The 72,089-nt window shown below is 39.4% G+C and overlaps 3 protein-coding genes across 3 annotated transcripts; 1 reads left to right on the top strand and 2 right to left on the bottom strand.

The window, feature by feature from the left end:
- Positions 1-32,869: 32,869 nt before the first annotated feature.
- On the top strand, positions 32,870-35,655 carry LOC109244074 (tubulin alpha chain). Its single transcript, XM_019411102.1, has 4 exons — positions 32,870-33,099; positions 34,056-34,290; positions 34,379-34,749; positions 34,831-35,655. The coding sequence occupies exons 1-4, from the start codon at positions 33,007-33,009 to the stop codon at positions 35,482-35,484; spliced, it is 1,353 nt and encodes a 450-aa protein (XP_019266647.1). The 5' UTR covers positions 32,870-33,006; the 3' UTR covers positions 35,485-35,655.
- On the bottom strand, positions 35,533-44,683 carry LOC109244073 (xylulose kinase-like). Its single transcript, XM_019411101.1, has 11 exons — positions 44,550-44,683; positions 43,653-44,307; positions 43,417-43,505; positions 42,973-43,037; positions 37,492-37,547; positions 36,998-37,118; positions 36,840-36,914; positions 36,711-36,764; positions 36,511-36,605; positions 36,234-36,408; positions 35,533-36,077 (listed from the first exon to the last, which is right to left on the bottom strand). The coding sequence occupies exons 1-11, from the start codon at positions 44,606-44,608 to the stop codon at positions 35,845-35,847; spliced, it is 1,677 nt and encodes a 558-aa protein (XP_019266646.1). The 5' UTR covers positions 44,609-44,683; the 3' UTR covers positions 35,533-35,844.
- Positions 44,684-46,550: 1,867 nt separating this feature from the next.
- LOC109244072 (xylulose kinase-like) lies at positions 46,551-52,147 on the bottom strand. Its single transcript, XM_019411100.1, has 11 exons — positions 51,949-52,147; positions 50,988-51,645; positions 50,688-50,776; positions 50,031-50,095; positions 49,375-49,430; positions 48,677-48,797; positions 48,521-48,595; positions 48,382-48,435; positions 47,558-47,652; positions 47,270-47,444; positions 46,551-47,097 (listed from the first exon to the last, which is right to left on the bottom strand). Exons 1-11 carry the CDS (start codon positions 52,005-52,007, stop codon positions 46,865-46,867), a joined length of 1,680 nt encoding a protein of 559 aa, XP_019266645.1. The 5' UTR covers positions 52,008-52,147; the 3' UTR covers positions 46,551-46,864.
- Positions 52,148-72,089: the final 19,942 nt, after the last annotated feature.

The following is a 72,089-nucleotide window of genomic DNA, read 5'->3' as shown; positions in this document are numbered from 1 at the left end:
TAGCATTATCATAGTCTCACTACATTGAAAAGGTACTTGACAAGTTCAAGTATTTGTATTTCAAAATTGCCAAGACTCCAATTGACGTGAGTTATGCACTTCAAAAGAATGAAGGTGAAAGTGACTCACAACTGGAATATGCAAGAGTATTGGGAAGTTTGATGTATATCATGAATTGTACGCGACCAGATATAGCATGTGCTATTAGCAAACTGAGTCGGTTTACAAGTAATCCCAATCAAATACATTGGATGGCAATGAAACGAGTTTTGGGGTATCTGAAACATACCCAAAATTATGCTTTGCATTATAACAAATATCCTTACGTGATCGAGGGATATAGTGATGCAAATTGGATCACCGGATCATCTGAAGTTAAATCCACGAGTGGATATGTATTCACTATTAGGGGTGGAGCAGTGTCTTGGAAATCATCCAAACAAACGTGCATCGCCCATTCTACAATGGAATCTAAATTCATAGCTATAGATAAGGCCGGTGAAGAAGCTGAATTGCTCCGGAATTTTTTGGAAGATATTCCATTTTGTCCCAAACCTTTGGCACCTATATGTATACCTTGTGATAGTCAAGCGGCAATAGGTAGGGCAGGGAGCGTTATGTATAACGGGAAATCTCGTCATATTCGACGGAGACACAATACTGTTAGACAACTACTCTCTAGTGGTATTATCACAATTGACTACGTAAAGTCAAGAGATAACGTGTCGGATCCACTTACAAAAGGCCTATCTAGAGAGGCGGTTGAAAGATCATCAAAGGGAATGGGGTTAAAGGCCTAGGACAAGTCATGATGGCGGTAACTCTACCTAGCAGACTGGAGATCGCAAGAGCTAGGTTCAAAGAGATCAAACAAAGTTATGAATGACGGTTCAACATTGTCAACTAACTCAACCCATTCTCGCGATGAAGACAATGTTCAAAAACGAGGTAAAGAATTAAGGCTTTTTGCTGAGTCAATAAAGCTTAAAGCTTTTTAATGATTTGCTAAGTCTGGCAGGATATGACCAGATAGTGTGTCTTTAGGATTACACGTTTAGGAATCACCTATGTGAGTGTGAAGTGTACGCCGCTTCAAGGAGAATGAAATTAAAGGCCCATTCTCTAAGCACTCATGAAACCAGGCGGTGTTCATGGCTGAAACGAACACAACCGTGAGAACCATAGATGGTTAAGGATTTATTGTGTGACTTATGTTGTCTAGGTATACAACAAAGCTCGACGGTTCAAAGATATCAAATCTACCGATTGACCGAGTATATCCGATATAAGTTCACTACGGAAAGTTCAAAGGGAAACCTACTTATCTAGATGCAATTAATTCTTGCATGTAAAACACACATACGTCCGTGCATTCCTTTAAGTTTATAGCCATTCCCCATTCATGTGGGGGATTGTTGGATTTTATTGTTTGATAACAAAAGAAGTGTGAATGAAAAATGGTGGGAATAAGAAATGGAGGGAAGTGAAATTTTGAATGAGTTCACTAATGCACTTTGTCCCTCATTGGTAGAAGGAAAGAAAATCTTTGTGTATATAAAGAGAAGCTCATCTTTTAGCTCTTAAAGAGCTAAGAAGAAGGCAAGCCTCGTGCCGTCGTCGTCGTCGCTAGCTTGGCTCGACTTCGGCTTCGGCTTCGGCTTCGGATTTGGATTTGTCAAAGATCGATTGATTGATTAATTTTTTTGGACAAAATTCTTTTCAAATAATTAATTAATTAATTAAAGAGAATTCAATCCGGAATAACCCATGACCCGCGACCCGGTCCGGTCCGGCCCGTTTTTCTTTCCCGGATTATTTTAAATCCGTTGTAAATTTCCCGCAAAATTTCCAATAGCCATGGCTGTTCTGAAACAGTGTCACACCTGTTCCAACAGCCATGATTGTTCTGAAAGGTTGCAAACCTTTTCAGAAACAGTACCAAATTGGCTATAAATATTCCTTCAAATCCCAGAATATTTCCTTACTAAATTTTCTGAATCTTCTTCTTATTCTGCACAAAATATTCCAGTGCGTTTTACGACCATCGAGTGGTTCGCCGATCACCAGAGTTTTAGGTACCGATACACTGGTGAGTTAAATCGTTCTATCCTGGGAGGATATATTCCAGAACCTCGGGTACTTGAGGGGAATAATTTCCTTAAGGACACACTGTATATTCAGTGGGCTCGATTTGCTCCTACAACGTTTTCATAATTTATTTTGAAGAAGTTTACTGTTTTTCGGAATTTAATTTCTATTAACTTTCTGTTTTTGTTTTCAGAAAGATTATTATTTAATTTATTTTCAGCAATACAAATATATAACAAGTATAATATCCAGACTCATCTCAATCTTGATTTCTCCGATGATAGACCCCTGAATTATGTTATCTATGCTCTAGTTGGTTGACTCGAGCATATGGGAGTCTTAGGCCCCGTTTGGCCATAAGTTTTGTCAAAATAAATTTGAGATTTATTTTCAAAACCCATGTTTGGCCATAAATTTTGCTCATATTTTGGCCAAATCCCAAATCAAAAATTTCAAATTTCAAAATCAGCTATTGAGCTGAATTTGGGCCAAAATCCTAAAACTTGGGAATTATATACATGTTTTTTCAAAATAAAGTTGGAAAATATGTTTTGAAAACGTATGTCCAAACACATTTTCATCTTCAAACCAAACTTCACCCAAATCAGATTTTTCAAAATAAATTTGGGATCTATGGCCAAACGCTAGCTTAGTATCCCACATTGGTGGTGGATATGGCAACTTGTCTTCTAATATGATTTTGAACAATTTCACGATCTCATGAGCGTTGAGATTGAGTTAGACCCAAAATTTATTGTCTTTATCATTTCACTAATGTATAAGAAGAAGCACGATACAATGTAATAAAAATGCCCAATCTAAACAAGTTGTAAGTAGATAAGAAAGAGAAAAAATGTATTATCTCACTTTATTTCAAATCTTGTGTAAACTGTTAGTTTCATTCTTTCATGTGCTGTAAAAATAGACAAAGAGTTGGAAAAAAAAAAAGCTTTTTAAAAAACAACGTGTTACCTTTACTCCTAACCAACGTCTCAATTACTCCCTTAAGAAATAATAAATTAGGTGTATAATTTACTATGATACCCATATTAATTAATGCATATTTTATAGGATTTAAGATAATTATTTAAAATATTAATAAATACTATGGGTACAAAAAAAAATTATTATCTTCTCTTGATATTCGTAAATAACAACCAATAGGTTTAAACAAATAACAGTAGGCCTGTAGCATTACTAGGGAAGCTATTTATAGTCATTTATTGTTGAATTGTTTACATCGAAAGGTATCGTATAAAATAGAACATAACAGTACTAATTTTGTATAGAACATTTATCACACTTACTAAACAAAAGAAAGCTGTTGGGAGTAGTCTGTGTGAAATGTGTAAATTGAAATGAATGAAATGTCAAAACGAAAGCTGATTTTGACCAATTATTCTTTACGAAAGCCAAAAGTACACGACAGACAGTGCCTGGACAAACTTGCAAGATTAACGCTCTGTCATTTATTACTCTTGTTTCTTTCCCTTTCTTTATACCAAAATAATAAATAAGTAATCACTTCTTCTATTCTCTTTTGTCAAAGTATTTGCAGCTTAGGTTAATTTCTTTTTGACTTTTAACTCATCTAAAAGAAAAGAGAACTACATTACTGTAGGAAGAGATTGAGTTAAATTTAAGCTCGAGATCTCTTATCAAACTCCCGTTATACATTTTTATTTTTTATTTTTTTACTTTTATCAAAAAAAAGTTGAAAATTATTTGTTCATGTAATTTCATCAATTTTTTGCCGAGGGTCTCCCGGAAATAGCCTCTCTACTTTCCCGGGTTAGGGGTAAGGTCTGCATATACTCTATACTCCTCAGATCCCACTAGTGAGATTTTATTGAGTGTGTTGTTGTTGTAATTTGATCAATTTTAGAAATAATTTTGAAGAAAAATTTTCAAGTTCCAAAATCGAGATATTATCACTTTTAGCCCGCGCCAGAAACTATTTACATCTGGTAGCCGAAAAAGTGTATAAAACTTGTATAATTTTTGTATTTAACATATGTAATGTATGTATGTGTATATATATATATATATATATACATACATTTTTTCGGCTATTATTTTTATAGCGGCTATACAGTATCACTATTCCAAAATCATCTTTTACTTTCACTCACAAAATTTTCATTTTTTAAAAATAACTCTTTTTTTTCAAGTTTCAATTAAATTTATATCCAAACATTAGCTAATAACAAAGAAGTCCGTCCATCCAATTATACTTCTTCGCGTTGAAAGTAGTGCTGCAGTTCAATAGTTAAATTCTTTTTTGTTATTTACGAAAGTGATCGGTGTTTGTTTTTTGCAAGTTGCACCACGTACTTCCTTTGTTGATTCAACTTATAAAACTAAAATTTTATAGAACTATAAATGTTGTTACTCAATTTTATAAAAAGAAATACTCGTGCAATAACAATTAAAAATTTTGAATCCATCTTTATTTATGACCTGTTCAAACATAGAAAAGTTAAATAAAAAAAGAAATTGGAAAGCCTGTCGGTGACTAACCATTGCCCAATGTAAAAATTTCTATATTCTAAAATTTTTGGACATATTACCATAATTTCAAAAAATTAAAAAAGAATAATAGACAGATTAAGAGAAGAGGTAAAGGTAAAGGTAAAGGTGGAAGACAAATGGGAAAGTCATAGCAGAAGAAGGAACAAAGAGAAAGTTGAAAATGGCCTTTCACCGGCTTACCCATAAATTCCAAATCCAAATAATAATAGGCCCAAACACATCTACCCAAATTCCCAAATCCCAATACCCCTGCAAATTCAATAACCTCTAAACAATTTTCTTTGACATTACCAATCAAATGAAAATTTCTCTCTCTAGACCTTCAGAAAACACAGACAGTTTCAGAATATACTAGTACTGGTACTATTACTAGTAGTAGTCCTAGTGTTGTTTGGTTGGGGTGGTGTAACTAAATTACAAAAAGCTAAAAATACCCTTATTTTATTTTCTCTCTCTGTTGCATTTGGGCATTTGTTGAGCTGAAAATGGGAGTTTCTGGGATTGCAAGAAGGAAGAAGAAGAAGATGTGGAATGCCGAAACTGCCCTTATGTTGTTGAAGAAAGAGGTACTACCGTTTGACCAACGTTGCTTTGTAAATCCAAGGTTGTTTCTGAGTTTTCACAGATTGAAGCTGAAGATGGAGGAGGACAATGTAGGTGTCTCTATGTGAAAAAAAGAAAGAAAAAGAAATTCTCATTTGCGTGGTTAAATGGCAAACAGGATGGAGCCAGGCATTTTTTATTTATATCAAGTCCTTTTCTTTTTGTTCTTCCGTTTTTATTTCTTTATATATAGTTATTTTTTTTTTTCGCTAATGAAAGAAAGAGAACTGTTATACCATCTTGTTACTTTAGGTTGGTGCTTTCTTTGTGAATTTTAACACATTTTACTTGAGGTGAAGAAGCTAAATATTGGTCATGCATATATAACGAAGAACCTGCTGTGCTAAAAGAGAAAAGGGAAAAAAAAATGGCGAAAGAAGAGGTTAGAACCGAAAAATGCTTTTATCATTGTACTCATAAATGATGTAGTTGGTGGCTGTCTATTTTAAATTGATGACAATTGGTGTTTTCTTTTTCCTAATTTTTTCATAGATAATGAAATGTATACTTGAGTAGAGTATAATTTACTTTGCAGGTCTGTCCTTTTCTTATATTCTCACCTAGTTTTCTAGTATTCTTTTTTTCTGATTTTATTTTGGAAGGTTAAGGTAAGAGTATTTTTCCTTGTCATAGTTGAGACATCTAAAGATGCTTCAGAAGCTTCTGAAATTTAAATATTTAGCTTTTATTAGTGGCTGTTGGAAATCAGTTTGAGATCAAAATATTTACTCACTGATTCTGGAATATCTCAGAACAGATATGGATAATTCATATAGCGAACTCCAACTAGTATTGAGGTGTAGTTATTGTTGTGCTAATTCTGAAATACTATGTGGTTCTGTTTTCTCTCTTTGATGAGCACTAATTCCATCTTTTGACAGTTAACAGTGTGGAAAGCAAAGTAGTTGCACTAAGGCTGCTAAAAACCATAAATTGATCAAAATGCACATCCGATTATCTTATATTTCTGAAATATCATGATGTTGTTGCGTGAAGCTTGTTGTTCATATGCTTCTGTTGCTTTTGTTTCACCTTCGTAGTGCACATTTTGCCTTCACGTTTGTTAATACTGTTCTGTTTATAAGTCACAATTTTCTTAATGGTATTTCAGTGAAAGAAAAGTACGGATGTTCTAAGTTCCCTTCCACAGCTTGCATAATCCAACTTCGTGTTAGTATTTTCAGCTTAATGTTTTTGGTACTTATAAGGGAATATTGGTCTATTCATGGACTTTCACCCCTATAATTATGAACCATTCAGAAAAGGTTAGAATGTTGTGGCAAAGCTTAAATCATCTCTTTCCTTAAGACGCTATTTTAGATCATTAAAGGATTTGTTGTGTTAAAGAATTGCATTTTTCGTTTGACTAGGTGATGTTTTAGTGTAAGTTTTGGATTACATGGTACAGAGAACCTTACTTAAATTAGTAGATCTAGAAAGTGCATTCTCTAAGTTTCTGATTTTTTCTCATGTTGAGTTCCTTGGCTTCCAAATATCCTTGACCCCCTGTTTGTCATCTTTGCAAACCTGCATAAATCTTTTCTTGACCCTTTGCTGAGAATGGTAATCTGCTGTGTGCCTCATTAAGCATTCTGCTGAGGATATATCAAACTCAATTCTTCTTTAGAACTTGCTTGTTGAAGGCTAATCATTCACTGGATTGTGTTTCTTAGTATATTACCTGGTGTGGAACTTTTCTTCTGTCCTTCTTGGTTATACGCTACGAATTGAGCTATCTAGCAAATCTCCTACATCAAGAATTTAGTGAAGGACACATACTTGTTTAGAAAAAGAGTCCTCCAGCTCTATCTGTGTTAGAATGAGTTAGAGTCCACATTGGTTGGGGAATGGACCGATGATCTCCTCATATGGACTTGCGCAATCCTCCCCTCATGAGCTAGCTTATGGGGTTGAGTTAGGCCTAAGTACCATACGTTTCAATCTTGAACACTTACCTTACTTGCCATTTTCATTTGCTTAAGTTGTGTTGATATATGTTCAAAGCAACCAGTTATCAAAAAATGATTATTTATATTTATTGAAAGCAACAGTTTGGTTAAAGCCAAAGATTTGTCAGACCACTGTTCTTATCTCTGTGCTTTCTTCCTTTTCTTGTTTACTTGCCTAACAGTGACTGTATAGATTTGCATTCTCAACAGGGGAGGGACAACTGAATTATAAAGATCCTCCACCTCCAACCATAAGATTGGGGATTTGAGTCACCAAAGTAGGAAAAGGCCAACTCTATTAGAAAGAAGTGATTCATTTTTAGGAAAATTTGAAAAAACTTTTTACTGCAAAAGCTTTTCAACCTTTTTTGAAACAAAAAACACTTTCAGTTAGTGTTTGTTTGCCTTTCTCTGCCACTATGGAAACAAAGGGGTTGCCTCAAAAGTTGAGACATGATGTTATAACATGTGACATTTCCTTGTGAAGACTGAATCCAGCTTCTGTAACATGACAATTTGTCCTCCTCTTTTTGCTATGTCAGTCTATAGTTTTTTTTCACTTGTATTATTAGCTTTTTAACCCAGTGGATGATAGGGATATGTCTTGTGCTACAGCTGCTTTCATATTGGTGAACTCTGACCTAGGACCACTTGTTTGCTGCCCGAAATTCTTGCTTGTAGAGCAGATAAAGTCCTTTTGAAATAAGGTTTTCTGTTATAGAATCTGATTTGTATTGTGATAATCTTGGTATTCTTACCACCATAACCTGTTTCTCTAGTTTTGTTTGTCATACTTGATTTGTTTGATCGTGTTCTTGTAATTTATTTATTGCTTTTCAAGATAGACGTAATGAAATAGAGGGCATTAGGTATATCACATGGAGTTGTGGAGGAATGAGTAACCATTAGACAGCTATTTTTATTGATTGGTTTCGTCTTCATTTTGTACAATGGAGGTGAGAAACATTTAATAACAGCTTGGGACAGGTTCAAAGCTTATCTTTAGGTAGCAAGTTGTCTTCTCTCAAATCATGACCAAACTTAGGAGTAGACAAACTTTCTCACAAGTAGAAGGTGCAACTAAAATTTCACTTGAACTACTTTCGTCCAACTTCTTGTGATGCCAATAAACAAAAAAAAAAAAAAAAATTATGTGGTATTAGGGGTGTCAAATGGGCGAGTCAAAATGGGATGAGTCAATAAATGAAATAGTTTGGGTCAAGTTGGGCTAAAATTTGGAACATAACCCAACCCGCTCAACTCCTACCAAGCTTTAATTAATGTGTATTGTTTTCTTATCAATTGTTTAATCATCAAATAAGACTTTTTTTCTTTTGTTATGGTTATATATAGGGGGTGACAATGGTTAAAAGAAACCAGTTAACCACCCATATTATCCGCTAAAAAATGGGTTGGATAATAATTTTTTAAAACGGATCAAATATAGATAAGAACCATATTATCCATTTAGAAAATAGATAACTAAATAGGTTTAACTTTTACACTTGCAAAACCTCAAATTGGGGGTTCCTCAAGTTTGGAAGAATTTCTATTCTTCCAAAAGTAATCATATTCAAGAAGCCATAGATAATATGGTTACTCATATTATTCGCCGGTTAACCCGTTTTTTATCCGTATTAAATATGGGTGGGGTCGGATAATTTATCCGTTTTTTATTACCCGTTTTCGACCCGTCCAATATTCGACTCGACCCACGCCACCCCTAGTCATATATAACATATCAAACAAAAGAAAAATTATTTTTAAATATATTTTAGCAAAGTTACTCATGGATCAATTTGAGCTACAAATCAGCCCAACCTTAGATGGGTTGAAACGGGTTGGGTCGAGATGGGTTGAGTTCAACAAATGGCTGGTCAATGATCAGCCCAACCTTGGACGGGTCAGATGGGTTTGAGCTCAAATTACTACCCGCATGTGGTATGTCCATTCCCAAAACATATTTCACATTAAGGAGAGGGAAGAGTAGTAGTTCATGATACCTTGATCATCATTTAGGAATTTACCCTTTCCTTCATCTTCCATAGAATCTTTGGGAAGTATACGTACGACACATGTTAATGCATTTATTACTTGATTTATGCATTGGCTTTGACCAAGTAATTTTTGGGAATGAAACTAATTACCAGACACATCTCCTAGGAGCACGAATTCACTCTTTATCTTTCTTACGTATGTATAAATTATACACTGTTTATACACGATCATACACATATTTATATATAAATTTTACATATATTATATATCTACTGGTTATTTTTAGTTTAACCGTTAGGTTGGCAGCTACTTAAGTTAATTCTTCTTCTATGTAGCCCATCAAAACTTTATCCCAAAAGAATCTGGTACATGGACTAAACAATTCATTTCTATTTTGAGAGTAAGTAACTGCATTTGACCATTCAGTAATTTTTTCCAAAATTTGGTACACTGACCATAAGGTTGTTGACTATGACGTAGCAGCCCGATCTCGAATAATGTGCAAAAGAGTTAAGATTACATAATCTAGAGGTGCAACAACTTTGGTCACATATTAACGAGGGGACGCATTACAAATATTAACGAACACGTAAAGAAACTGGAAATAGAATTCTCATGCGGGCCATCCTATTTTTTAAACAAAATGTGAATAATACCATTAAATCATGTCTTCTATGTATCACATGGTACTTTGGTAAATAGTATTCTAAAAGTAATATTTGAGGTTTTGCTTTTTTGAAAGAAAAGAAAACTAATATTCGGATGATAATTATGTCAAATGAATTAACGTAAATGGCCATCTACTCAAAAAAAAAAAATAATAATAACAGGTAAATGAACCGAACGGCCAAATGTGTAACTTTCCCGCACAATCGGGCTCTGACATCCTCATCAAAGTCCAAGCCTGAAACATTGCCATCATAGATCCAAAACATTACTTTGTGTCATTAAAATAAATTTATAAGATCCACTTGTAATTGTTTGTGATAAACTCAAATCTTATAAGTTCTTATGCAGTGGTAGAACGCATGGTAGACGATTGAATTTTATTTGAGTTTGAGTCCATTAAATTATTTGGACCATATGTAAAATTCAAAAATGTGTCAGCCCAAACAAGGATTACGGGGTAGTATAATTGAATTTATTATTTAAATCCAATATACAATTAAGAGCCCGAGTTAATTGGGCTAGTTCATCTTGTCGGACTTCAAATGATAAGCCCAAGGTCCATGTCACGTGTCAAATGACATGGCGCGCCAAGTCAAATCAAGGACCACTAAAATCATACCACGCGCACAAGTGATGTAGCATGCCAAGTCAAATGTAAGTACCAATCAAATGTCGCCAAATAGTCAAATGACATGGTTCAACCAATTATATGCAAGCTTATCACATAGCTTTAGTGATAGGTTTGATGACTCAAGTTGGCCAATCAAATTGGAGGAAAAGATATGTGTTTATAACAAGCTCCCTCCCCTGCAACTATAAATAGGGGTCTCCATAAGGCCAAAAAAAAAAGAAGACAAGAAGAAAAGATACATATTGAAGCTCTCCTCTACGGTGGTGATTTGCAACTCTTCCGCATAGCAAGAAGTCGTTATCTCCAAGGGGTGATCCGCAAGTTTCCATCCTCCACATTTGTGATCAAAGCTTAGTTCCCGCATTTGTGGTCAAATTACAATAACAAGTGGTCCATCAATTCAAGAATAAGCGAAACTCTCGAATTGACGGTCGTGAGGAGACGAATCAGAGGATTACATCTTTTAAACTTAAGGTTGTTCAAAGATTGTAACCCGTATAAATTATTGAAATATAAATACTTTTATTTGTTGATATATTTCTTGTCTTGATTATTATTTTCAGGATCGAAATTTTAGTTGTTACAAATTTTGGCACGCCCAGTGGGACTATCTTTACCTCTCATCTCTTCTCTCCAACAATCAAAATCCAAGAACACTAAGATGGTTCCTAAGAAGGTCAACTGAAAGTTCGCTTCCACAAAAGCTACCGAATCTAAATTTTTGCTGCTGTGGAAAACATCCTAGATGTCACTAAGGGAAGCGTAGGACCAATAACAAAGAACCAAGCCAAATAGTTGGGACAGTGAACATCTCAAGCGCAGTCTGAATCTTCTGTTGTCTTTGGTTCATCATTTTCAAAAGGCGTGAGATCTTCCGCAAGCACGGCCTTAGAAGGAAATAACATCATCGAAAGGATCGAGAAGGTTATTGCCCAACTTAGCTTGTCTACACCTAAGAAATCCCTTGCGCAAATCGATGATGATACCTTGAGTACTGGATCTTCTCCGCATAACATGTCCAAATATCATGTTCACGAGAATCCATGTTATTCTCCATCATCTATTATGGTGATGCATGCAATGATGACCAATGCTTCGTCCGTAGAGGACCAACTCGAAAACTTGACAAAAGCGATCGAAGGCTTAACCAAATGTATGCGAGGTCAAGAAGCTCGAATTGACAAGTTGACAAATATGGTGAACGGACTAATGGAAGGAGATTCCAGTCATGCACCTGGAAAGCGTCCAGAAGCACAAGGGAGAATTGATTTTCCCGCAATACAAGTGGCGTTTGCTAAGGAAATCCAGTCTCTTCCGAAGTGATGATCCCAATTGATCAACTGAAAGAGTTCATCATAGGGACTCTCAAGGATAAGTACGAGGTGGCTGCCAAATCCTCTCTCACATATGCCAAACCATACACCGCAAGGACTGATAGTTTGAAGATGCATGCTGGTTATCAACCCCAAAAATTTCAGCGGTTTGATGGAAAAGGAAATCCGAAGCAACATGTGGCACACTTCGTCGAAACATGCAACAATGCTGGAACATATGGTGATTACCTCGTCAAACAGTTCGTTCATTCCCTTAAAGGGAATGCTTTTGACTGGTACACAGACCTTGATTTTGGTTCCATTGATAGTTGGGAGAAATTAGAGCAAGAGTTTCTCAATCGCTTCTATAGCATAAGACGTACCGTAAGTATGGTAGAACTTACAAACATGCGCCAACAAAAGGGAGAGCCAGTTATTAACTTCATTAATCGATAGAGACATGCAAGTCTCAACTGTAAAGATAGACTTAGTGTATGCATTGGGGTCTTCGCTACATCTTGCAGGGCATAAAGCCTAAGACTTTTGAAGAACTAGCCACTCGCGCTCATGATATGGAGTTAAGCATGGCCACAGTTTGGAGTGAAGGGCCGGTTGTCCAGGAACCTCGCATAGGCAGAGATAAGCAAGAAGTCAAGAAAGTGGGGAAATTTTTACCCAAGGCTGAAAGCAAAGAATCCATGTATGTCAATGCTTCACCTATGAAGTTTACTACTAAGGTAAGCAACAAGGAGAGTGTGAAGATGACTTCTCTGGAGGATAAGGCAAACCGAAAACTGACCCTGAAGGAAATTCAAGAGAAAAAGTACCTATTCCTTGATTCTGATGTTCCCGCAATCTTTGATGAACTCCTTACGCTAAAACTTCTGGAGTTGCCAGAGATGAAGCGACCAAATGAAGTGGGGAGAATCAATGAACTAAATTATTGCAAGTACCATCGATTGGTCGGCCACCCCATTGAGAAATGCTTTGTCTTAAAGGATAAAGTTATGGAGATAGCCCGCGAAGGAAAGATCACACTTGAAGATGAGAAAGCAAATACAAATCAAGTTTGTATCACTTTTGGCTCACTCGATCCGTGCATTACGTGAAATGTTTCGAGGGACATGAAGGAAGAGACATACCAAATGTCATTCTGCCAAGAATGATCAAGTTTGGAGACTTTGAACCTGTTGATGTAAATGAATTTGTATCTCATCCAACGTCAAGCGATTTGGTGCTAGTAGGTGAAGGATCCACGAATGAAGATGAAGACCAAGTAGATAAACTTGATGACGAGGGTTGGACTCTCGTGACTCGCCGTAAATGCCGTAAGCAAGTTCACAAAAGGAGTTGTCCAAACGACAAACTAGGGAAAAAATGGTGAGGAAATCCAAAATAAAATATCCAATTAAGCGCTCAAAGAAGGAACGAATAAAGGGAGACCACCACTAGGAATGCACATCGACCCGTGACGTTGGAAGAATTTTTACCAAGTTGGTTTCGTACCAAGTTGGTTTATAACAACACCAAAGCTTTGTGTTGTAACATTGATGAGAAAGAAGCAAAATATGCAACCTTATCATGTCCGTCGCCGCCAGAGGACCCTCCAAAGTCCTCTCATGAAGTCGTAGATGCTTGCATGGCTAAAATTACTTTCATTGATGACGATCTTCTACTTGGTGAAACACTGCATAATCGTCCTTTATTCATGGTAGGATATGTGCTTGAGAAGTGGATAAACAGAATCTTGATAGATGATGGATCCGGAGTCAATATTCTTCCTATCCGCACAATGAAGGAATTTGGAATTTCAACTGAAGAACTTTCTGAAAGCCGCTTGATGATTCAAGGATTTAATCAAGGGGGCAAAGGGCCATAGGTTCTATAAAATTAGAGATCACTATCGGAGATATGCATTCAAGTGCATGGATGCATGTGATTGACTCAAAAACTTCATACAACATGTTGCTTGTTAGGCCGTGGATACATGAGACAAAGTTTTCCTATCCACCTACTATCAATGTTTGAAGTATCATGAAGGCGGGGTCGAAAAAAGATAGTTGCCGACAAGCCGTTCACTGAAGCCGAGTCATACTTCGCGGATGCAAAGTTCCACTTAAAGAGCTACCTCCTGAGTGAAGTCAAAGTTGGCAACGTCTCGAAGGGAAAAAGCGATGACATTGCAATGATCAAGAATGCTGAGACCAATACCAAAAGAGCCAAAGTAGGAGATGGGAAGGTTCGGGTTAAGGAAGATTAAGTGCTCGCCAAAACGAATAAGGTGCCTCAAATGGATATCGCATCTTCAAGTAAAAGGGTAGCACCTGCTCTTCACTATGTTCCCAGGGTTAAGAAAGTCGAAGAACAAACTCCTAAGTTGCAAGGAAATGCACTAGTAGGAATGACCCTTCCTATCAGGCGGAATGACACGATAAAGGTACCCTCAAAATTACTTGGAAAGCTTGTGGCCCATAGTCCACCACAAAATGATGCACTCCCGGAGAAGCGTACAGACGAGGGTTTCGATCCAAATGCTTACAAATACAATCCTAATGAACTATCAAAATTAGGAAAGCTTCTCTCAGAACCTGTTACAAGGCGATCACGTGAAGGTTTAGGATACAAACAACCTTTGCCAGTCTGCATCTCCATAAGAAGGGCAAGCAACAACTACATCACTACGGAAGACGAATCTGTTGCTTCTAATGGAAGACCTTCTGTCTTTGATCGTCTAGGAAAATCAATTGTGAGAACTTCTGTATTTGAGATATTAGGGCCGTTGAAGAAGAAAAGCAAGTTGCGCAGAAACCATAAAAGCATGAAAGCATCTTCTATGTCTAAATCTCAAAGACTCTCCAATGATTGTCAGAGTTTGATCCCCTTCTAGAATAAGGCGATAAATAAACCTTGCGGTTTTGTGCAGAGAGGTACTAAAAGTAAAGTCGCACGTTGTGGTATACACCAAAGAACGTGATGAAGACGAAGAGAGTGTTGGATATTCATATCATGTTAGTGCACAAAATGAGCGTTATACTTCATCTCCAAAAAATATTGATGAAGAATTGAAGGATATTTCATGTTGTTACCACATATTTTTCAATGATGGCGATCCTCAAAAGGATGAAGATGCTGAAGATTCCCTGCCCGAGCTTGAGGAAGAGATTAAAACGATGGTCGATGCACTAAAAAAGGTCAACCTTGGCACTGAAGATGATCCAAGGTCCACATATGTAAGTGCTTTGCTCGCAGTTGATGAAGAAGTTGCTTACATTGAGCTACTTAAGGAGTATAAGGATGTCTTTGCCTGGAGTTATAAAAAGATGCCTGGCTTAGACCCTAAAGTGGCAGTCCATCATTTTGCGTTCAAGAAAGTACCATCAAGCAAGCTCAACGATGCTTTAGGCCAGAGTTGGTTCCCTTAATCGAAACTGAAGTTAACAAGCTTATTGAAGCTGGCTTTATCGTGAAGTTAAGTACCCAACATGGATTTCAAGTATTGTCCATGTGAGGAAGAAGAACAGACAAATTCGAGTTTATGTCGACTTTAGGGATCTCAATAGTGCATGACCTAAGGATGAATTTTAGCTGCCTATTCCCGAGCTTATGATCGATGCCACCACTAGATACGAGGCAATGTCTTTTATTGATGGTTCGTCTGGCTACAATCAGATTCGCATGTCACCTAAGGATGAAGAGCTTACCGCGTTTCGTACTCTTAAAGGTATTGATTGCTATAAGGTAATGCCTTTCAGCTTGAAGAATACTGGCGCTACCTACCAAAGAGCTATGCAAAATATCTTCGATAGCATGCTCCACAGAAACGTTGAATGCTATGTTGATGACTTGGTGGTAAAATCAAGAAAGAGGAAAGACCACCTGTAAGACTTGTGAATGGTGTTTGATCTACTATGGAGGTATCAACTTAGAATGAATCCTTTGAAATATGCATTTGGAGTTACTTCTGGAAAATTCCTTGGCTTTGTTGTTCGACATTGAGGGATAGAGATTGATCAAGCCAAAGTAGATGCAATCCTCAAAATGCTCGAGCCAAGGGAAGTTGGCGTATCTTAGGAGATTCATCTCGAATTTAGCAGGGAAGTGTCAACCATTCAGTCGTCTCATGAAGAAGGGTGTCCTTTTTGAGTGGGACCATGCTTGTAGTAACGCCTTCGACAACATCAAATCTTACTTGACGAGACCTCCAGTTCTAGCGGCTCCCATGCCTAGGAAGCCATTGATACTATATATATCGGCATAGGAAAGATCGGTTGTAGCGCTTTTAGCCCAATAGAATAGTGAAGGGAAAGAAATTTCTCTTTAATACTTGAGTAGAATGATGACGCCCAACGAGTTGAAGTATTCACCGATCGAGAAGCTGTGTTTGGCCCTAGTCTTCTCAATCCAAAAGTGGAACGCTAATTTTAAGCTCATATTGTCCGTCTCATTTCCAAAGCAAACCCCATCAGGTTTTTTTATGTCAAAACCTGTCCTTAGTGACCGTCTAGCAAGGTGGTACCTCCAATTTCAATAATTTGAGACTGTGTACGTGCCTCAAAAAGCTGTGAAAGGGCAAACATTGGCAGACTTCTTAGCTGATCATCCGATACCGGATAATTGGGAGCTAACTGACGAGCTACCTGATGAGGATGCAATGGTCGTCGAAGTTCAACCGCCTGGAGATGTATTTTGACGGCGCCTAACATTGCGAAGGAGCTGGTGCGGGCGTAGTGTTCATCACTTCCCAAGAAGAGGTCTTGCCATATTCTTTTACTTTAACGCAATGTTGCTCCAATAATGTGGCAGAATATCAAGCACTCTACTTGGGCTTAAATGGTCGTTGATATGAAACAACTCCAATTATATATTTTTGGAGACTCCGAATTGGTGATCAATCAATTGCTAGTTAGCTATGAGGTCAAAAAGCCAGAATTGCGTCCCTATCACGACTAGGCACAGAAATTGATTAGATGGCTTGGCGACATCACTCTTCAGCATGTGCCAAGGAAGGAAAATAAGGAAGCTGACGCCCTGGCTGCTCTGCTTCAATATTGACTTTGCCTGACCAAACGCAAATCACTATCTACCAAAAATGGAGAGTACCACCAGGTGGGGATGAGGATGAAGAAAGAAATCTTGAGCATCTTGTAGCCGTTTCTGAAGCTGAGAAGGTTGATTGGCGACAAGTCATGATCTACTACTTATGCTATGGGATACTTCCACAAAATCCAAGGAGAAAGATCGAAATCCGTCGTCGTGATACTTTGTATCGAAGATCATTCGAGGGAGTTCTCTTGCATTGTTTAGGGGAAGATAAAGTGACTCAAGCTATGCAAGAAGCATATTCTGGAGTTTGTGGATCACATCAATCTGGGCCGAAGCTGCATTTTCACATAAAAAGAATGGGGTATTATTGGCCAACAATAGTCAAAGATTGCTTGAATTATGCCTGAAGATGCAAAGCATGCCAACTTCATGCAAATTTAATACACCAACCTCTTGAAGTGTTACATCCAACTATAGTATCTTGGCCATTTGATGCTTGCGAATTAGATATTGTTGGACCGCTACCGAAATCTTCTGGTGGCCACTTGTATATATTAGCTGCAACTGATTACTTCTCGAAATGGGCGGAGGCTGTCACCCTCAAAGAAGTGAAGAAGGAGAATGTTGGAAACTTCAATCGAGTGAATATCATCTATCGTTTCGGCATTCCTAGTCATATCATAACAGATAATAGCAAGCCGTTCGATAACAAATTGATAACCAAGATATGCGACCTCTTTGGGTTCAAGCAACGTAATTCGTCAATGTATTATGCTGCTGCAAATGAACTAGCGAAAGCATTTAACCAGGCACTATGCAACTTGTTAAACAAGGTCGTCTCCAAATCTAAAAGAGTTGGCATGACAGAATGGAAGAAGCTTTGTGGGCATATCGGACAACTCATCGCATGCCAACGCAAGCTACTCCTTATTCTCTTATTTATGGAGTCGAAATAGTTCTTCCTCTTGAGCGTCAAATACCATCTTAAGACTCGCTATCCAAGAAGGGGTTACTGAAGAAGAAAACGCTCATTTATGCCTTGAAGAACTAGAGGCCCTTGATGAGAAAAGGTTAGAAGCTCAACAAAGTCTCGAATGCTATCAAGCTTGTCTTTCTCGTGCTTTCAATAAAAATGTTCGCCTAAGGTCTTTCCAAGTAGGTGATCAGGCCCTTGCAGTAAAAAGACCCATTATCATTTCTCACAAGTCAAAAAGCAAGTTCACCTCGAAGTGGGATGGGACATATGTGGTGCACGAAGCCTATTCAAGCGGTGCTTACAATCTTGTACACGGATCGGTCCCATCAATGGAAGATTCTTGAAGAAGTATAAAATAGGCTCCTTGATGCACGAGCCTAAAATACAAGTCATGAAGCTCCTTAATGCACGATCCTAAACTGCATGTTGCTAAGCTCCTTAATGCAAGAGCCTAAACTGCACGTTGCTACACTACTGGCCCGTATGAGTCAAAATTGTGTACGGCAGAAAAAAAGTCCGCTAGCTTGAAAACCTCGTGAGAGGCATCCTAGGCAAAAATTAGGACATAAAAAATAATAATATAATGAGATACATCAAACTTAAAAAAAGGGGGGGGGTTAGGTGGGTGAAAATGAATTATCCCGTACAAAGAGTCTAAGTCATGAAGCAATTGAAGTTGAAGGTCATCGCCGGCCAACTTGTCTTGAAGGCCTCTTCTTGATATCTACAATTCTATCATGTCTTGGTCAAAGCAATAGTATGTCATCTTCATTGAAGCATCTTTGAAAGTACAAAAGAAAATGAGATAGTTCACCAACCAGATTCTTGAGTAATTTGTGAAAGTCAACCGAGGATGAGCTCGGTCTTCATTTTCAGCGTGACCATGGATTTTGAATATCGCAATTCGGATTCACCAAACACAAGATATGATCTCTTTCGCAAAAAAGTGTACGAGTCTAAAAGTTTACTGCGGTTAAGCCAACTTCAAGAACTTTCTGTTTACAGCGCGAAAGAAGTTTTGCTATGAAATCGTATGCATTGCCAGTCTCTGATTATACTTTCTAAAGGAGCAAACGGATTGCGATTTCGATACTCCTAGCTAAAGATACATTGTTTTTTGCTGAAAGTACGTGAATCTGAAAGTTTACGGCGGTCAGGCCAAGTTCAAGAATTTTCTGTTGACAGACCGAAAGGAGTTTTGTTATGAAATTCGTGTGCATTGGAAGTCTTTGAGTATACTTTCTAATGTATCAAATGGATTGCAACTACGATACTCCTAGTTCAAGATACATTGTTTTTCGATGAAAGTACGCGAATCTGAATGTTTACTACGGTTAGGCCAAATTCAAGAATTTTCTATTGACAGTCCAAAAGGAGTTTTGCGATGAAATTCGTATGCTTTGTAAATCTCTGAGTATAATTTCTAAAATAGCAAATGGATTGCAATTCTGATAATCCTAGCTCAAGATACATTATTTTTCGCTGAAAGTATGAATCTGAAAGTTTACTACGGTTAGGCCAACTTCAAGAATTCTCTTTTGACAGCCCAAAAGGAGTTTTACTATGAAATTCGTATGCGTTGTGGGTCTCTCATTTACTTTCAAATGGAGCAAACAAATTGTAATTCCGATACTCGTAGCTCAAGATAAATTATTTTTTCGCTGAAAGTACACGAGTCTGAAAGTTTACTGCAGTAAGGTCGACTTCGAGAATTTTCTGTTGATAGCCCGGAAGGAGTCCCGGTATGAAATGCATACATATTGAATGTCTCTAAGTTTACTTCCTAATAGCACAAATATATCACGATTCTGACACTCCTAGCTCGGGATATGATTTTCTACGCTGAAAGTATGCAAACCTGTAAAGTTACTGCAGTTAGAACAAATTCAAGAAACTGCTGTAACTAATCTAGAAGGGATTTTGGTCTGAAATTTTGACGCGAGGCTGCGATATAAGTCTGGTATCAGGTGCATAAAACAACTTCGGGTTGCACTTGCCTACACCATGATATGGCCGGTTCAACAAGAGTGGCCAAAGCTAGGAAAGGAGCGAGTCATGACTAGAGGCTGACTTCAAAAATTAATTCTGGTCAGTCTAGAAGGTTATTCAATCTGAAATATTTATATTTTGCAGCACTTGATACCTGGTTTCTAGGGGATTAAGGGTCTCGTGATTTGAGCGCATCTAACTTAAGATATGGATTTTTTTCCCACTAGAGCGCGCAAAGCTACAAAACAAACAAGTCGGACTTAGAAATTATTTTCAAAAGCTAGTTTCAGTCAATTTGGAAGAAAGTCCAATATGAAGTTTTTACCCGTTGTTGCCTTCAGATCTGGTTTATGTTGGTTCAGACAACGAATGATTTGGACTTGCCCACAATAAACTATAAATTTTTAACTGCAAGCGTGCAGAGTGAGCAGGTTAATGTTGCAGCAAAAAGCGACTTCACCGCACACGATCAAGGCATCTTCACTGCCTCTCCTGCATCACATGTGAATTCTTTGTTGCTTATACCCTTTTTAAGCATAACAGAAGCTCGCAATGCTTAGGAACACAACACAATTTCCGACCTCTGCTCATCAAGCGTAGTAATTAAGTTAGATATTGCACAAGTGTGTTGTCATAAGATAAACTCCATGGCCGCATTTGTGAATAGCCATTTGATCGAAAAATTCATGGGCGGATGGCTGCAACAGAAAGAAAGAAAATCATCTTTTCAAAGCAATGAAAATCGATCCTTAAAAAAGGGGATAAGGGAATCTTTTCAGAAGCTTAGTTAAGGTGTTACAAAAACTTTGAATGCCATAGCCATCCGCACAGTAGCTCATCTATGTACAACCAGCCTAGCTGGTTCTCGAAGACTTGCTAAATTTTGAAGCTTCAACACTTGTCCATCAGTTTTCGCCTCTACAATTTGGATCTGGTTTGCAATCTCACAGTCTCACGACTGCATAGTGCAGCGCTTCATTTGTGTTTAAACAGAGATATTAAATAGCAGTAAGTCGTACATTCAAGCTCAAGCATGACAGCATTAAAAACAAAGACAAATTTTTTTTGACTTGTCTCTTGTTGATGGTCAAACAACAATTGGAAAAGCAACTTTGGCTGTTCGCCGACTTTTTTCTAGCAGCATTAGGAAGCAGAGATCAACAAACATGAAGGTGCAACTATGACCAGCAACACACCAAAATGGAAATTATACAAAAGTGTAAAGAGGGAGAATCGACCAAGCAAAGAATTTGCGCGTCACACGTCTTAGAAATAAACTTCTTCAGAACTTTTGCACTAGTTAGTTTATCTCAATTAGACGTCAATATATCTGTATAACTCATCCATACCATAATTCAAAGGAAACTCAAAAATCCAATGAGACAATGCAAATAAAAAGAAAGTACTTTTATTGCTCTAAGAAAAGAAATATCAATACATAATATCCGTCTTTAAAAAAAAGGAAGGCAGGGGATCCTAAGTGAAAAAATAAAAAAAAAGATTCTTATGGAAAAGGTTTGAATCTAAGGATTTGCTGGAGACTCGTTTTAACTGCATCTTTCAGGAGGGACAATTTCTTTGCTTCATCATCCGACAACGGGACATTCGCCTCAATGGTATAAATCTCGCCTTCGGTAACGGTGATTTCCTTTTGACTTTTGGACAGCTTCTCTGGTTGTTTATCTAGAAGTGCGATAATCTTTTTCTTTTTAGAGTCAAGGATGCTAATTGTGTCTCGACATTCGAAAGAGCCACTTGAGGTTTTTCAGCAGACTCATTTGAATTCCAATATTCCAGCTTCGCATCATCGAAGCATTGTTGTGCATAAGAGAGTGACTCTTGGTGTAATTCTTTACTCATCTTGGAAGATCTTAAAGCATCTTACTCTGCATAAGTCTTAAAGAAAGCTTCAACAAGATCCTCCAAAGTAGAAATATCAATAATATTCGCTCTTCGTATTTTCGTAAGAGTCAAACTGATACTTTCCTCCAACTTCATAAAGTTGTCAGTGGAATCTACAGAGAAATCTTTGATCCACTCGCACAATCCACCCCACATCAAAGAAATAAAAGTTTTTGTGGCACGACAAATAGTCCCATGCGGCTCTTTGCTTGAAGCACCAGGCTGCAACGGCCATGAGGAAGGCCTGAACGGTTTCGGGTGCATGACTTCAGTTGTAGCAGCCACAGCTTCACTCATCAAAACTGGTTGGATAAGCTTTCTATGAACGCGAAAAGAAGAATATGGCTTTCTAGGTGGAATTAACTCCACCGAAGAGGCTCCACCCAAAACATAAGCCTTAGAACCATTTGGCGAGTTATGGGAGCTCTTTATGGTCATACCAAGATCATCTATATCTACAAAGCAATCTCAATTATGTCATCTCCAAGCTCATCATTGCATAATTCTTGAAGATCCGACTAACAAAGAAGAAGAAGAAGAAGAAGAAGTTGTTAGTATTCAAAAAAGAAAAAAAAAGAAGAAGAAGAAGAAGAAGAAGAAAAAGTTGTTAGTATTCAAAAAAGAAAAAAGAAGAAGAAGAAGAAAGTAACAGAAATACAAACAAGAAGAATTGTACTTGTTCTGGTAGTTCAGGGAATGGCATTGTTAAGCTGGTATCTTCATCCACAAAGGCATCATTATCAATAATGATGGAATCTAAGGCAACAATACCACAATAGTCATCATCCAACTCCTTCGTTCTTGTTCGGACGGTTCCAATGGTGGTCTCCGCTAGATTCACTCTCTACTGGACTAGAAGCTGTAGTAATATCTCCAATACCATTCGGCAAAACGAGAAGATGAGTTTTCTCATCACAAAGTGGCACAAGGTTGGGCTCTCTATCACTGCCCTGGTTTGACGAAACTGGGCGCTCCTTCCTTTCGCAAGAGTCGCTGGATACCTTAGGGGCAGTAGTAGTTGTCTTCAAGGCCAATGAATGTCGCCTAACTTTTTTTTTTGTCGGTGCATCCACATCCTTCATGGCTTTGGACTTGGAAAGGGTATGGGCTACTTGCGCAAGATCATTTGACTTCGTCTCAGACTTGGAAGAAGCAGGTAGCTTTACCTTCAGTCGGCTCGGGACCCCTTTGGATCGCGCATGCACCCGATCTTGCCTTGGACTTTTCAAAACAATATGAGGGCTCCTTTTTGAAGGATCTAGTCGATGTATTGGCCACAAGTCTGTATACTCATGAGTCATTAAAGGCACATCATTTACCGGACGTAGTGTCACAATGAATTTCGAGGAGGTGCCAAGACGTGTGGATGAATCCCAAAGTTGCACTAGTGCTTGCAACGTGCCATCATAGGGCTGCTCCATAAGATCTCTAGGGATGTCTTGGAAACAACCAAAATGCCTACTAAACCTGTGAGGGCTGTAGGACTCCACGATAAAAGTCGCATCATGCCTAAGGGTGAGATAGCTAGAGCGAAGAGATATAAAAAATTTGCTGAATGAATATGAAAGTTTGCCATTGTCTGTAAAGTATAACTCTTTGCCTCGCAGCAATGCCAAATGGTGGTGTTGACGGGCATCATCATGTTGGAACAACCTTCGAGCATCAGAAAGGTTGAAATATTTGACCATCTTCTCGCCTGAAATTTTACATAAGGGCAAACTTTGATGCGTGTGATTAACAAAATTATGGGTCTCAAAATATTCCCCCATCCAGCGATACACATAGAGTATGGGAAAAATTACATCACTTGTAATCAGGTCATTGGAAGTGGAGATCTCCCTCAAGCCACGTTATATGCTCGCGAGGACCGAGACTGCCAAAGAGAATGTTACCCCATGAGCCATTTGAAAACACTAGCACGAACGTGGTCAACCTTCTTATTTGGAAGCACAAACTTACAGAGCCAACATGCAAGGAAAGCCGCCAAGTTAGTCTCATTTATAAGAGACTCCTCCACACCTAGCTCGATGAAGGGGGCATTCTCCTCGTTTGTTCATGGTAAAAAGGTTTTGTCTATACATCCGGAAGAATTATGATTCTGCCTCGGCTTGGTGGTCCGCACCTTTGACGCCTTTTGCGGAGGCTCAACATACCTGCTTGACCCTCTCAACCAAAACCCACCCAACCATGGGCGCAGACCTCATGAAATTCCCCTTCCGCAAGTCTCTGGAACACATAAAATAAGTATAAGCAGCTTTTTGTGAGGAATTGCTTCGCTTGATGGTCCATTTCTGTTAACTCCTTCGCTGAAAGAACTAATTCATCATAAAAGGACCCATGCACGGGAAGTCCTCAAATGGTTCGCAGGTCCTGCCCATAATGATATGGACAATTCTCCAATGAAGGTAGCAAGTGTATTGGTGGAAGGATGCCAAAGCTCACAAAAGGCATGAAGCACGTTGTCATAATAGTCGTACGTAAACAATGCAACGTATATGGAATCGTAGACCTTCAGATCTTCCAGAAAATTTTTGTGGCTGGGAAGAACATCTTCTACCCACTCCCAGTAGCCAAGTGTGTATCGAAACTTGCTAAAGCCAGAAGGGGGAACATTTCATGTGTGGAAGCATCCATCACGATGAGAAAATTCGGACGACGCGACTTCCCGATGAGTTGCGGACTTCAAAATAGGGACCTTCATGTTAGTGACCTCGCCCGAAAAGTCACCCAAAACATCTTTGGCCTCCCTTGTCCACCATTCTGTAAGATGAAGAGATGCGGCAGGCAGCTTTCGAACAAGAGGGAAGGAACCAATCACTGAAGGATGAACTTCCAAGGCGAGAACTTTATTGGACTGATTTTGCTCGTCGCTCGTGATTTCAAGATGAGGGTGCGACTTATTATGGTCACGAAATTGCACCTTGATTGCCGGAATTCAAGGTTGTATACGCTGTACGAAAGGAATTGAGAAAGAAAATTAAAAGTTGTGAAGCATGTCCAAAACTGAAACAGACAAATCAGATCCTGCAGCTAACTTTTAAAAAAATCATAGAAACCAGCACACAATGAATTGAAGTGCTAATATTTGGTGTAAAAGTAGCCTCTGAAGTTTAGTCTTCAAAGGATCAAGAAATGCTTGATTTCGAGCTTCATACGTCAAGATACAAGCTATTTAGTAAGCGCGCGCAAATCTGGAGATGCAATATAGCAGGATCTCAACTCTGAATTTCAGAACATTACCTGAATAAATCTATTAGCTTTCTGATCGTGATTTTTGGATATGTCGAAGCTCCACGAGTCTAATTTCCAACGCCGTAAACTGTTCGTGCTTTCGGTATCCCTTCAAAAAGTTATTAAGTTTCTCGTGACGGCGCGTGAATTTGAAACCATCAGCGAATTAGAATTAAGAACCTGATTTTGAAAAGATTACCTAAAAAAATCTATGAGCTATGTGATCGTGATTTTTGGATATGTCAAGGCTCCGCGAGTCTGCGTTCCAGCTCCACAAAGCGTTTAAGATTCAGGTGCTCCTACAACAAGTTATGAATTTTCTCCTACAAGTGCTCCAAGCTGCAAGGAAAGTTCTGTCGCAAAGACAATAAGGGAAGAACAACGTTAGCTGCAAGCTTTGCTTAATCTGAGCATAATAAATTATATGATCAACTGGAAAACGCAAAGAAAGCAAGGCTAAGTCCATAGCACCGCAACAGAAGTTGGAACGATAGAAGACGTCTGTTCTATTGAGCGCCATGATAAGAGGCAAACCATGCCAAAACAAGTGCATGAGGACTTACATGAAGGACGGAAAGACTCAAAGAGCTGGTGTGAATATAATGCATCGGAATGAGTCCTTATATAGACTACCGAGGGTAGTGTTTGATTCGTCCCAACATGGTTTCATTGAGCTGTCACTCTTTGAGAAGAACTCAAATTTCAGGATTGAGGAGTTTATATCCTAAAATTTCTGGACAAGAAATGTTGGATCCTAAAAGAAGACAAATTGAAAAGGAAAAATACTGCTCTCTTTTCTCCCTAAAAGAAAAAAGGAGTTTTCATTGGCATGAGTCCTAAAATTTCTGACAGGAAAACCGAGCAAGTGGAATACCAATTGAAAGTTTTTAAAAAATAAAAAGGCGCGGCTTTCCATTTCCAATTTCAAGTGGAGAACGAATTCCTATAGTATTGCACAATTGATGGGCTCAAGTCTGAAGTTGTTGGGCTAGAACATCGCAAGGTAAATTCAAAATGCCAAATCGATTCAATCCAAATACTATATGCTTCAAATTCATAAGCTTGTATTTCCAAAATAGGAACGGGCTTACAAGGAGTCAAGTTTGAGGTTCAGACAAAATAAAAGTTTGTCAACGTACTTCAAGCCTCGCCGTTAAAGTTTGACAAGTCTACAAACCGATGCAACTTGAAGTAGGGGGCATTTGTAGATGATTGAATTTTATTTTATTTTAAGTCCATTAAATTATTTGGACCATATGTTAAATTTAAAGACGTGTAAACCCAAACAACGATTACGGGCTAGTATAATTTAATTTATTATTTAAATCCAATATACAATTAAGAGCCCGAGTATATTGGGCTAGTTCATCTTGTCGGACTTCAAATGATAAGACCAAGGTCTATGCCACGTGTCAAATGACATGGCGCGCCAAGTCAAATCAAGGACCATTAAAATCATGCCACGTGCATAAGTGATGTAGAGCCAAGTCTGAGTAAAAGCCCAAGGAATTAAGCCGGGATCGTATCCGGCGATCAACGGATGATAAAACAACAAAACGAAGACTCGAGGAGGCATATTGTGCACTGTCTAGTAAAATAGACATAACTTTTTGCTCAGAACTCCATTTGGGCTCCACAATATATGGTTGGAAAGCTAACTCAAAGGGATACAATTTTCATGTTTTACGTTTTTCCAAATTCCAAAAGGAACAGGGTGAAAAACCGCGGTTACGGTAGGACCGCGGTAGGACCGCGGCAGAACATTACCAAAGATTCAGAGAACCATTCTGGCCGCGGTCCTGGCGTAACCGCGGCAGGACGCGTAAATTTCAGGGACTAAAGTGCAAAACACGGGATTTTAAGCCCTAAACCCTATATTAAACGAGGGAGGCCGTCCAAGAGCGGAGAGAATGAGTTTTGGAAGTGAAAAACATCAGAAGGAAGGGCAAGAGGCAAGGAGGATCATTGGACATCAATCTTTAATCTTCTTCTTTGTTCTTTTACCTTTGAATATGAATTCTTTTGTGATTTTAATTATTTTCATGAGTAGCTAACTTTTCTAATCTAAGGTTTTGGTGAAACCCGTTGGGGATGAATTGGTTGTTATAAGTAATATAGATTTGAATTAGTTTAATCTCTATTTATTCAACTATGTTTTGATTGTGGTTAATTGAAAGGATCCTCAATTAGCCGTTCCTATTTATTATGTATCTGCTTGAGAGAGAGTGCATATTTAGGTAGTTGTTTGAACAACATCACTCCCGAAGTATAGGCGAGAGTCATAGCCGAGGGTTTAGAGGTTAGATTAGAGATAACGATACCTCAGGTGCGATCTAAGTGAACTTTAATGCGAATCTAGCTAGCGTAGCTTGAGAGAGTGCGTCTAGTAAATTATCATAATTACTTGAGAGAGATTTATGATAGCTGGAGAGTTCATGATTGATAGAGGCAACTAAGTCAACGCTATAAGAAACATACAACCAAGGAAATCAACAACGGGGGAAACCATTACCTTAGACCTTTATTCTAATTGTTTACAATTCAAGCATAGTTAGTTTTCAGCTGTTTATTTATTTTCAATCTTGTCTTCTTGGTGATATTAAACAGATACAGCTAAGCCTTAGTTCTCTGTGAGATTCGACTCTGGACTTTTAGACCGAATTATATTTGCAGCGACCGCTTATCCTTTTTAGGACTAGAGTTGGGCGTGATCAAATTTTGGCGCCGTTGCCAGGGAACTAACGGTGTAGTTGTAGCTGTATATATTACTAGGGTTCAAGTTTGAACTTTTTTTTTGTTTTTTTTTTGTATTTTTTTATAAATGTTGATATGAGAAATATGGCATCTTGGAATTATGGGAATTTAGGTGTAGATAATTCTACTATTGATCTCCATACATATTGTGAAGGAAACCACCCGTGGCAAAAGTTCAAAACGTTCCTAAGAGCGAGTTATGTGCACCAACTCAATCTTATTTGTGGAATGTGTGTGATGTGTGTGGTGGTAAAAATGGTCACCTTCATGGTTGTGCTTATATTTCTTATTTTCCCCCAACCCCTTACTATGACAGTTCTACCTTTTTTTGTGAAGTTAATAGGAACAAAGAACCTGGGAATGCGGACCCGAAGGAGATCAAGGATATGCTAAAGTGCCTTCTGGAATAAAACAATGAGAAACAATTGCACATAGAAAGGCAAGAGGCAACTATTCGCAAGTTGGGGGCTCAATTGAGTCAAGTGGTTGGAGCTTTTAATGCTCAACAAGCCAATATTGAGGATAGTAGCCAAGAAGAGCATGAATTTGAAGTGTTAATTGGGGAGGTCAGAGTAGAACATCAACAACCTAGCCAACTAGAATTTGAGGATGTCAATGTTGAAGAAGTAATACTAGAGTCAACCAAGGACGTTGAAGATACAAATTTAGTTGACTCTAGTGTGATTGGTGTTGAGGAGGTTAAAAATCTTGAAGTTCATGTATTTGAGCGCGTTGGGCCTCATTCCAAACACTTCTCTGCATTATGTTCAGACGGTGAAATGGAAACTCACCCTTATGAGCAGAAAAAGGAGTCCAAGGAAGAGGTAGATGAGCCTTATATTTTGGATTTCTCAAGGCCGTCTAGGCAAGGTGACACTCCTCGGTCGAGAGCCAACAAGTGCATAAGATTTTATCTAATTTTTGGCTCGCAAGAATTTGTACCGCCCCAAGAACATAATCATAAGCTTGAAGCAAAACTTGGGGTTCAATTCATAAGCTCGAGGTGGAGGCAAAAAGTGATTCGCGTCGTGCTGCGACGTTAAATCAAGCGCTTGTTGGGAGGCAACCCAGCTTTATTGCTTTCTTTTTTTTTTAATTGTATTATTTTTGTAGTGTCAATTTTTTATTTTTTTAGGAGAATGGAAAGCAAAGGTATTGGAAGGATGCAACAGCAAACCAAATGGCTGGAACTAAGTGCGAGGTACCCGCACGAAGGACCAAGCTTGGGAGAAGTCTGAGTACCCCATGAGTTGTTAGTGCTTCGGCCTTTGGCCTACCAGGGAGTCTCTTTTACCCTTTTATTAGTTATGGTGTGCATTGGGGACAATGCACAATTTTAAGTGTGGGGTAATGAGATTGTCTGGGTGACTTTTCATGCTAATTTAGCTGTATTAGTTTAATTAAATAGTATTTTTTTTTTAAAAAAGATTGGACTTTTCCCGACGATGGATCTATTAGACAATTTTCTTGAGGGATTGAAGTCTAAAGAAAAAAGACAAAAAGATTTTCTTTGTAGGTAGTGTAATAATTCCCCCTTGGTTTTTCTTTGTGCCGCGGTTCTTTTCCAAGGATTTTATTTGAACCGGGTGTAGTTAGTTTCTTTTTTTAGGAATAGGAGCCATTGTGTTGTGTTTTGAATTGAAGCAATATCTCTTGATTTTTGTTATGCCTTGAGAATAGTGAGTACTTTGGTTGTGACGCTTAGGCTCAGTTTTTGACTCTTGTATAAGTACCTTAAATTGTATGATTTTAAATTTGCTTAACTACTTTGACTAGAGTGTCTTGATGAATCCAATCCTGAGTGAGTTATGTGCCATGTGTGTGTGAGGTTTGGTGTTATTCTGTGCATTGCATTTGATGCCTAGAACTTGCCCCGTGTGTTTGCAAAGCGAAATAGTAGTGTTGTTCAGTCTTGGAAGTGATATAGGCGTTTTCTTGTTGAGCCAGATATGTATATTTTACGCACCTAATTGTTATGTATCGTAGTTAACCTCTTTGAGCCTATAATCCTTTTCCTTTGGCAACCACATTACAAGCCTTACCTATTTGTTTGAATTAACCATCTATTTGAACCTTTTCACCTCTCATGAGCACTTGAATTGTTATGAACTTTGTAAAAGTTAAAGTGTGGGGTGGTTGGTTTGGCTTTTGAGTGGAACTAATTGAATAAGGAGAAAGGTGCACTGTATTGAAAAAGGAAGAGCCACTTGAATTGAAAAAAAATATAGTTGGATTGTTGTGAAAAAAAAAATTTCTTGATAAGTGGTGGCTCTTGAGGTAAGTGTGCTTAAAGAAGTATGAGGTAATATACATTGATGTGAAGGTGGAGTTTGGTTTGACATAAGTATGGGGTTTGAATGTTAAAGTATATGTATTAAAGTGCTTAGGGAGGTGTAGTCACTCTTATATCTAAATATATCCTACCTGTCCCGTAGCCTACATTACAACCAAATAAAATCCTAATTGATCCTAGATTGAATGAGCTCGATTAGTGGAGTAGTACACTATGGTCAAGCTTATGGTGCATCTTTTGTGGCATATGAATGTTATTTCTGAGAGTGAGTGAATTCTTTCTATCTTGAGTTCCTAAGTGTTCTTAAATTTTATTGTGTGGAACTACTCTCTTTTGTTGTGTGAGGGCACTTGATTCACGAAGGAAAGGTAATGTCAGTGACCTCTATATTAGAGTAAGTGGGTGAGTTGTGAATAACGTGTGGTACTTGTGAGTCAAATCTTGAGGTGAAGATGTTACGCTTTTGTGCTTAGTCTATTTTAAATACTCTTGGTGTAATGAGTTAGGAGAATTGTTTAAAAAGGCCGTGTCTATAAAAAAAAGTGTAGTTTGATTGCTCGAGGATGAGCAATGATTTAAGTGTGGGGTGTTGATGATAGGCTATAATTGCGTATTTTAGTCGCTTATTACACTCTAATATACTGCACTTTAATTGAGTTTGCGCTTTAATGCTAATGTTTTGCACTAACGGTGTGTTTTATGCCTTGTAGGAGTGATTCCGAGATATATAGATGTTATGGAATGAATTCAAGTGATTTGGATGTTTGAAGTCTGAGTAAAAGCCCAAGGAATTAAGCCAGGATCGTATTCGGGGATCAACGGATGATAAAACAACAAAACGAAGACTCGATGAGGCATATTGCGCACTGTCTAGTAAAATAGACATAACGTTTTGCTCAGAACTCCATTTGGGATCCACAATATATGGTTGGAAAGCTAACTCAAAGGGCTACAACTTTCATGTTTTACGTTTTTCCAAATTTCAAACGGAACAGGGTGAAAAACCGCGGTTACGGTAGGATTGCGGTAGGACCGCGGCAGAATATTACCAAAGATTCAGAGGACCATTCTGGCTGCAGTCCTGGCGTAACCGCGGTGGGACTGCGGCAGGACGCGTAAATTTCAGGGACTAAAGTGCAAAATACGGGATTTTAAGCCCTATATTAAACGAGGGAGGCCGGCCAAGAGCGGAGAGAATGAGTTTTCGAAGTGAAAAACATCAGAAGGAAGGGCAAAAGGCAAGGAGGATCATTGGGCATCAATCTTTAATCTTCTTCTTTGTTCTTTTACCTTTGAATATGAATTCTTTTGTGATTTTTGTTATTTTCATGAGCAGCTAACTTTTCTAATCTAAGGTTTTGGTGAAACCCGTTGGGGATGAATTGGTTGTTATAAGTAATATAGATTTGAATTAGTTTAATCTCTATTTGTTCAACTATGTTTTGATTGTGGTTAATTGAAAGGATCCTCAATTAGCCGTTCCTATTTATTATGTATCTGCTTGAGAGAGAGTGCATATTTAGGTAGTTGTTTGAACAACATCACTCCCGGAGTATAGGCGAGAGTCATAGCCGAGGGTTTAGAGGTTGGATTAGAGATAACGATACCTCGGGTGCGATCTAAGTGAACTGTAATGCAAATCTAGCTAGCGTAGCTTGAGAGAGTGCGTCTAGTAAATTATCATAATTGCTTGAGAGAGATTTATGATAGCTGGAGAGTTCATGATTGATAGAGGCAACTAAGTCAACGCTATAAGAAACATACAACCAAGGAAATCAACAACGGGGGAAACCATTACCTTAGACCTTTATTCTAATTGTTTACAATTCAAGCATAGTTAGTTTTCAGCTGTTTATTTATTTTCAATCTTGTCTTCTTGGTGATATTAAACAGATACAGCTAAGCCTTAGTTCTCTGTGGGATTCGACTCCGGACTTTTAGACCGAATTATATTTGTAGCGACCGCTTATGCTTTTTAGGACTAGAGTTGGGCGTGATCATTAAGCTTACTAGTTAGAGAGGTCAGATAATGGAGAGACATGTCATATGTGTTTTCTAATACTGTTTTCAATTTAAGTAACAAAATGTAAATACTTGAATTACTCATACTAGGTTTACAGGACTAACTGTCCAAGCTTACCATTCAATTTTTAGACCTCTTAATGAATTAACCCACTGTTAGCTCTATTTATGATAACCTTTCCTAGTAGAGTTGGATTTTCGTCAAACATATTTTGATTTATTCAATTTTAGGAAATTATGCAATATAACATAAAAATTGGCTCAATAAAAATTTAAATGTCAAATTTTGAAAAAGGAAAAAAGTTTCTTACAAAATGAATAAACACAGAATGTTGGTGATAATACTTTGTTTTTTTTTTCCGACGGGATAATACTTTGCTGTATTTGCAAAATTATATATGAGCGGTTAAATTGAATTGAAAACAGAACCTATAGGATCCAATTTCCTTTCATAAAAACTGAAGGGACTGAACACTAAATTCTTTTTATAGTTTCAGAAATCCATTGTCAGAAAGGTGACCTGCCGTTTTAACATAGCATGTGCTAACCGGCAACAGTGTAGAATACGTGAAAACGACGCACTACTATCCATTGCTTTTTCTCCCGGACATTTTTGCCCTTCCTTATAATACACTCCACCGTATATTTTAATTGTTTCTTTGTAATTATATCAACAAACAGACCCCGTCGTATAAAGATATTTAAATTAAAAAATGAGCGGCTGGTCTTAACCGTGGTTAATTTAAACCGGAGGATAGAGAATAACCGTAATCCAATCATGACATGTTAGCTCTTAGCTGGCAATCAATCATAACCACGGTTAAATATAACTAATCATGGTTAATCACAACCGCAAGTACTTTTTGTGGGGGATTGCTCCAGTATAAAAGGAAGGGCTTGTAAAATATACTAGAGTGTATCAGATTTGGAAATCGTAGGAAGAGGCGTCTTGATAAACGCCGATTCTTTGAGTTTCAATTTGAAATTCTAGGGTTTCGAAAAAAACAGCGAAAATGAGAGAGTGCATATCGATCCACATTGGTCAGGCCGGTATTCAGGTCGGAAATGCATGCTGGGAACTTTACTGCCTCGAGCATGGCATTCAGGTATGTATACGTCTGTTTAAATTATTTGCATTTAAGGTTCCTTTAATTCGAAATTTGTTTGAATTTTCATTTTGTTACACAGATCTATGTGCTGGTTGAACCTGTTTGAATAATATAAGATCTCTTCAAATGAGAAATGTTTTTGTATAGATCCGTTTGAATTATTTGCATGTCTGTTCTTTTAATGTGAAATTCATTGGAGTCTGCATTTTTCACACAGATCTGTTTGAATCTGCATACGTTTGGGTAGATCTATGTGCTGCGTTTCTTTAAATGCAAATGCTATTTTATAATTCTGCATGAATAATATGATATCAAAATGATTTGAATGCACGTGTTTGAGTAATAGGAAATTATACTCGATTGATGTCAGAAGCATTGGAACATCCACTCGTTTTGATAGATCTATTTGCTGCATAAATCTGTTTGAGTAACATAATTGTTTCTGATTATATCGCTTCAAAGGCGAAACTTTTTTTATATGGATCTGTTTGAATAATCTGAAGTAAAAATGATTTGAATTTCAATTCTTCTTTAGATAGAGTATGTGCGTTGAATAGATCGGATGAATGTTTATAGCATAGTATATATCATATTATCATGTATAATTGAAAATTTTGTGTGTGTAATAGAAAGTCAAATTTTAGATGGATCATCTTGAATGCTATATTCTCTAGTGTATCCTAGAGATTGTTGATGTATCCAATTGGTAAACTGAACATGATGTAAGATTTATTGTGAATAAATGGTAGTTATTGCTGTTAATTGTTGAAATTTAACTAATGTATTCAATTGTTAGGTTCTGCTATGAGATTAGCTTAAAGTTTTGGTATATATAAAAAATGATGTCAATAAGAATTGTATTCTGAAAATGGGATGGTAGTTTTTGAGTTTTTGTTGTGAAGAACCTGTTTTTGATGCATAACTGACAATCTTGTTTCTGTATATCTCCCAAGCCTGATGGCCAGATGCCAGGTGACAAGACAGTTGGAGGAGGTGATGATGCATTCAACACCTTCTTCAGTGAAACTGGGGCAGGAAAGCACGTCCCTCGTGCTGTCTTTGTGGATCTTGAGCCTACTGTCATTGACGAAGTCAGGACTGGAACATACAGGCAGCTCTTTCACCCTGAGCAGCTTATCAGTGGCAAAGAAGATGCAGCCAACAACTTTGCACGTGGACATTATACAAGTAAATACTATTACCTTACTGTAACACTGCATTTAGTTTTGTTCAGCTCGATTAAATTCTTATATTTGTGTTTTTGTCTTGTTTGCAGTTGGGAAAGAGATAGTTGATCTCTGCTTGGATCGCATCAGGAAGCTTGCAGACAACTGTACTGGTCTTCAAGGTTTTCTGGTTTTCAATGCTGTTGGTGGTGGAACTGGTTCAGGTCTTGGGTCACTTCTGCTGGAGCGTCTCTCTGTGGACTATGGCAAGAAATCAAAACTTGGTTTCACCATTTATCCATCACCACAGGTCTCAACCTCTGTGGTGGAACCTTACAACAGTGTCCTGTCAACCCACTCCCTTCTTGAGCACACTGATGTTGCAGTTCTTCTTGACAATGAGGCCATTTATGACATTTGCAGGCGCTCATTGGACATTGAGCGACCCACATACACCAATCTGAACCGACTTATTTCACAGGTATTTATAATCATATCATATGCAGTCTATATTTAGCAAAGTTTCTGCAACTGGGATAATAATTTTGTGCAATCTATGCAGGTCATTTCTTCGTTGACTGCTTCGTTGAGGTTTGATGGGGCACTGAATGTTGATGTGAATGAATTCCAGACCAACCTTGTTCCCTACCCCAGGATTCATTTTATGCTTTCCTCCTATGCTCCTGTCATTTCAGCTGAGAAGGCCTACCATGAGCAGCTCTCAGTTGCAGAGATCACCAACAGTGCTTTTGAGCCATCTTCCATGATGGTTAAGTGTGATCCTCGTCATGGCAAGTACATGGCTTGCTGCCTTATGTTCCGTGGTGATGTTGTGCCAAAGGATGTCAATGCTGCTGTGGCCACCATCAAGACTAAGCGCACCATCCAATTTGTTGACTGGTGCCCTACCGGATTCAAGTGTGGTATCAATTATCAGCCACCGACTGTTGTTCCTGGAGGTGATCTGGCCAAGGTGCAAAGGGCTGTATGTATGATTTCCAACTCAACAAGTGTTGCGGAGGTCTTTTCACGCATTGACCACAAGTTCGATCTGATGTATGCCAAGCGTGCTTTCGTGCACTGGTATGTTGGTGAGGGTATGGAAGAAGGTGAGTTCAGTGAAGCACGTGAAGATCTGGCTGCTCTGGAAAAGGATTACGAGGAAGTTGGTGCTGAATTGGAGGAAGGAGAAGACGATGATCATGAGGAATACTAAATACATGATGCATTGCTTTGTTTGTTGGATTGTATTTTTCTTTGGTTGTTCTTCAGTTGCGGCATTTTAGACATTCCAGTACTAGTTTGTATTTTAATGGTGTCTTGTATGCTGAAATGACTTCTGCTGCTATGAAAGTTCAAACATGCTTGTTTGTGTGAAATTGCTTTATCTTTCGTTTTCTTTTTTCTTTTATTTTTTAAGTAACGTTCCCTTTTCTCCATTGAGTGCTTTGTGGTTCAGCAGACGCAAAAATTTTGATTGAACAATATAAACTATTGGCAACTCTGAAGTCTGAAACTAAAAACATGTTCAGCCAGTCTGTGTAAAAACTGCATGCAGTACATGTCCTGAGTTCTTTTACCAACGTCCCAATCTTTGGATGAGACGATTCTCAATTTCCAATCTCTTCTTCATCAACAAAGTATATCTGTCAACAAGGTCTTGATCACCAGCAGGCACCGCAAGCTTGCAGCTTAGGGATGTGTTCTCCAATTTCCCGAAATACATATTAGAGATGGGCACAAATTTTCCCTTCTTGTTGCACAACCAACCATGAGCAGCTCTCAACGCCGCTCCAAGGGAAGCTGAGTCTGTTGAAGAAAATGCAACCTTTTTTGTCAACTAAAGCAAGAATACTTCAAAAACCATCATACAAAAGTAGGGCCAATTTCCCTCGCTCATTCAGTACACAAAGAAGAGTATGCTCAAGAGAACTCTTAGCAGAACAGTATAATGAGTTTGTTTACCTGGCTTTTGGACTGTATAGACATTGCACCCAAAAATGGAAGCAACGATTGTCAGTATGTGATCATTTGCCGATGCTCCTCCAGTTGCAATAATCCTCTTTGGTGGAGAAGCCATTCCAAGTCTCTCAACATGAGCTCGCATGGAGAGCAACTGCCCCTCAATTAATGCTCGAACCTGTAAGTACCATTTAGGTCCCCATTTGTCTTTGAGTTTCACCTATAATCCTTTATGCTCATCCACTATTCAGATGAGTCTTCAATACAAGGTCACTTATACCTCTGAAGGCGGATCAAACTCCTCTATTTCACATTCTACTACTCCATCCGCAGAGTCACCAATGAAATTATCAAGAATGTAGCGGTGGAAACCAACTGAAGACCTAGCTTGGGAGTTGTGAGTTCATAATCTTCTCATGATATGGGAAATAAATCGACTTGTGTTATTTCAATGTAATTGTATTTTAGGAGTACACTGACCTGGAAGAGGAGGAAGTATTTCATGCTCTTTGTAATAAAAGCCGATCTTTCCATCTTTTGCAAGTAAGAAGTACCGAATGTTTATAAAGATGCTACAGTTAACAAGATATGAATCACATTTTTACTAACCATTCAAAGGCGGAGTTTGCTGTAGAAACATATTGAAAGCCTCCCAAGATCCATCTGCATAGCGATCACGTATATCTACAAGGATTTCATCATCACCAATAAGATGTACCTTAACTTCACGAACATCCTTACAGTTGTAAATCAGATACAAGCAGTACCTTCACGAGTCAAAGACCCATTCTTGTAGACCAACATTACCATGAAGCCTTTGGTATCTACCGGATTAGGAAATACATGTCCGTCTAGGCTAGGTCTATGATCAGTGGCAATCCCGAAGACCTGGATAATCGACATGATCACATATTAATCATGTTACTAAGATCCCAGATAATAGAAGGTTTTGGCTTTTCTTCCCCCAAATATAGTTCAAGCTACAGAAAGTACAAGACAAGATGAAGAAGAAGAAAAAAAGGAAATAGACAATTGACTTTTCTGCACATATGGTGTCTTTTGGTTGTCTTTATGCATCTCTTTGATAGTAAAGTTTGGTGTCCCTTTGAATTAGACATATATTATCCAACTTATGGAGTAAGTACACCAATTAAACGACAACATTTGATTTGACGGCTTAACATGTTATGAATGCCAAGCTCTTAGCCTAAGAAAACAGGCAATGTAGTGTATGCAAGAGAGCAAGCTTTAAGTCTCTTACGGTGTCACTTGTGCCAAGACTGATTGCAAGATCCCCATAAGTGTTGAGGGTCAACCCTACAGGATCCAAAAGTTCAGTTAGTAGTATGATGATACATGAAGTTTGATTTTATAAGGTAATACTAGTAGCAGATTTTTTCCAATTTGCTAATCTGTTTGCAGAGGCAGATATATTTTCCCAAAGCATAACATAAAATTGGCAGGTCTACAACCAGCTTGTTGTGTCATCTATCTACTAAAAAGATTGAATGAGGACTAACTGAAGGTTTGAAGATTAGGAAAATGAAAAATCAAAAGAAGAAGAAGAGATACAAGATTAGAAGGGAGTTTTTTCAATTTCATGGCAAGTGCATAAACCAAAATACATAACTGTTAATACTATTGACAGCAAAGAGCACTAAAGTGACTTGGAAAATCTGTATTTTTATTGATCATGAAAGCTTGCTTAAATACATAAAGTCAGCAACTGACTATCAATAAATGCTGCTAAAAATATGCTAAACAACTCTACTGCTAACTAAAAAGGAGGAATAGAACTTGAAGATAGCTAACAAACTTTCAAAAAGAAAAACAGAATCCTAAATATCTGCAAGAGAGTCAACACAATCTGGTGTGTATTCCTCAACTCTGCAGCCTAACTAAGCTCCTGATTTTATTGACTGCAACACCATTGCAATTTTTGAGGCAACTGCAACACTCCTCCTGCCTCAAGAATTGCAGACTCCAAGTTTGCTTCTAAGAAACTCAAATCTATTAACATGAAATGGCTTTGTAAACAGATCAGCAATTTGATCTTCTGACCTGCAATACATCAATTTCACCTCTCCTCCTTTTTGCACTTCCCTAAGAAAGTACAATTTGATATTAAAATGCTTGGTTTTACCATGAAAAACTGGATTATGAGAAATTGCTATGGCTGCCTGATTATCCACAAACATGTGCTTGCTTGTTGCTCCAGATCAAGATCTAACACGATTTTCCTTAGCCAAAGAGCTTGATTAACTGCTGCAGTTGCAGCAATGAATTCAGCTTCTGTAGTTGACTGTGCTACAATTTCCTGCTTCTTTGAGCACCATGAAAAACATCCTGAACCAAGGCTAAAACAATAACATGAAGTGCTTTTCATATCATCAACTGAACCTGCCCAATCACTAACAGAATAACCTTGCAACTTGAAAGTCTGACACTTAGAGAACTTAACACCATAGTCTAAAGTTCCCTTGACGTACCTTATCACTCTTTTGGCTGCTTTCATGTGCGTTTCACTCGCACAATTTAGAAATCTGGACAATGCACTTACTGCCTGAAGAATATCAGGTCTAGTGGCAGTGAGGTACATAAGACATCCAATCATACTTCTGTAACTAGCCTTGTCAACCTTGTTACTACCATCATCCTTGACCAGCTTCTCTTTCTGATTTATTGGAGTGTTCATAGGCTTGCAATCTTCCATTTTGAACTTCTTCATAATCTCTCTTGCATACTTCTTTTGGCAAATGAACACTTCATTTTGGGTTTGATGAATCTGCATTCCAAGAAAGTAAGACATTTCTCCCAAGTCTGTCATTTCGAATACTTTCTTTATCTCTGCCTTGAAGTCCTCGATCATTTCAAGGTTGTTGCATGTTACAAGAAGATCATCAACATAAAGTGATATAATCACAATATCAGAATCTCTTTTTCTAATAAAGAGAGTTGATTCACTTAGGCTTTTCTTAAAACCAAAGCCTTGCAAATGCTCATCAATTCGACTGTACCAAGCCCTTGGAGCTTGCTTTAAACCATAAAAGGCTTTCTTCAATAGATAAACTTTATCTTCATGTCCCTTTACAGAAAAACCTTGAGGCTGCTCCACATAAATCTGCTCCTGCAGAAAACCATTTGAAAAAGCTGACTCGACATCTAACTGAAAGATTCTCCAACTTTTTTGAGCAGCAATAGCTAGTAACAATCTTATAGTATCAAGTCTAGCAACTGGAGCAAATGTTTCCGAATAATCAACTCCAAAAATTTGTGAGTAACCTTTCACAACAAGCCTAGCCTTGAGCTTGTTAACAGAACCATCAGCATTTAATTTAGTGCGGTAAACCCACTTCACCCCAATGATCTTCCTATCTTAAGGCTTTTCCACAAGCTGCCAAGTCTCGTTTTTCTCAATCATTGCAAGCTCCTCCTGCATTGCAGCTTGCCACTTAGGATATGAAATGGCTTCCTCGAATCCAGACGGCTCTAAAATAGCCACATTGCATCTCTGGTATATGTCAGAGAGCAACCTCGTTCCTCTCACAGGTTGATGATCAATGCTTTCATCAATATCGGGTAGATTGTTTGTAATCTGCTTCTGCTTACCTTCTTCCCAGTCCCATTGCTCATTCTCCATAAAAAATACATCTCTGCTTATCACAATTTTTCCTGTATGAGGCTGCAAAATTCTGTAAGCTTTAGAGACCGTGCTATAACCAATAAACACTCCAGGTTCAGCTTTCTTGTCTAGCTTGTCTCTCTTAACCTGTGGAATATAAGAGAAACACAAACAACCGAAGATCTTTAAGTTTTTTAAGGAAGGTTTGTACCCATGCCATGCCTCAAAAGGTGTCTTTCCCTCCACTGCTTTTGTAGGCAACCTGTTCAGCAAAAAAATAGCAGTGTTAGCTGCTTCTGCCCATAAATTCTTTGGTAGGCCCTTCTCATGTAACAAGCACCTCGACATCTCCATTATCGTCCTATTCTTCCTTTCACTAACCCTATTCTGTTGCGGAATATATGGGGCAGTGAGTTGATGCTCAATTCCTGTATTTTCACAGAACTTTTCAAATTGATCTGATGTGTACTCAGTACCATTATCTGATCTCAGCATTTGTATCCTGCAACCACTTTGATTTTCTACCAAAGCTTTGAATTTCCAGAACACTTTAGGTACTTTGGATTTGAACCTGAGAAAATATATCCAACACATTCTTGTCATATCATCAATGAATGCTATGAAATATTTACTTCCTTTGAGAGAAGCAGTCTTATGTGGTTCACACAAATCGGTAAAAACTAATTGAAGTTTCACTGATGCTCTCCAGGTTGCCTCGGGAAAAGGCATCTTGCTTTGCTTTCCCAATTGACATGTGCTGCAGCTTGCGAGTTCCTCCTCCATAGGTGGTAGTCCCTGAACCATATCTTTCTTCGACATGTAAAAGAGTGCCCTCTGATGGAAATGCCCGAGTCTCTTGTGCCATACATCTGCAGTTATCACATGGTTTGGATAGGCAGCCAAATTTTCCTCCATCGGATCAAAGGAAAAACTTCTTCCTCTCATTTTAACTCGACAGACTTCTTGACCCTTTGGATCAAAGATCACACACATCCTGTCCTCAAAACTAAGCTTGAAACCATTCTCCAAAAATTGCCCTACGCTCAACAAATTTTGATCAATTTCAGGAACAAAGAGCACATCCGTAATTAACTTTGTACCTGAGTAACTTTCAATATCTACTGTGCCTTTCCCTTTGGCAGGAAGATAATCACTATTACCAATTTTGACTTTAGAGGTTACAGATTTGTCTAACACTTTGAAAATTTCCTCATCATGAGTCATATGATTTGTACAACCACTGTCAATTAACCAACTTTCACTTGAACTTTTGCTTGCAAAACATGTCGCCACAAACAATTGCTCTTCTTCTTGTTGTTCTACAATTTGTGATTCATTTGAATGTTGCGGTCCTTTCTCTTTGCAAATAATCTCAGCATGCCCAAGTTTATGACACTTTTTGCATCTCCTATCAGGTTTTCTCCAACATTTGAAGTGTGGATGGTTTCTCTTCCCGCAACAAGGTGGATATTTTCCACCTTTGTTGTTGTTGCTTTTATCAGTTGCAGCAGCTTCTGTTGACGTAGAATAGCTCTTCTTGCCCTTCTGCTTCTTGCCTTTGCTGCCAGGGTTGAATAGTTGCCTTGCTTGCAAAGCTCCTTCAACAGCTCCCTCGTTCCTCATCAATCTTCTTTGTTCTTGTGCTTGCAAAGAGTTTAAAAGTTCCGCCAAACTAATGTTTGACAGATCTTTTGTATTTTCCAGCGAATCAATTGTTGCTTCAAACTTCTCAGGTAAATTAACAAGAATTTTCTGCACAATTCTTTTGTCAGAAAATTCGGCGCCAAGTAACTTTACCTTATTTGCCAGATTGATAAGCCTATCTGAGTACTCCTTAATAGTCTCAGATTCCTTCATTTTTTGCATTTCAAATTCCCTCACCAGGTTTAAGACCTTCATGCCTCGAATTCTTTTCATGCCTCGAATTCTTTCATCTCCATAATATTCTTTTTTCAGAAAGTCCCAGATTGCCTTAGCAGAACTAAGAGTCATGATTCTGGAAAAAATAGTAGGAGATACTGCAGCATAGAGACACGCCTTTATCCTTCGACTTCCTGGTCTTCTTTTCTTTGTGAGTTTTGATCTGAGTCATGGTAGGATTGCCTGGTGAAGGAGAAACTTCATAATCCTCCTCTACTGCCTCCCAGAGATCACATGCGTCCATGTAGGCTTCCATCCTGACAGCCCAAACCTGATAGTTTTCTCCATCAAAAACTGGTGGAGCAATTGATGAAAAGACACTCTCACCTTCCATAATTCTTTAAGGCGATTTTATGGATGGTCTGATTATGTGTTTGGGTTTTCACTCAGTTGATAACTCACACTCTCACAACTCCCTTAAGAACAAAAAAAGCTCTGATGCCACTGTTAATACTATTGACAGCAAAGAGCACTAAAGTGACTTGGAAAATGTGTATTTTTATTGATCATGAAAGCTTGCTTAAATACATAAAGTCAGTAACTGACTATCAATAAATACTGCTAAAAATATGCTAAACAACTCTACTGCTAACTAAAAAGGAGGAATAGAACTTGAAGATAGCTAACAGACTTTCAAAAAGAAAAACAGAATCCTAAATATCTGCAAGAGAGTCAACACAATCTGGTGTGTATTCCTCAACTTCTGCAGCCTAACTAAGCTCCTGATTTTATTGACTGCAACAACATTGCAATTTTTGAGGCAACTGCAACAATAACAAAGCTGCATAGAAGCTGGATAGCCTAAAAGTAGTCAGGTCTTATTCGGTACAGAAAGCCAAAGGTTGTTGTCATAACTCAACTTGCTTTAAGCACCAGAATGATGACACTAATCACTTTACAAACTGCGTATCTTTTGTAGTCCTTTGTGGACAATGACAGCTATGTCTCAATCCCATACTAGTTCGGTTCTGTGGACAACCACAGAGAATTTAGAACAGGTCAATTGCAACTTGCAATTGAATAGTAAAATGAGTCATCTAGGTGACTAGGCACTAGAATCTCTAGTGGCAAAATAATAGCTTCTCAAATAGATCAAGCATCAATATCAAGCCTCTAAAAGTCATAAAGAGAATCTAAAAGTATATTAAACAATTTAGTTCTTATACGCGTCATACAAAACTGAGGAAACAAGGAATTCACCTGCTAAGCTGTTAGGATTGTCTCCAGACCACTGAACAACTACACAATTTTTGTTGAAGTGGTACCTGCAAGCTGTTCTTTTTCAGAGAAACATGAACTAGCAGAAGAATGAAGCACAAGTTGGTATCATAATAAGTTACCGTAGAGAATGTTCGTTATAGTCAGGACATTCCATGCAGATATGCTTAATGAGCGAAGGCATCGTAGAGAATACAATACTAGTTATGGTCAGGACATTCCACACAGATACACTTTTAGATTAGACTTGAATATCGCAAAATTTGTGTGCCTTAGTATCTTTGGTCTCAGCTTAACTTTGATAGGATTTTAATCAGCTAAGATAAAGGACGTAATACTCGTATTGGAAGGGAAATCCCAAAATGGAAAAACAATAGTAGTAAAAGGGAACAAAGAATTGTAAATAGCATGTCGATTGTCGCTAACCTCTCAACATAATAGGAGGCAATAGAACCAGCAACAGCATAAGCAGGTGCTAACTTTCCAAGTTTCTCCTCTAAACCAGGTGCAGTAGCCTAGAGCAAACACAATTTTGGCACAATCAACTGTAGTACTAAGCAAGCTATCAACTTCCTTTGAAATATGGTAGTAGTATGGAAATTTGACTAAACTAACATGATTACAGTAGATTTCAAGTAATATCACAGTGGACAAGAAACAACCTCCAGAGTTATCTTGGACCAGGTTCTGTGCTCAATGTCCATGAGATTCATTCCCGCGCCATCAGTTTGATCAATGCAAGCGTATCCACCAATAAGGAGTGACGCCATAAAAGAACTAACTAGCGATATCCTCTCTGTATTCCGATAAATTTCAGGCTGTGTTTCGAAAATCTTTCGAATTTGAGGACCGACATATCTTTCATGTGCTCGAGAACCAGTAAGTTTGGCCAACTCCAAACCACCACCAACAGCTTTCTCAATAGCTTTGCATTGTTCTGTGGTGCTACAGTCCATCCACATGGGCGATTCCTTGATCGAAAAAGCATCATGAAATTGATCCACAAGTACTTTTTTAGGATCCAAAGATGATAATATCTTAGAACTCCCATTTTTCCAATAAACACTACCATGTTGCTGAGCACTACCAGAAACAGCTGCAATTTTTCCAAAGTCAACATTTGACTTTTCAAGTCTGTGGAGAATGAGGTCTAGTGCTTCAACCCACATTAATGTTGGTGATACAATTCTGCCACTTACGAATGGGTCTCGAAATACTCCACCTTTTGTATTGTAGTGAGGCAACTCAGAATCATAATTCACAAGTTCTGATACAACTATGTTGAGATTAGCATCTAACACAGTTGCCTTCAGTGACCTAAGAAAATCAAGACCCATAAAAGTTTTTCAGTTAAAGATCCAATTTTTATTATCACTTCTCTTGATTCTTGAACAGATTCAAGGAGTACCAAGTTCAGTGAATTACCAGAAACAGAAGTAAGCAACATGACTTAAGCTTATTGTTGTTATGGTTATGGATATAATCAAGTTGGGGGAAAATTACAAAGTTTGATTAACTGTGCTATATAATTTATTTATCTAGGATATGCAAGAACTTACTGAGTGGAACAGTCAAAACCAAGGAACAATGAGTCCTGAGGGAGAGAGCAATCTTCCATTTATGAAAACTAAATGAGAAATTCAAGCAAAGCTAAGAGAATTGGTTCATTAACAGAGCTTTGAAGGATTAGATACTTTAGGCATCGTTTGGTTTGAGAACAAGTTATGCTAGGATTAATTACGTTGAGTTATACATGAATTATTTTTTAACCTATTTTCTTTTTGGTCCGTTCAAAAGAATGACCTCTATCTAAATTTGAAAATAATTTAGCTTAAACTTCCAATTCTACCCTTAATGAGAAGCTTTTATAACCATACAAATACTCTGGATCCTTTTCTGACATGTTTAGGACCACAAATTTCAAAAGTTTTCATTTTTTATTAGACCCTGTGCCCAGTCAAACAGATTCACATAAATTGAAACGGAGTAAGTATTAATTTTGGGATTGTCAATTTTAGTGATTTATCCTGGAATTACTATTCTGCTAGATAACATCTGACAGGTATAAGGTATCCACGACTACTATTTTTAATTCTAGGATGGCTTATAGCATATCGCCAAGCTTGTAAAATCAACTTATCATGAAGAGTGTTTATCTTAAAAGTACTTTTCTCAAAAGTACATTTGGTGAGAAGCAATTTGTGTTTGGCTAATTAATTTAAAAAATAATTTTGAGTAGCAATTAGTGTTTGACCAAGCAATAAAAAGTGCTTTTTAAGTGTATTTTTCTCAAAAGTGCTTTCGTACGAAAGCTACTTTTTTCTCCAAAATTGCTTCTGCTTCTACTCAATGCACTTTTTTTTCTTTCTAAAAGCTTAGCCAAACACTTCAACTTTGAAAAAAAAGATATTTTTTTTTAAGAAAAAAAGTACTTTGGTTTTGAAGAAGCTTGGCGAAACATGCTATTATCTCATAATTAGTAACCAAATAAAGAATAAGATGATATAAAATTGACACGAGTACACGAAACATGGATCTTGTTAAGATACTTATCGGCATTTGGACATGAATTGGTTGATAGTTGAAGTTAAGTTGAAAAAGAATTTTTAGAAATATAAGTAGGAATATGTGAACTACTTTGTCTTGCTGAACGATGGAAAGAATCGTTGGCAAGTATGTCTTTATATAGGGTTTAGAGAGGGTACAGAATTATATTTCAGTAAGATCAAGCACATGCATAACCTAGATGATAAACCTAACTCTTCATATTCTTGCCATACTTTTTTTTCTCCCTCTTATCATGTAGAAAATACTCTTAACTTCAGCAAGCATAGCATGACTTAATATAGCCTAGTACCGTTTTAAATTAAGCAAATCATTAAGGGAAATACTTCAACAGAATATCCTTGTCAATCGCACTTTAATATATATAGTAATCTAATTTTTCTAATGTATTCGAAATTCTTTTGGATAAACAAGAGATAATTAAATTGGATAAGTTAGAATAATGCAATTAACATTTTTAAGGTTTTGTATGATCTTGGAAAAAGGATAATTTAAAAGCATTTTAGAAAGACGAGAAATTTGACTTTAAGATTCTTTTAGAAAGTATGACACACTAATTTATAGTACTTTTTTTGGGTATATATATATATATATATATATAAAAACTACACGAATCAAAAATTAACATATCTTAATTAGTGGGGGAATAGGGGATGAAAGTGTTAGCAAAAGAGCAGGAAAACATGAAAAGGAAAGAACGTACTTTGCCAATGCAAAAAACCAAAAAAATTCCTATATACTGCATACCCCTATGATATTACTCATTTTTAGACATGCGTATTTCTAAATGAAAAAAGCTTGTGGTAACACTTAACAGCAGTGTATTAAAAGACTAAACGAACACTATAATAGGGATGTATAGATTTCTCATATTCTAATTTCTAATTCTCAAAAAAGAAATTCGTGCCCTACTAGTCCTTGGCGATTTACACAAGCTACTAACAGAAACAGAGACATCTCCCAACTTTTGAAGGGGCTGAGATCAGAGGAGAAAATGAGGATGGGAATAAGTTTTGCGGTGTATTTATTAAAAATGAGAAAAAACCACCTATCTTACAATTCTTTTAGTTATAAGTTATATACCATCACTAGAAAAACTTAGGCGCAAATCATCATGAATTCAGATATTCAATCATCTGATAGCCTTGTCGAATTTGTTTACACAGAGAATAGGCTTATTCTTAACTGGAAGATGAAAATAGAATGAAAAAGAATGTTCTCATGCATCAAGGAAAACAAAGAGTCAAATAATCTGACATCTTTATTACTCTCAAATTATTGGACCCTGCTGCCTTGGATACTCTCAAGATCACAAACGCCCCAGCTTTTCGACCAGGCGATTCTCAATTTCAATTCTCTTCTTCATCAACATAGCGTACTTGGCGACAAGCTTTTGGTCTCCTGCTGTTGCCGCGAGCTTGCAGTTAAGTGATGTCTTGTCCATATTGTCCATGTACATGAATGAAATTGGCACAAAGTTACCCTTCTTGTTGCACAGCAAACCATGAGCAGCCCTCAAAGCAGCACCAAGTGAAGCTGAGTCTGCAATATTAGGAAGCAATGAGAATCCATCGCATGTCATTCTTGATTAGGTCATTGTAGCAGTACTCGTCTCTTACTTAGGGATTAGCGACTATTGGATTAATATAAGCAGTAACCAACTAGGACATTCTAGATATTTAGGCAAAAAGAAATAATCGGGAGATTAACTAACCTGGCTGTTGAACTGTGTAAACATCACATCCAAATATGGAAGCTATCAAGCTTAGGATGGAACTATTTGCAGAAGCACCTCCTGTTGCAATTATTCGCTTTGGAGGAGAAGGCATTCCGAATCTTTCAGCATGAGCTCGCTTAGAAAGAAACTGTCCCTCTACTATGGCTCGAACCTGCAGATAAATATGTGATTCATAAATGTAACTTACCTCTTCTTGCACATCCACTTGATATCTATGCGCAAAACGTGCAAGTATCTTTACATGAGAACTATTTTAAGTCTAACCTCAGAAGCAGAATCAAATCCTTGCACTTCATGCTCTTTTATTCCATCAAGAGAATCTCCCGTGAAGTTCTCAAGGATATAGCGGTGGAAACCAACTGCATGAACAGCTATTTCTTAGAATTACCAACTAATAAGTTTTGATGAAAATAAGTAGCTAGATGCATGAGAACTTGACAAACACACACACACACATAAAGATCAAAAATTTAAGGTTAATTCTAACAAACCGAGGATATCCACATGATATTTTGAGGGCCTCAACGTCTCCATGTGCTATTTCAATGCAAACTAATTGGTTTATCATATAAAGGCTGTTTGCTTTTCAATTTTAAATCTAGTACTCATTTAACAGAGATAGTGTGATAGACCTAAGCGTCAATGCAAAACTGGTTAAATTCCCAGACACAAATATAGACAAGTTTATATACATATCCACTCCAGTTTCGGCGTTGATCTAGGGATTTATTTATCGGCTTCCTGCACCCTCCTAAGCATGCTCAAGCTCTAATTTTTAAGAACTTTTCATCGTCTCTCTGCAACTCAACCTTGATTCTAACAAAAATGAAGGAGGTCAATGCACCTGAAGGCCAAGAATAAAGCCCCTCCCCGTTTGCTGGCACCAGAAAGAGAATAGAGATGCCAGCCAAAGATTCAACTTCTTACCCTCAATCAAATGTGAAACTATCAAACCAGTAATAAATGGAGAGACCCCAACTTTTCCCATAGCAAAAAGACAATACAACTTTTCGAGAAATGCTAGCACGACAAGTACCTCATTCTCAACTTAGATAAAAACAAGAATATCAAATACCAAAAGAAATTACCTGGGAGGGGCGGCAGTATCTCAAAATCCTTATAGTAAAAGCCTAATCTACCACCTGCATCAGATATCAGAATCATTTAAAATCCAAGAAAGGAAAAAGATAGAAAAATAGTATATGGGTGCATTATTGCTTTACTAACCGTTTAGTGGAGGCGTTTGCTGCAGATATTTATTGAAAACATCCCAGGATTTTTCAGCATAATGATTGCGTATGTCTGCCAAGGATATTCATACTCAATAAAATCAACTAAAGCTATTAAATCCTTTTCCACTATCTGCTGACATCAATATTTTACCTTCACGGGCAAGTGATCCGTTCTTATAGCACAACATTACCATGTAGCTTTCAGTATCCACAGGATTAGGGAAAACATGCCCTTCCAAGCTTGGATTGTGATCCTTAGTTATTCCAAAAACCTTTAAAATAAAAACAAAAAAAGGCATAATGGACAGGCATATTTAGCTGAAATTGTTGATAAAATAAATTCTCAGTATCATGTTACAGAACAGTAGGCTGTAATATTTGGAATCCACACTTCATTTATTCTCTCTTCTCTCTTCTCTGCAGCAGAAAGTCAATACTAACAGGACTGACTATTCTGTTTCTTGAAGCAAGCAATTTTTTTCAGCTTGATCATGTGTTCAACAAGCTTAATGAATCCCCGTATAAGTCCAGATCACCCTCATCTCAAGAAGCAGTAAGTCCAGGGTGTTTTGATAGAAGGACAATATACATAGGTCATGATTTTAGTCCATTAGATAGAAGAATGTACGATGAAGTATAGTGTTGCCAGCATTGTTTGGCCTTCATGCCTTCGTTTGGCGATTTGTGATTAGCTTATTTTGTTGGTCTATTTACATCATAATTATAAAAAAAAGTGAACTATCATAACATAAAGAAACAAAACAAGCAGTGCATCCCTTTTAAAGGGGTTAAAGAAAAAGTGCAACACTAATAACAAAAAAAACAAATGGAAAAGAAAAACCAACTTACTGTATCACTAGTGCCAAGACTAATTGCCAGATCTCCTGGAGTATTTAACGTCAACCCTGAACATCAGAAAGCCAAATAATCAGGACACTGTAAACTATGAGATAATATAACTATTAGGTTGACATGCATGAAAACTATTATTGCCCAAAGGCAGAACCGCAAATCACAAAAAAAGATTTAGTTCTAAAACAGCTAACTACACCAATTTTTGGACCTACTCACATGTGAAATTATGTATCAAGGATTATCAGTATTATGATACATCAAAACCCTTTCGTGAGTGCATGTTTATGAGATTACACCATAAGCTCTAAGATAATTGAAAGATATCTGAAGCCTAAAAACTAGGTGATGACCAGATCTCTGCATTCTATTTTATGTTCACACTTGAGTAACTCAAGAATCAGTCCCAGCCCCATCAACTTTGCCAGGCAAAAGTTAGGATGTTGAGTTGGCACGAAAATGTTATTGAACTGAGCCTTCATAAGTTTGTCATATATACATAGAGATGAGAATCAAAACCATCTGGCAGTGTGCTGCTTTTGCATATAACTATATAAGTGAACATCCTAATGCGATGACCAAATAGCAAGCAGAAGTTCGAGAAAAGTATCTATCAGAAACATGCATAGAATCCTGAGAAAACATCCTCTCACCTGCCAAGCTGTTGGGATTATCTCCAGACCATTGAATGATCAAACAGTCTTTGTTGAAGTGATACCTGAAAGTAGGTTTATGGAAGATTTAACTCTCAGATAGCAAATATAAGAGAAAGTATCTGTTCTAACATCTAAGAAAGAGCACACATATAACACTGACACATCGTGAAATGTGAACCCAGCTACACATTTCGTACCGTAGTGCCTCTCTAACCAATTCACCAGCTATGCTAGAGAAGAGGGCAATAGAGACAATGTATTGAATGGATGATTAATATCTACTAATATCCTCTCCTGCTGTCTATAGCCACTAACTATCCCAATTTATGTTTGCTATCTGATCATTATCAAGTATTAATAAAGAATAGAAACTATGGGATACAGTAATGGGATAATGAAAACTTGTCATCATTTGTAATCTCCATTAGGAAGATCCGAATATCAATTTGATCATTAATAGTGACTTCCTAGGTAAGGACACAAAGGAGCTTAACATGAATCCTCCCATTAACACCCACTGATTTAGCTCAAGAATATTTGGCCAGAACGGTGGTGGTGGTGGTGGTGTGTGTGTTGGGGGGGGGGGGGTGAACACTTTGAATTTCTTCGGATGAAACTGAGTTTAACGAAAGGAAAACATATAACGGTCTCTACCTCTCTACAAAATAGGAAGTAATAGGTCCAGCAACAGCATGTGCAGGAGCTAATTTTCCAAGTTTTTCCTCCAAACCAGGAGCTGTGGCCTGGAGAACCAAGTAAAGCTCAAATTAACCAGACAACATCATTAAGATTCATCCAAAATCTAACAATGAAAAAAAAAGCACTAATTTCTTCACTAACACATAATACTCACCAAGAACTACAACAACAACAAAATAAAAATTCTAAAAGATATTACAAAAGGATTAGATTTATTTAGAGCTGCTCAGTAGTTCTCATTATAAACCAGAATACCTTCAAAACGATTTCGGACCACGCTCTCAGCTTAATATCCATCAAGTTCATCCCTGCACCATCAGTGTGATCAATGCTGGCATATCCCCCAATAAGCAAAGATGCCATAAAGGAGCTAACAAGGGAGATTCTCTCAGTATTATGATACACTTCCGGCTGTGTCTCAAACAATCGACGTATCTGTGGACCCGTAAATCTCTCATATGCACGAGAACCAGTCAGTCTAGACAACTCCATTGCCCCACCAACGGCTTCCTCAATCGCCTTGCATTGTTCTGTCGTGCTGCTGTCCATCCATATAGGAGATTCCTTCGTCGAAAAAGCATCATTTAGTTGCTCAACCAATGATTTCTTAGAGTCTAGAGATGATAAAATCGCGGCACTCCCATTCTTCCAATACACACTACCATGCTGCTGTCCACTACCTGAAACAGCAGCAATCTTCCCAAAATCTAATTTTGAAGATTTTTCGAGTCTCTGAAGGACCAATTCAAATGCCTCTACCCACATCAATGTGGGTGAAACAATTCTGCCACTTACTAAAGGGTCACGATAAACACCACCTTCAGTTTTGTAATGTGATAATTCAGAATCAAAATTAATTAATTCTGCAGCCACAATATTCAGATTGGCATCAAGCACAGTAGCCTTCAATGACCTAATAATCCACACACACAAAAATAAAGGTTAACATACATGCCCTAATTAAATTATTTTTCATGAAATCCCAAAAACCCAGTTAATAATAAACTTATGCCATTACAAGAAAATTCAGAAACCTAAGAGAATTAACCAAAATTGAGCAAAATGAACAAATCAAGAATGATATATTCAATATGCTAAATTGAAAAGGGAAAAAAAGCCACTACTACAATAAGACTATCAAAGATTTTGTGAATATTAAAAACAGTCGAGAAAATACAAAACAACATAATTGATGATTACTGAGTTAGGTACTTACTGAGTAGAACTGTCAAAGCCAAGGAAAAGAGCATCTTGTGGGAGTGAGGAATCCGCCATCGGAACAGGGAAAAAGGCTGTATAAAAATCAACTTTCTAAAATCCAATGATGAAATTTGGGATCCCTTTATAGTACGAGGTAATGATTATGGTTTGATTTAGATAAAGATACAATATTTTTGAATTTAAATAGAGATGATGATGACTGTGAAAGTGGTAATATCTGATTAGGATACTTATCAAATTTGTGTCCTACTTTATTTCTACTTAGGTCAACTAATCGAAGAAATAATCTCTTATTAATTATATCCTAGTAAGTTTGTAACAAAAAGATCCTTAGTTATTTATCATAAACCTTGTCATTTTACAATTTTGAAATTAGTAAAACATTTGGAATATTTTTCTCTTAAATATTTGGAGTTCAATTTCTTTTTCCATTGTTTCAACGATAGAAAAAGAAATATTGAGATCGAGTTTCAATTGTAAAAATAAGAGATTAATGTAATGCAATCTTTACGAATTGAAAGGATCATAAGTTAGATAGTCTTGTGACAACATATTGGTAGAAGAGACTAAAAATTACTTGAAATGTTAGATTACCGGGATCTAAATATCACAAAATACTCAAGTAATGACCCGAAATGCATACAGTAACGGAGTCAGAATTTTTACTAAGGAATATCAAAATATAAAATAAATTAAACACCCGAAAAAGGTAAGGAGATTTAACATATAATACATATGCATAAGGTAGAATTTTTTATTTAGTAACACATTATAATTGTCTGGCTAAGGAATGTCAGCTAACACCCCTCAGTTATACATGGCTCCGCTAACAAATGCATCTAATGGAATACTTTATGCAAGATGATATAGATATATCTATTTTTAGTAAATCACATAAATTTTGAAAATCTGTAAAATGAATTTTTGTTTTAGCCAAACAACCTTTTTAATTAGTTGGAGTCAAAGAACAATATATGAAAGGGAATTATAAATTTTCATTGGTTGAATATATAGGTAATCCTCTAAATTTGTTAAATTTTTTATGTGGACATCTTATTTAAGGTCATGACCTATTGAACATCTTATGTTAGTCAAATACCCTTCAAATAGATATTATTTTCCAGTTATGTTATTGTCACAACCCGAATTTTTCACCTTCGAGATCGTGATGGCGCCTAACATTGCACTCGCTAGGCAAGCTAACGTTACAAAATGTTACACCATTTTCCTTTATCACTTTATAATTGTATTTAACAAACCTAATTCAGCTGAAATAAAGGCAAAAGTACATGATTTAACTAGTTACTTTCATACTATTAACGAAAACAGAAGCAAATACCACCCAGAAACTGGTGTCACAACTCACGAACAGTCTACGTATACTACAAGTATTGGTCTGAAAGAAAAATATACATATGTCTCGGAGAAAATAAAACAGACTGAAATAAAGATAAGAGGGGACGCCAGGGCCTGCGGACGCCTGCAGAACTACCTTGGTTCTCCTGAGTGCAGTGAAAGCAACTAACCTCTCGATTAGCCACTAGCTCCGAAATCTGCACAGAAAGTGCAGAGTGCAGTATCAGTACAACCGACCCCATGTACTGGTAAGTGCCGAGCCTAACCTCGATGAAGTAGTGACGAGGCTACGGCGGGGCATAACAACATATACAACCTGCAATAGTTTATACTAAAACAGAAAGGAAATACAGAATGAAATAAAGTAGTAACTTGCATTAAATAAGTACGGAAATCGGTCGTTCTACCAATACTCAGCTATAACCAATCCTTAAGAGAGTTTCAACACCACAATAATGAACCTCAGCAGAATATGAATACATAAACAACAAATAATGCGGCGCGCATCCCGATCCCACCATATAATCAATAACAGTATAATCATTCACCCTTATAACTCTGTGATGACCCAAAAGGTCATCTCTTATTTTAGAAGTCAAATCTGTGTTCCGAGGCCTTAAAAACCTCCTTTCGTCTCACCTCGATTTGCGTGCGTAGTCCGGGCGCGTTTCCGGGAAGCTTTTATGTGAAATTTAAGGAAACGATTGATTTTGGCCTTTAAAATTTATTAAAGTTGACTTCGGTCAATATTTTTGGTAAACAGACCCGGACCCATGATTTGACGGTCTTGTAATATGGGACTTGGGCGTATGCCCGGAATCGAATTCCAAGGTTCCTAGCCCGAGAAAAGAATTTTTAAAGAAAATTATTTGCTGGAAAATATAAAGACTTTTGAAAATGAAATGGTGTGAGTTCTTGATGGTATCGGGTCCGTATTTTGGTTCCGGAGCCCGGTACAGGTTTAATATAATATTTAAGTCGAATCTGTAAAATTTGGTAAGAATCGGGGTTGATTTGATGTAAATCGGACCCTTAGTTGAGAAAATGGAAATTTCAATGTTCTTAAGAATTTCATGAGTTTTGGTGGTAAACTCATTGTTTATGAGGTTAATTTGATGATTTGATCACACGAGCAAGTTCGTATGATATTTTTAGACTTGGGTGCATGTTTGGTTTGGAGCCCCGAGGGCTCGGGCGAGTTTTGGAGAGGCCACGAAATGATTAGAACTTAGGAAACCCAGCTGTGCATCTGGTATTTTTGCACAGGCCTCTGATCTCGCAATTGCGAGATTAGGCTTCGCAATTGCGAAGTGATCAGGCCTGGGAAATGCGACAAATGTATCGCAAATGCGAACCAGGCCTGTGCAGGCCATCCTCGCAAATGTGAACTTTTGTACGGAATTTGCGAAGGAAGGCCCTTCTGTCGCAAATTTGACATTTTCATCGCAAATGCGAAGGTAGCAGAAATTTAAAGGGTTCGCAATTGCGAGCCCCTGATCGCAATTGCGATAACTGCACCCGTTAAGTGAGATTTCAAATGGGATTTTTCATCATTTTTCACTTCTCTCAAACCCTAAACATCCTTAGGCAATTTTTCAAAGGCTCAAACTTCTTCAAATCATAGGTAAGTGATTTCTAACTCATCTCTTCAATCTAATTCATCTTTTTACATGATTTCACTTCAGAATCTAGGGTTTTTCATGGGAAATTGGGTGTTCTTGGGTGGAAATTAGGATTTTTAAATTTTGGAGATTTGGACCTCAATTTGAGGTCAGATTGCAAAACTAATTGTATATTTGAGTTCGTGGGTGAATGGGTAATCGGTTTTGGTCCGAACTTCGAGTTTTGACCAAGCGGGCCCGGGGTCGGGTTTTGACTTTCTGGGGGAAACATAGGGAAATTCATATTCATGAATTAGAATTGGTTTATTTAGCATTTATTGATGTTATTAAATTAATTATGGCTAGATACGAGTGAATTGGTGGTGGAATCGAGAGGTAAAGCGGTGGTTGAGTGTTGAATTACCCGTTGGCTTGAGGTAAGTGTTTGGTTTAACCTTGACTTGAGGGAATAGGAATTTCCCACTTATGTGCTAAGTGAAATTTCATGTGTGTGGCGTGTAGGTGTGGTGACGAGTACCTATGCGCCACCAAATTTCCATTTTTAGTTTGTTCCCTTCCCTGTTTCCTATTATACCATCTCTTGTCTTATTTACTACTTGCTTACATGCCTTAATTGCTACTTGCTCGTAAATGCTTCCATGCCTAATTGCTTCATATTAACTGTTGCTCTCTTATTTGAAGTATCTAATTGTTTCATGGTTTTGCTTTATTACACTGTTGGCTTATATTAGGTTGTTGGTGCCTTATGGTGCACCTTGGTTGGTCTCGCTGATTAGTTTCATGGGTGAAGTTTCATATTCGTGGCAATATTCCATTGTGTGGGTTGAAGTATGAGAGATGTAGAATTCTAGTTAACTTGTGGAATACCTTGTATTTAATTTTTGTGATTGGTGTTGATATACATACATATGTTGGGATCGGGTTGCACGCCGCAATAGGAGGAATAAGAGAGGAAATTGATTGTTAGGCGGGATCGGGTTGCACACTGCAACAAAGGAGTAATAAGGGTGGACAGGTGGGATCGGGTTGCGCGCCGCAACAGGAGGAATAAGGGTGATATGTGTTGATGAGTAATAAGGGAGGACATGTAGGATCGGGTTGAGCGCCGCAACAAGGAGGAATAAGGGAGAATATTGATACTGTTATTGCTGGAATATTGATATTGTTATTATTTATATGGTGGGATCGGGATGCACGCCGCATCACTTATTGTTTTTGGCATTTATTTCTGTTGAAGTTATTATTGAGGTGTTAAAATTCCCTAAGGATTGGTTATAGCTGAATACTAGTNTTATGCCCCGCCGTAGCCTCATCACTACTTCGTCGAGGTTAGGCTCGGCACTTACCAGTACATGGGGTCGGTTGTACTGATGCTACACTCTGCACTTTTTGTGCAGATCCCAATGCTGGACCGTACGGGCCGTAGTTCGAGGTTGCTGCCTTCAGTCCAGTGGAGACCCGAGGTAGCCCTGCAGGCGTCCGCAGGCCTTGGCGTCCCCTTGTATCCTATTTCATTCCTGTTTTATCTATTTCCGAAACAGATCTGTATTTCTTTGTTCAGACTATTATGTATAGTATTCGTAGATGATCCATGAAATTGTGACACCAGTTCTGGGTGGAGTTTTATTATTATGGTATCGCAGTTGTATTAAGATAACTTGTTAAATTCTGCTCTTCCATTTTTATTCCGCTGATTTACCTATGTTAACTTGTAAAGTGTTAAAAGACAAACGGAAATGATGAAATAATTGGTAACGTTGGCTTGCCTAGCGAGTACAATGTTAGGCGCCATCACGGTCCCGACGGTGGGAAATTCGGGTCGTGACGTACTCCTTGTTGCGGCATGCAACCCGATCCCACCAGTCCACCCTTATTACTCCTCAATATATCACCCTTATTCCTCCAGTTGCAGCATGCAACCCGATCTCACCTGTCCACCCTTATTACTTCTTGTTGCGGCGTGCAACCCGATCCCACCAGGCAATTACATTCACCCTTATTCCTCCTGCTGCGGCGTGCAACCTGATCCCAATATACATATCAGCACCAATCACAAAATAAAGACAAGTGTTTCATAAGTTAACTCAAATCTCCCACAACACTTATACCTCAAACCAACACATTGGGATATCACTACAATTATGAAACTTCACCAATTTAAACTACACAGCGAGACCAACCAAAGTGTACCATGAAGCACCAATAAACCAACATAAAACAACAGTGTGATATAATGGAACTATGGAACCAGTAACAACACCAATAGAGAAATAACATTAAACAAGAAGCAATTAGGCATGGAAGCAGCAATAAGCAAGTAGCAAGTAAAACATGAGAGCAAAATATGGGGAAACGGGGCAAGGGAACAAGTTAAACAAGTAATTTGGCGACGCATAGGTTCTCGTCACCACACTTATACGCCACACACATGGTATTTCACATAGCAAGCAAGTCGGGAATCCCTAATCCCTCAAGTCAAGGTTAGACCAAACATTTACCTCAAGCCAACGGGTATTTCAAAGCTCAATCACCGCTTTAGCTCTCGATTCCACCACCAATCCACTCGTTCTAGCCATATTTAACTTTATAACATCAACAAACTCTAAAGAAACCAATTCCAATACATAATTAGATTTCCCAACATTTTTCCCAAAAAGTCAAAAATTGATCCCGGGTCCGCTTGGTCAGAACTCGAAATTCGGACCAAAACCCGATTACTCATTCGCCCCTGAGCCCGGATATACAACTGGTTTTGGAATCCGACCTCAAATTGAGGTCCAAATCCCCATATTTTGAAATTCCTAGGTTCTACCCAAAAATACCCCATTCAACCATGAAAACCCTAGATTCTAAGATAAAATCTTATAAAAAGATGAAATAGATTGAAGGAAATGAGTTAGAAATCGTTTACCTATGATTTGGGGAAGAACTACTCTTTAGAAAATCGCCTCTTGAAGCTTAGGGTTTGAAAATTTGAGAAATGAATTAAAAATCCTATCTAAGTTACGTTTCGAACAGTTGCAGGTATCACATTTGCTATCACAGGTTCGCAAATGCGAACTAGCAAATGCGACCAATGCTTCGCAAATGCGAAGCTTGGCCTAGCCTGCTGCCTTCGCAAATGCGAACAAATGTTCGCAAATGCGACTCTGTTCCAGTCGCAATTGCGACAATGAGCTTCGCAATTGCGAAGGTCCCCTTCCTAGCCCTCTGATTGCAAATGCTAAGTAACTTCGCAAATGCGATGCTCACTTTTGCGAGCCAGTCTGCAGATCTGCAACATACCAGAAAATCCCTTAAGGCTCAAAACACTCCGTAGCCTATCCAAAACTCACTCGAGCCCTCGGGGCTCCAAACCAAACATGTACACAAGTCTTAAAACATCATACGAACTTGCTCATGCGATCAAATCGCCAAAATAACACCTAGAACTATGCATTCAACACCAAAACGCATGAAATTTTCAAGATAGTTCAAACTTCCTATTTTCACAACCAATGGTCCGAATCACGTCAAAACACTTCCGTTTTTCACCAAATTTCACAGATAAGGTTTAAATGTTATAACGGACCTGTACCGGGCTCCAGAACCAAAATATGGGCCCGATACCAACAATATCAAACATTATTCAATTTCCAAAAACCATCATATTTTTCAGTCAATAATTTTCTTCAAAAATTTATTTCTCGGGCTAGGGACCTCGGAATCCAATTCCAGGCATACGCCCAAGTCCCATATTTTACTACGGACCCTCCAGGAGCGTCGAAACACGGGTCCAGGTCCGTTTACCCAAAATATTGACCGAAGTCAACTAAAATCATCTTTTTAAGCCAAAAAATCATCTTTTCTTAAATTTTTCAAATAAAAGCTTTCCGGATACGCGCCTGGACTACGCACGCAAATTGAGGAGAAATAAATGGAGGTTTTTAAGGCCCCGAAACGCGGAATCAGATTCTAAAACAAAAGATGACCCAAAGGGTCATTATATTCTCCACCTCTAAAACAACCGTTCGTCCTCAAACGGACATAGAAAAGTACATGAGCCGGTGAAAAGATGGGGATATCTGCTCCGCATATCGGACTCGGACTCCCAGGTAGCTTCCTCAACAGGCTGACCTCTCCACTGCACACGAACCGAAGGGTAACTCTTCGACTCAACTGATGAACCTGCCGGTCTAGAATGGCTATCGGCTCCTCCTCGTAGGTCAAATCCTTGTCCAACTGGACAGTGCTGAAGTCTAACACGTGGGTTGGATCGCCGTGATACTTCCAAAGCATGGACACATGAAACACTGGATGCATAATTGATAAATCTGGCAGCAACGCAAGTCTGTATGCCACCTCTCATACTCGATCAAGGATCTCAAAAGGCCCGATGAACCTAGGGCTTAGCTTGCCCTTCTTCCTAAATCTCATCACGCCCTTCATAGGCGACACTCGAAGCAACACTTGCTCTCCGACCATGAATGCCACATCACGAACCTTACGGTCGGCATAACTCTTTTGCCTGGACTGAGCTGAACGAAGTCTATCCTGAATGATCTTAACTTTATCCAAGGCATCCTCCACTAGATCCGTACCCAATAACCGAGCCTCCCCCGGCTCAAACCACCCAAATAGCGATCGATACCGTCTACCATATAATGCCTCATAAGGGGCCATCTGGATGCTCGACTGATAGATGTTGTTGTAGGCAAACTCCGCTAACGGCAAAAACTGATCCCAAGAACCTCCAATGTCAATAATACAGGCGCGGAGCATATCCTCTAAAATCTGAATGGTACGCTCGGGCTGTCCGTCCATTTGAGGATGAAACGCTGTGCTCAACTCGACCCGCGTACCCAACTCACACTGCACTGCCCTCCAAAAATGCGAGGTAAACTGCGTACCTCGATCAGAAATGATAGACACGGGCACACCATGAAGACGAATGATCTCGGATATAGATCTTAGCCAACCGCTCTGAAGAATAGGAAACTGCCACAGGAATGAAATGTGCTGACTTAGTCAGCCTATCAACAATAACCCATACTGCATCAAACTTCCTCTGAGTCCGTGGGAGTCCAACAACGAAGTCCATAGTGATACGCTCCCACTTCCACTCAGGAATCTCAATCTCTGAAGCAAACCACCAGGTCTCTGATGCTCGTACTTTACCTGCTGACTATTCAAACATCGAGCTACATATGCAACAATATCCTTCTTCATCCTTCACCAGTAATGCTGCCGCAAATCCTGATACATCTTGGCAGCGCCCGGATGAATAGAATATCGGGAACTATGGGCCTTCTCTAGAATCAACTCACGAAGTCCATCCACATTAGGCACACAAACTCGACCATGCATCCTTAGAACTCCGTCATCTCCAACTGTAACTTGCTTGGCACCTCCGTGCCGCATTGTGTCCCTAAGGGCAAGCAAATGAGGATCATCATACTGCGGTCTCTGATACGCTCAAATAATGAAGACCAAGTGACTGTACAAGCTAGAACACGGCTGGGCTCAGAAACATCCAACCTCACGAACTGATTGGCCAAAGCCTGAACATCCAAAGCAAGCTGTCTCTCACTGACTGGAATATATACAAGGCTACCCATACTAGCCGACTTCCTACTCAAAGCATCGGCCACCACATTAGCCTTCCCGGGATGATACAAGATGGTGATATCATAATCTTTCAATAGCTCCAGCCACCTTCTCTGCCTCAAATTGAGATCCTTCTGCTTGAACAGATATTGCAAACTCTTATGATCCGTGAACACCTTACACGACACGCCATATAGATAATGCCTCCAAATCTTCAGCGCTTGAACAATGGCTGCTAGCTCCAAATCATGAACTGGATAATTCTTCTCGTGAATATTCAACTGCCGTGAAGCATATGCAATGACCTTATCATTCTGCATCAACATTGTACCAAGTCTAATACGACATGCGTCACAATATATTGTATATGGCCTTGAACTTGTGGGCAATACCAACACCGGCGCCGAAGTCAAAGCTGTCTTTAGCTTTTGAAAGCTCGCCTTACACTCGTCCGACCACCTGAACAAGGCACCCTTCTGGGTCAACCTGGTCATCGGGGCTGCTATAGATGAAAACCCCTCCACAAACCGACGGTAATAAGCCACCAAACCCAAGAAACTCCGGACTTTGTAGCTGATGTGGGTCTAGGCTAGTCCTTGACTTCCTCAATCTTCTTAGGATCCACCTGAATACCCTTTGCTGATACAACATGACCCAAGAAAGCAACTGAACTCAACCAAAACTCACATTTCGAAAACTTAGCATATAACTGGATGTCTCTCAGAGTCTGAAGAACGATCCAAAGATGCTGCTCATGCTCCTGTTGGCTGTGGTAGTAAATCAAAATATCATCAATGAAGACAATTTACGAAGGAATCCAGATAAGGCCGAACACCCAGTTCATCAAATCCATGAATGCTGCTGGGGCATTTGTCAACCCAAATGACATCACTAGAAACTCATAATGCTCGTACCGAGTGCGAAAAGCTGTCTTAGGGACATCGGATGCCCTAATCTTTAATTGATGGTAGCCAGATCTCAAATCAATCTTCGAAAACACCTTGGCACCCTGAAGCTGATCAAATAAATCATCAATCCTTGGCAATGGATACTTGTTCTTAATTGTGACTTTGTTCAACTGCCGATAATATATGCACATCCTCATCGATCCATCCTTCTTCTTAACAAACAACACCGGCGCACCCCAGGGCGAGACACTAGGTCTAATAAAGTCCTTATCCAGCAAATCTTGCAACTGCTACTTCAACTCCTTCAACTCTTGCAGGGCCACGCAATACGGTGGAATAGAAATGGGCTGAGTGCCCGGAGCCAAATCAATGCAAAAGTCAATATCCCTGTCGGGTGGCATCCCCAGCAGGTCTGCAGGATGTACCTCCGAAAACTCCCGAACAACTGGTACAGAATCCATAGAAGGAACCTCAGCACTAGAATCACGAACATAAGCCAAACATCCCTTCTCGACCATACGCCGAGCCTTCATATAAGAAATAACCCTGCTGATAGAATGACCAGGAGTCCATCTCCACTCCAATCGAGGCAACCCCGGAAAAGCTAAGGTCACAGTCTTGGCATGACAGTCCAATATAGCATGGTAAGGTGACAATCAATCCATTCCCAAAATGACATCGAAATCCACTATATCGAGAAGTAGGAGATCTACACTAGTCTCAAGACCCCCAATAACAACTACACACGAACGATAGACACGGTCTACAACAATAGAATCCCCTACTAGCGTGGACACGTACACGGGAGCAGGCACAACCAAATATGGAGCGAAATAAGATGACACATAGGAGTATGTAGACCCTGGATCAAACAAAACTGAAGCATCTCTACTGCAAACTGAAACCATACTTGTGATAACTGCATCGGAGGACTCAGCCTCAGGCCTAGCTGGAATAGCATAAGATCGGGACTAGGCCCCACCACCCTGAACCATATCCCTGGGATGACCTCTCGCTGGCTGACCTCCACCTCTAGCGGCCCGGCCTCCACCTCTAACGGCCTGACCTCCACCTCTAGCGGGCTGACCCCTACCTTTGGCTCCCTGAACCCTGCCTCTAGCTGGCTGGGCAGGCGGTGCTGGAATCATGGCACGAGAACTCTGCTGTTGTGACTGAACACCCACTAATCTCGGACAAGTCCTCCGGATATGCCCATACGCACCACGCTCAAAACATCCCTCTAAATACTGTTACTGGGGAACTGAGAATGACCCTGGCGGGTCGGCTAATCACGATAATAACTCTGGAGAGGAGGTGCTCTGATGGGAGCTGGCGGTGCACTATAAGCTGGCTGCCCTGAAGAAGGTACATAAGGACCACGACCCCTGAAGCTCCATAGGATGCCTAAGCGCTGAATGAAACGGCCTGGGATGATGGCCTCTACCAAAGGTACCGCGACCTCCAGATGAGGTCCCGCTGCATCCACCGGAGTGACGAGGCCTCTTATTAGACCCCTGACCACTACCCTGAGCTAAAACCATCTCAACTCGTCTGGCCACATTGGCTGCATCCTGGAAGGAAATCTCACTCCCTGTCTCCTTAGCCATCTGCAATCTAATAGGTTGAGCAAGTCCCTCAATAAACCTCCTCACCCTCTCTCTCTCTCGGTGGGAAGTATAAGAAAGGCATGACGGGCCAAGTCTACAAATCTGATCTCGTACGGAGTGATGGTCATAGAACCCTGCTGAAGGCGCTCAAACTGCCTCCGATAATCCTCCATCTGAGTGATAGGAAGATACTTCTCCAAGAATAGCTGCGAAAACTGGTCCCAAGTGAGAGCTGGTGATCCAGCTGGTCTGGCCAAACAATAATCTCTTCACCATTTCTTGGCGGAAGCTGACAGACGAAAAACAACAAAGTCGACCCCATTGGTCTCCACTATCCCCATGTTCCGTAGAACCTCATGGAAACTGTCCAAATAGTCCTGGGGATCCTTTGAAGATGTACCGCTGTAGGTAGTAGTGAAAAGCTTGGTGAACCTGTCCAATCTCCACAAGGCATCAGAAGACTTAGATGCCCCATCACCGGTCTGTGCTACAACACCCGGCGGGACTACCCCAACTGACTGAGATGCTGGAGTTTGAAACTGGGGAGCCATCTGCTCCGGAGTGTGAGTAGTCGGAGTCTGTGCTCCTCCCCCAGCCCGAGAGACGGCTGGTGCTACCGGAAGTGTGCCGGCCAGAGTAACACTCTCCTTGAGGCCCACTAGACGGACCAAGGCATCCTGAAGCACCGGGGTAGCGATGAAACCCTCTGGAACCTGAGCTGGACCCACTGGAACGGTCTGGGCCGGAACCTCGTCATCAAATTAACTTGAGGCTCCGCCGCTGGTGCTGCTGCTCGAGGTATCTTTTCTGGCGAAGGAGTGTCAGCTAACACCCCTCAGTTATACGTGGCTCCGCTAATGAATGCATCTAATGGAATACTTTATGCAAGATGATATAGGTATATCTATTTTTAGTAAATCACATAAATTTTGAAAATCTGTAAAATGAATTTTTGTTTTAGGCAAACAACCTTTTTAATTAGTTGGAGTCAAAGAACAATATATGAAATGGAATTATAAATTTTCATTAGTTGAATATATAGGTAATCCTCTAAATATGTTAAATTTTTTATATGGACATCTTATTTAAGGTCATGACCTATTGAACACCTTATGTTAGTCAAATACCCTTCAAATAGATATTATTTTCCAGTTATGTTATTGTCACGATCCGAATTTCCCACCTTCGAGACCGTGATGGCGCCTAACATTGCACTCGCTAGGCAAGCCAACGTTACAGAATGTTACACCATTTTCCTTTATCACTTTATAATTATATTTAACAAAAGTAATTCAGCAGAAATAAAGGCAAAAGCACATGATTTAACTAGTTACTTTCATACTATTAACGAAAACAGAAGCAAATACCACCTAGAAACTGGTGCCACAACTCACGAACAGTCTACGGATACTACAAGTATTGGTCTGAAAGAAAAATATACATCTATCTCGGAGAAAATAAAACAGACTAAAATAAAGATAGGAGGGGAGGCCAGGGCCTGCGGACGCCTGCAGAACTACCTTGGGTCTCCTGAGTGCAGTGAAAGCAACCAACCTCTCAATCAGCCACTAGCTCCGAAATCTGCACAAAAAGTGCAGAGTGCAGTATCAATACAACCGACCCCATATACTGGTAAGTGCCGAGCCTAACCTCGACGAAGTAGTGACGAGGCTACGGCGGGGAATAACAACATATACAACCTGCAATAGTTTATACTAAAGCGGAAAGGAAATACAGAATGAAATAAAGTAGTAACTTGCATTATATAAGTACGGAAATCGGTCGTTCTACCAATACTCAGCTATAACCAATCCTTGAGGGAATTTCAACACCACAATAATGAACCTCGGCAGAATATGAATACATAAACAACAAATGATGCGGCACGCATCCCGATCCCACCATATAATCATTCACCCTTATTACTCCTTGTTGCGGCGTGCAACCTGATCCCACCAGTCCACCCTTATTACTCCTCAATATATCACCCTTATTCCTCCTGTTGTAGCGTGCAACCGGATCCCACCTGTCCACCCTTATTACTCCTTGTTGAGGCGTGCAACCGGATCCCACCAAACAATCACATTACCCTTATTCCTCCTGTTGCAGCGTGCAACCCGATCCCAATATACATATCACCACCAATCACAAAATAAAGACAAGTGTTTCACAAGTTAACTCAAATCCCCCACAACACTTATACCTCAAACCAACACATTGGAATATCACTACAATTATGAAACTTCACCAATTTAAACTACACAACGAGACCAACCTAAGTGTACCATGAAGCACCAATAAACCAACATAAAACAACAGTGTGATATAATGGAACCAGTAACAACACCAATAGAGAAATAACATTTAACAAGAAGCAATTAGGTATAGAAGCAGCAATAAGCAAGTAGCAAGTAAAACAGGAGAGCAAAATATGGGGAAACGGGGCAAGGGAACAAGCTAAACAAGTAGTTTGGCGATGCATAGGTGCTCGTCACCACACCTATATTCCACACACGTGGTATTTCACATAGGAAGCAAGTCGGGAATCCCTAATCCCTCAAGTCAAGGTTAGACCAAACACTTACCTCAAGCCAACGGGTATTTCAAAGCTCAATCACCGTACCTCTCAATTCCACCACCAATCCACTTGTATCTAGCCATATATAACTTTAAAAAATCAATAACGCTAAAGAAACCAATTCCAATACATAATTATAGATTTCCCAACATTTTTCCCAAAAAGTCAAAAATCGACCCTGGGCACGCTTGGTCAAAACTCAAAATTCGGACAAAAACCCGATTACCCATTCTCCCCCAAGCCCGGATATACAATTGGTTTTGGAATCCGACCTTAAATTGAGGTCCAAATCCCCAAATTTCGAAATTCCTAGGTTCTACCCAAAAACACCCCATTCCACCATGAAGCCCTAGATTCTTAGATGAAATCTTGTAAAAAGATGAAATAGATTGAAGGAAATGAGTTAGAAGTAGTTTACCTGTGATTTGGGGAAGAACTACTCTTTAGACTCTTGAAGCTTAGGGTTTGAGAATTTGAGAAATGAATTGAAAATCCCATCTAAGTTATGTTTTGAACAGTTGTAGGTATCGCATTTGCGATCACAGGTTCGCAAATGCGACCAATGTTTCGTAAATGCAAAGCTTGGCCTGGCCTGCTGCCTTCGCAAATGCGAACAAATGTTCGCAAATGCGGCTCTGTTCCAGTCGCAATTGCGACAATGAGCTTCGCAATTGCGAAGGTCCCCTTCCCAGCCCTTTGATCGCAAATGCAAAGTAACTTCGCAAATGCGATGCTCGCATTTGCGAGCCAGATTTCGCAAATGCGAAGTCTGCAGATCTGCAACATAATAGAAAATTCCTTAAGGCTCCAAACACTCTGTAGCCTATCCAAAACTCGCCCGAGCCCTCGGGGCTCTAAACCAAACATGCACACAAGTCTTAAAACATCATACGAACTTGCTCATGCGATCAAATCGCCAAAATAACACCTAGAACTATGAATTCAACACCAAAACGCATGAAATTTTCAAGATAGTTCAAACTTCATATTTTTTCAACAAATGGTCCGAATCACGTCAAAACACTTTCATTTTTCACCAAATTTCACAGATAAGGTTTAAATATTATAACGGACCTGTACCGGACTCCGGAACCAAAATACGGGTCCGATACAAGCAATATCAAACACTATTCAATTTCCAAAAACGATCATATTTTTCAGTTAATAATTTTCTTCAAAAATTCATTTCTCAGGCTAGGAACCTCGGAATCGAATTCCGGGCATACACCCAAGTCCCATATTTTACTATAGATCCTTCGGGACTGTCGGAACACGGGTCCGGGTCCGTTTACCTAAAATATTGATCGAAGTCAACTAAAATAATCTTTTTAAGCCAAAAATCATCTTTTCTTAAATTTTTCACATAAAAACTTTCCGGATACGCGCCTGGACTACGCACGTAAATCAAGGAGAGATAAATGGAGATTTTTAAGGCCTCGAAACGCGGAATCGGATTCTAAAACAAAAGATGACAAGCCCAAGGAATGAAGAAATTTTTCGAAGGAAGCGCTTTCTTTAATAAGATCTACGCGACACTAATCCGGACTAATTGAAACATTGGATACCAAATACCGATTATAAAAAAGAAAGTAATTCATTGTATTCGACACAATTGCCGCTATAATTAAAGTCCATATTGATTGAATGATTACTTGTATATACAGGTTATATTCATTGCGCAAAAGAATATTAATTAGGCAAACTATTGTTACGTATGGTTATTAGGCTCTAAGCTATAACGCTTTATGAAAATTTCTCAATAATCATCATAGTTATTTATTGTTCAAGTGACATTAAATTAAAAAGAAACTGAAGATTAATTAGAAGAATTTAATTTCACAAGTCTTCTCCTATTTCCTTAATCTCTCATATCTCTACTTCTGCTAGGATTTGCGGTGACCATTGTATTTTTCATTTATCATTTTTGCTTCTTTCGATCAAAGAAAACAAATGGCTAGTACTTCTTCCCACTCTGATAAAGCTGTAGGTGCTCCGGTGCCAAAGAATGACGCATCCTTACTCGAAGAGGGAGTGGAAGTGGTGGAAGATGAGGGGTTTCTGACGGTGGATGAGGTGGTTCCCTGCCCGGGAAAGGCGAGGACCGATTTAACAGCCCCCCCGGAGATGAACCGAAGCCAGTTCCTTCCATGATGGATGCTGCGGCGATCACGACGTTCAAAGCCAAATGGGGGATCGCTGATCGTATTGAAATGGTGCCGGCAAATAAGGATATAGTGCATTCACATCGCCCAGGCTACTGCGCGTTTTATGCTTATCCCTTTGTCATCAGGTACACGCTTCCCCTTCCTTCCTTGGTGGTTGATTTCTGCCATTTTTATGAGGTGTGCACGGCTCAACTCTCTCTCTATGCATATAAGCTTTTCCTCTTGCTCATCAAGTACGCAGAGCTGGCCGGCCGAGGAATTTCTCTAAGGCACATCCTCTACCTCTTCGCTCCCCATTTTCTTTAGAGTATGATGATTCATATGCATCATCGAGGAACCAAGAGTTTGGTGGTGAAGATGGATGGCAAGACCAACCGTCGCTTCTGGGAAAACTACTTCTATGTCCGAATAGAGCATGTCCTATTGAACCCGACGGGGTTTCCTGAGACTTGGAATTTCGCTCGTAAAGTCTCCTTTCCGTTTACTTTGTGCAATTTTTCTTAAGATGGTCGTCGTTCGTCTCCCTTTAACGACTTTGTTGAGGATTTGCTTTTGTTTTTGTAACCGAGAGACTACCTCCCCCGCTAGTTGGGAAATATCTGCGAGTAGGTGAGCGCAATTCTCCCCTACACAGTGAGGATTCATGAGTAGGCATCTTTCCATGAGAAGTTTGGGTGCAAGCCGCTTACTGGTGAGTTGGTTCGTTGTGGTTTTGCTTTGTTCTCTACTTCACAGTTTTTTTACCTTGTCGTTATGTAGTCAAATCCTTCCTTACTGACAGGTCGGAGAGGAGTGAGAAGGACGAGGGCTCCTTCGCTCGCGTTCCGTCAACCAGTGCCCTCTACCCGGCCCGCACCAAAAGCTACTGTAGGAGAGGGCGTAGAAGGTCTGGCCGCTCGTCGGACCGTGCCCGTGGCCAAAGCCGTACGCTTGGAGGTTACTCCTCAACTGGAGATTCCCGTTTCCGCAGTCCGTTCAACGGGCAAAACTTCCCGCGTCGGTAGTAGAGAGGCCCCATCGAAGAGGCGAAGGGTAGTGTTGGAAGGGGCTTCTTTAGCCGAAACACCCTCGAGGGGCGACCTTATTTCGACCGCACCCGAGACCGACGGTGGTGCCGGTATGGATGTGGAGGCGACGCCCGTTGCGAGTGTTCAAGAGGCTATTGCGAAGGGACGGAGTTCTGAGGCTGCTGTTTTTTTTCCGAGCAGGCCATTGTCATCTGGGCCGAACCGCACCCCTTCTCCGGCCAATGAGAGGGGGAAAGGCATCATAGTTGAGGATTATGAATTCGAATCCGACATCGACCACTGAGGACGTGAGGATGTTTGAGGAGGGCTCTACCCGAACTGTGGTAAGGGCTGAAGGCCCTTCCCGTATACTCGAAATTTTGTCAGATCTCAACCTGTTGCAGGACACGGTGGATTGGTGCCAGTTTGTTCTTTTGTGCTCCGTCACTGAAAGCGAATCCCTTGAAAAGGTCAGTGATTCTAGGTTGTCACGTGGTGTGGCCGTGATGGCGTTAAGGGTGAGTGCCCCTTTGATTTTTTTGTTTTGTGACCTTTGTCATTACGCTGACTCATTCTCTCCTCTCTTCTTTTTCCCTTTTATAAACTTACATATTGGAGATCGAGAATGCTCGTAGGGCTGAGACGCGGGCCGAGATTTTTCTGAAAACGATCAAGAAGTGCCGACGGTATAGCAACAGGTGCCATGAGATGCACGAGCAGCTCAAGGCGGGCACTAGCACCCAGTCTATTAGGGAGGAGTTGGAAAAAAAAGATGAGGAGCTGATGCGGTATATCCGCAGATGTAGTGAGCTTGAGGGACTCCTTCATGCCAAGGACGAGGAGCTCGAGGTGGGCAAAGGGGTTGCCGCGGAATGCGAGGACCTTCAGACGAAGGTTTTATCTTTACGGGCTGAACTTGAGCAAAATGCTACTAGAGTCGAAGCCCTGAGTGCAGAATGGTCGGAGAAAGTGGCCGAGCTAGAAAGGAAAGTGGCTGAATTAGAGAGAGCCGAGGCTGCTCGAGTGTCGGCTTTGGCGAGGGCGGCGGCTCTAGAAGACACTATCCGTGTCCTCAAGTCTGAGCAGGAATCTGAGAGGGCGACGACCACGCTGAGGGAGGCGCGGCTCGAGGAGAAAATTGGTGAACTTGATCGGGATGCTTCGGTTTTGGGAGATCGGGTGACAATTCTTGAGGCCGAGAAGGCGCAAATGTTGGCTCAGGCCGAATCTGCCTCTGCCGCTGTTCCTCGCCACTTGTATGAGTTATGGGTTCATGCTGAGGACCAACGAGATATATACAAGGGTTTGTGGGAGGCGGGGAGTGTTCCTGAGGCTGCCTTTGAAGATGCTCGGGCGAAAGCACGCGAGGCTCGTATTGCCTGCGGTTATGACCCTGCGACCGGAGGCCGGTGAGGGTGTTGAGGTTGAGGATGGGCTTTCTGATGATGAGGATGCTGGAGAAAACGGCAGTAGATATGACGCCGAGTGAAACTTTGTCGCACCTTTGTACTTAGTTTTTTTTTGTTCCTTTGTTGTTTATTTTTACATTTTTCTTGAGGGCCCGTTTTGGCCTTTTGTAAGGCGCGGCTGTTGCGCACGTATATTTGAATAAAATAGTTGCTTCGCCTTTGTTTGTGTATCTTTTGTCTTTCTTTCTCCTCCTCTCCCGTTTCTTTTGTTTGTTTGGTTTTTTTCCTTCTTGGAGAGAAGATTTTTGGATTTCTCCGTGATGAGTGCCTGACGTTTTAATTGGGAATTTGAATGAGGGCAGACCTAGTTTGCTTGATCCGAGTGAAGTCGGATTCCGTTGTGTGAGTTCGAATGAAGTCACTTCGGCTCTGCAAGTTTGAGCGAGGTTGACTTCTGATTTGCCAACTTAGGCGGAATCAACCTTGATTTGTATATTCGAACAAGGTCGAATTTAGACTTGCCAATTTGGGCGAAGTCAATTTTTTCGTATATATTCAAACGAGGTCGAATTCAGACTTGCCAACTTGGGCGAAGTTAATTTTTCATGGCGGGATTAGCAACGACAAGGGGCGAACTCGTGTGAGATCGAACTATGACCCGTTATGAGTTCGACGGGGTCAAGCTTTGATTTGTTGATTTGGGTGGGCGAATTTTTGACTTCCACTCGGCGACGGCCGATGGCCGTAGGGGTGTTAATTCGAGCGAGGTCGAAATTGTAACCCGTTGTGAATTCGAGCGAGGTCAACTTTTTCTTTCCTTTGGCGATGGACGATGGCCGTAGGGGTGTTAATTCGAGCGAGGTCAAAATTGTAACCCGTTGTGAATTCGAGTGAGGTCGAATTTTTCTTTCATTTGGTGATGGCCGATGGCCGTAGGGGTGTTATTCGAGCGAGGTCAAATTTTTCTTTCATTTGGCGATGGCCGATGGCCGTAGGGGTGTTAGTTCGAGCGAGGTCGAAATTGTAACCCGTAGTGAATTCGAGCGAGGTCGAATTTTTCTTTCATTTGGCTATGGCCGATGGCCGTAGGTGTGTTAATTCGAGCGAGGTCAAAATTGTAACCCATTGTGAATTTGAGCTAGGTCGAATTTTTCTATCATTTGGCGATGGCCGATGGCCGTAGGGGTGTTAATTCGAGCGAGGTTGAAACTGTAACCCGTTGCATTACTTTTGTTGGAGAACATTACTCGTCGTCGTATTGTTTATGCGTGCGTCAGGATGAGTCCCGGTTCATTTAACTTTGCTTTCGTTGGAGAGTACCGTGCGTCGGGATGAGTCCCGGTTCGTTTAACTTTGCTTTCATTGGAGAGTACTGTGCATTTCATGGGCCCATCGCTCAGTCCCCGGTTCTGGAGATTTTTTCTTAATAACGTCGACCTACTCTGAGTCGTTTCTGTTATTTGTGGTATGGTGCGGCTTAGAGGGCTTTCTCGGTTGTTGCTTGCGAGATGGTACGGTACGTAACATTTTCCTGGTGTGTTTGGTAGCGTTTGTTCCTTGTTCGTATACCTATGAGAAGGCTCGCGTTCCTGTTTTGAACCAAAAAGAGAGTGTGATAAGTTAAACCCAAATGAAATTGCCCGTTACCTTGGCCTGGTAAGTTGGTAAAAAGGGGGAAAAGCGCTGTAGGGTCGCTCGCTTCGCCCCGTGCTCGAATGGCTATTTCAGATTTGGCAGCCATGTTTGGCTTTGTCGTTAGTCGCGTCTAAGCTGCTCGTGGGTTAAGCTTACCTTGCTCGTTGGGATACCGAGATCGAGTCCCATTCCGATCCTGTCCGACATGCGCAAACAAACAGGGAAACATGTCATACTTTGTTCATAAATCACATAGTGCGTGT

This window comes from Nicotiana attenuata, unplaced genomic scaffold, assembly GCF_001879085.1.
Source record: "Nicotiana attenuata strain UT unplaced genomic scaffold, NIATTr2, whole genome shotgun sequence".
Classification (NCBI taxonomy): domain Eukaryota; kingdom Viridiplantae; phylum Streptophyta; class Magnoliopsida; order Solanales; family Solanaceae; genus Nicotiana; species Nicotiana attenuata.
Note: the sequence above shows the minus strand (reverse complement) of the source record. Positions and strands in the feature narration are given on the sequence as shown.

Excerpts from the sequence above, each read along its gene's own strand:
- LOC109244074 (XM_019411102.1), top strand. The coding sequence starts at position 33,007 with ATGAGAGAGTGCATATCGATCCACATTGGTCAGGCCGGTATTCAGGTC. Across the intron at positions 33,100-34,055 it reads GCCTCGAGCATGGCATTCAG|CCTGATGGCCAGATGCCAGG; the intron begins GTATGTATACGT and ends ATATCTCCCAAG. Across the intron at positions 34,750-34,830 it reads TGAACCGACTTATTTCACAG|GTCATTTCTTCGTTGACTGC; the intron begins GTATTTATAATC and ends CAATCTATGCAG.
- LOC109244073 (XM_019411101.1), bottom strand. The coding sequence starts at position 44,608 with ATGGAAGATTGCTCTCTCCCTCAGGACTCATTGTTCCTTGGTTTTGAC. Across the intron at positions 37,548-42,972 it reads CAATCCTAACAGCTTAGCAG|GGTTGACCCTCAACACTTAT; the intron begins GTGAATTCCTTG and ends TGGATCCTGTAG. Across the intron at positions 36,915-36,997 it reads TGGGTCTTTGACTCGTGAAG|ATATACGTGATCGCTATGCA; the intron begins GTACTGCTTGTA and ends AAATCCTTGTAG.
- LOC109244072 (XM_019411100.1), bottom strand. The coding sequence starts at position 52,007 with ATGGCGGATTCCTCACTCCCACAAGATGCTCTTTTCCTTGGCTTTGAC. Across the intron at positions 50,777-50,987 it reads GGTCCGAAATCGTTTTGAAG|GCCACAGCTCCTGGTTTGGA; the intron begins GTATTCTGGTTT and ends TTGGTTCTCCAG. Across the intron at positions 50,096-50,687 it reads ACTTCCTATTTTGTAGAGAG|GTATCACTTCAACAAAGACT; the intron begins GTAGAGACCGTT and ends ACCTACTTTCAG.